At 43.8% G+C, this 50,486-nt stretch overlaps 4 protein-coding genes across 6 annotated transcripts; 2 read left to right on the top strand and 2 right to left on the bottom strand.

Moving 5' to 3' along the window:
- Positions 1 to 3,085: 3,085 nt before the first annotated feature.
- On the bottom strand, positions 3,086 to 8,710 carry LOC136764022 (hepatocyte nuclear factor 3-beta). Its single transcript, XM_066717853.1, has 2 exons — positions 8,651 to 8,710; positions 3,086 to 4,222 (listed from the first exon to the last, which is right to left on the bottom strand). Exons 1-2 carry the CDS (start codon positions 8,708 to 8,710, stop codon positions 3,086 to 3,088), a joined length of 1,197 nt encoding a protein of 398 aa, XP_066573950.1.
- A 4,467-nt stretch (positions 8,711 to 13,177) lies between these two features.
- Positions 13,178 to 17,636, top strand: rnaseh2c (ribonuclease H2, subunit C). Of its 3 annotated transcripts, none has more exons than XM_066718817.1 (6): positions 13,178 to 13,314; positions 14,154 to 14,343; positions 15,107 to 15,258; positions 15,415 to 15,527; positions 15,733 to 15,852; positions 16,882 to 17,636. In XM_066718817.1, the coding sequence occupies exons 1-6, from the start codon at positions 13,311 to 13,313 to the stop codon at positions 16,900 to 16,902; spliced, it is 600 nt and encodes a 199-aa protein (XP_066574914.1). In that variant the 5' UTR covers positions 13,178 to 13,310; the 3' UTR covers positions 16,903 to 17,636. The 3 variants fall into 3 exon arrangements, with proteins under 3 accessions (XP_066574914.1, XP_066574915.1, XP_066574913.1); XM_066718818.1 differs by having other exon boundaries at positions 13,296 to 13,314; positions 14,214 to 14,343; XM_066718816.1 differs by lacking the exon at positions 13,178 to 13,314 and having other exon boundaries at positions 13,790 to 14,343.
- A 133-nt stretch (positions 17,637 to 17,769) lies between these two features.
- On the bottom strand, positions 17,770 to 28,229 carry LOC136764613 (histone acetyltransferase KAT5). Its single transcript, XM_066718815.1, has 15 exons — positions 28,191 to 28,229; positions 28,008 to 28,074; positions 26,916 to 26,984; positions 25,970 to 26,241; positions 25,020 to 25,088; positions 24,547 to 24,717; positions 24,142 to 24,216; positions 23,387 to 23,449; positions 21,573 to 21,821; positions 21,157 to 21,246; positions 20,811 to 20,951; positions 20,412 to 20,505; positions 19,522 to 19,681; positions 19,172 to 19,253; positions 17,770 to 18,970 (listed from the first exon to the last, which is right to left on the bottom strand). The coding sequence occupies exons 1-15, from the start codon at positions 28,200 to 28,202 to the stop codon at positions 18,836 to 18,838; spliced, it is 1,749 nt and encodes a 582-aa protein (XP_066574912.1). The 5' UTR covers positions 28,203 to 28,229; the 3' UTR covers positions 17,770 to 18,835.
- A 6,213-nt stretch (positions 28,230 to 34,442) lies between these two features.
- Positions 34,443 to 41,374, top strand: msrb2 (methionine sulfoxide reductase B2). Its single transcript, XM_066718814.1, has 5 exons — positions 34,443 to 34,855; positions 36,741 to 36,847; positions 36,966 to 37,042; positions 39,569 to 39,716; positions 40,143 to 41,374. Exons 1-5 carry the CDS (start codon positions 34,744 to 34,746, stop codon positions 40,245 to 40,247), a joined length of 549 nt encoding a protein of 182 aa, XP_066574911.1. The 5' UTR covers positions 34,443 to 34,743; the 3' UTR covers positions 40,248 to 41,374.
- The last annotated feature ends 9,112 nt before the right edge of the window (positions 41,375 to 50,486 follow it).

Genomic DNA, 50,486 nt, shown 5'->3' with positions numbered 1-50,486 from the left:
AGTTTACGACAGGTAGGGTGATGGGCAGTTGGGCAATGGATTACTTTCCAAGTTAAAAGAATACCACTGATCATGTCAGTTTCTCAGGGCCAAGTGGTTTTGCCAGTGTTGGGCATGGGTTGGGGGGGGGGGGGCTCTTGATCTCTCTAGGGATGAAAGTTCTCTTTCTTGCTTTCATTTTCTCTTTTATGGCAAGATGTGTGTGTGTCTCGTTTGGCTGTTTAAGTGCACTGTGTGAAAGGGGGTGGGGTGCGGGGGGAATTCTGTCATTAGATCCAGTGTCATCCCTTTGTCTCTCCTGGTTGGAGGACAATGCTGTGATAAGAAGCAGATTAGTGAGGGGTTGGGGAGGGGTGGTGTTTGTTGGGGGGGGGGGGGGGTCAGGACCCTTAGCCCTGCTCTGGCCTGGTCAACCACAATCTAGTGCTGGACAAGTCCTCTCTCTGTATATCAGTTACTACTCCTTATTGATGTGTGTTTCCTGTTATGCCAGTTTCATCCCAGCACAGCGATTTTCATTAGTGGATTTTATTTCTTACAAGAGGTTGTTCTGTTGGGGTGCATTTAGCAGCACTTTTGGTTTGTTCTCATGCTTTTTGTTTTGGTTGGGGGATGGAAGGGGGGGCAGGGGTAAACACGGCAACCTTAGGATAGGCAAGTGTTTGTATTGGGCGAGGGTTGAACAATAGACCCCACACAGAGCAAGTTCACCTAGGCCCCGGCATCAATAAACTGGTAAATACGACTCTCTTAAAAGACAGGCAATTGATTGGGTGTCCCCTCCATAAAAGGAACTGATTGATTTTTTATTTTATTTTTAGATAATTGCAGAGATTTCAATAAAGGAAGCTTCAAAAATTAGACCTGACCTACCACTTGGGTGCTTCAGCATTTAGATTTATTTATCTTTTAATTGGTGCCAAAGACACTGAACAGGACACTCAAACCCAGAAGAGAATTGAATTGAGACGTTGACCTCGAAGTCAGCATCAATGCATTAGGGCTGTAGAATTAGCAGGCAGGGTGTATACAGACTCGGATTTGAATGGGATCAATCCCAGTAAAGGCATTACGACAGCGGGACCAGTTACCAGGAAACAGAAATGTATCTTTGATGCACAACGCATCTGTTTAGTGAAGTAATTCCTTGTTTTCATGAGCATAGCTTGGACATGGGATACATTTAAGGAATGCTTTCACACAAATGTGGTAAACACAGGACAAAAACTACCACCGTATACATTGGAACACACCTGAGACATGTACTTGTATTAAAATAATTTTAAAAATAAAAGTTTAAAAAATGACCTCTTAATCAACTAACAATGATTTGTGGCGGTGTTTCACAAGAGTTCTGAGTACATAACCTTCAGGGCACGCCTGCTTGGAAACCGCATCACATCTCGCAGTATACGGCCAATTTGAAAATGATCATTTTGTACCAGTTTCCAACACCATTGTGGTCAGGAGATCCAGTGTATTTCTGTAACAACCAGGAAGCACATAAATGTGTACAGAGGAGATCGTTTTTATCCAAGGAAACCAAAATGAACTTGGATCCCACATAAGCGAAAACATTCCCATTACAACTGCAGTGATTCTTATATTCTGTGTGTTGTGTCAGGATTCCCTTTTCTAAGCAAATGTAAATTGAATTAGCAAATATCAAATATTTTGTGGTTGTCCCTTTTAATTTGATTTGAATTGGTCACTCGTTGATCCCTTCTGATTAGAAATGTTATGTTAAATGAGCAAGCTCACAAAAATACTGCACTTCAAACTTAATGTAGGTGGGGGGATCTGCTACAGTTATAAAACAACAAGCACTCCTGTGGTAGTTTGACATAAGTGGAATGGGTTTTATTTCTGGGTTTCTAACATGACATCACATTGTGAAAAAAGGAATACTGTGAGTACAGAGAGGTTGATCAAGAGCATTTCTTCAAAAACATTGAATAGCTACCCAATGGCAAAAGTTAAAATATCAAAACATACCTCCTATCCTCCATTGGGATTTTTACATCCCATTCTGCCCCTTTTAAACACTGCAATCCAAATCACAATTGGGAAACGTGTACAAATATCTGCCTCAAAAGTCCAACACATCAGTAACATCAGTAATTAGAGATATGGCAAGGACATACCCCTGTGATTCTGGTTGGAGTATGAGTGAGTGTTAGATCTGGGGTCAGTTACAGTGATGTCATTGGCAAATCATATAGTTGATCATTTACAGTCCAGTTACAGTCATTTAAGTCACTTTGGATTTCAAAAGTCCTGGTCTCAGAAGCTCTCTGAGTCTCCTGACCAACTCTGGGCAGAGACCCCGGTGATTGCAGTGTTTGAGATGGATGCATGGAAATACACTCCTTCTGTCCTCAGAACTGTTTCCCGGAAGACAATATTTTGAAGATGAAAAACAAGGCAAATCGAAACAGGATATAAAAATCACATTCAGAAGTTATATATACATATTTATTTTTTAACTGATCAGTCACTTGAGCTTAAACCACCCTTGAACAACTGGTAAAGGGGAAAAAGCAGCATTCGGCTAGTTGATTCTGGGCATTTGGCCAGTCTTTAGTGTCTCTTCGCACCCCCGTCACCGCTGAACCTAAAGACATCCGTGTTGAAAAATATTTGCAGAAAATAAATTAAAATATGTAAACATGATAAAATGGTCTTGAATTATTGTCTTGAATTTGTTTATGCTCATCGTTCTGTTGAAACCACACATGGGATTCACGTCCTTGGATCTCCAGCAGCAGACCACTTTCGGGGGCTGAAGGCGAGAGTTTGTAACGCTGTAACGTGAAGAATTTGCAGAGCCCCAAGCAGCCAGCTCTCTTCTCCTCCTTGCTAGAAGTTCCCAGCTCCATCCGTTTGGCATTTATTTAAGTAAAAGGCTTTTGAAGATCAAGTTCTACGTTAACTGACAGAAGTCCCACTCGGTGCGACACAGTCTATTATGAGGGGGAAATGGACCAGCACGTCATTCTCCTATTCTGCACCCCCCCTCTCCCGTACAGGTGGCAAACCAGTGTTGCTGTGGGGTGGGGGGGGCACAGCCTGGCATGGTGGCACATCAGGAGGAGCTCAGAATGGGCACTGAGTACATACTGGAGTAGTAAGGGGCATCCCCCACTAGGGGTGCCACCTCTCGTCCAGAGGAGTAAGAATACACGCTGGCCAGTTGTGCCGAGGATGAGGAGGCAGGGATGTACCCGGGGTAGCAGGTGCCAGCCTCGTAGGGGCCCGCCTCACCACGCTGGGCACTACAGTGCTGGAGCTCTGCAGCCATGAGGTGAGTGATGGAGAACGGGTGGTGGAGAGGCTCGGTCCGCAGGCCCGGGTCCAGACTCAGGTGGGGGGGCTGGGGGAGCGGGGAGAGGGGCTGGAAGTGCAGGGGGGGATCCACAGGGGGGGAGTGCCGAACATGGGCCGTGGTGGCTTTGGCTTTGTCCCTCAGGGGTAGGGGGGACCGGTCCGGAGAGGCTTCCTGGCTGGACTGGCGGGAGAGGGCAGCGGTGGCCACAGTAGAGGAGGAGGAGGAAGAGGAGGAAGAGGAAGAGGCAGCGGCAGCAGGGGTGGCATCGCTCTCATCCTTCCCAGCCTTCCGGTCCGGCTTCCGACAGCGGAAGCGTTTCTGCCGCCTCATGTAGCACCCGTTCTCAAACATGTTGCCGGAGTCCGGGTGCAGTGCCCAGTAAGAGCCCTTGCCCGGCATCTCGGGACAGCGGGGCACGCGGACGAAGCAGTCGTTGAAGGACAGGGAGTGGCGGATGGAGTTCTGCCAGCGCTGCTGATTCTGCCGGTAGAAGGGGAACAGGTCGCGGATCCACTGGTAGATCTCATTCAGGGTCATCATCTTGGCCGGGGCCTGCTGGATGGCCATGCTGATGAGCGAGATGTAGGAGTAGGGCGGCTTGGCGTGGCTAAAGTTGCGGCGGAACCCCTTGGCCTCTCCAGGCGCCTCCAGCCCGTACACTCCCCCGCCCCCATAACCCGCCTGGCCCGGCATGACCCCCATTGTTCCCTGGCCCAGCTGGGGGAGGCCCCCCATTCCCCCCAGCCCACCGCTGCCCATTGCCGCTCCTCCAACCCCAGCACCGCCATGGCTGTTGTGCACATAGGGCAGGCCCATGGACCCAGCTGGCATTGAGCTTGACAGGTACCCACTGTGCCCCAGGCTGGGCGGCAGGCCACTCACATTAGGGTAGAGCTGCAAGGAAAGATCAGAGAAAGTGTTACAGCTGAGAAGTGCCACAGACCCACAAAGGGCAACAGTGCCAATCACTCCTGATGAGGTGAGACAAGGCATTATGGGTTTCAACAGGTACATTCATATCCTCTGTAAGGATGACTATTAACACTTTTTTTACAAGTTAGGTTAAATTACTATATGTTAAAAAGCTTTCCTGGAAAAAGAACCAGAAGACATTGATAATAAATAATAATACGTTTGATTTATAAACTGCTTTCAAAGAAACTCAAAGCACTGTACAGTCAAATATGACTAATATGACAAATATGATAAATAACAGAGAAACTGACAGAGTACAGATAACAACACAAATGTACATATATTAGAGCAGAAGAATATAGTAGCTAAAATGTGTCATTAGTTCAAATCAAGTTAATGAAAAGCAGGTTTAAAAAGGGTTGTTTGGAGTCAGGACTTAAAAACGCTTTCAGACCGGGCACCTCAGACACACTTGGGGAGAGGAGTCAACAAGGGAGGCAATTGCTATTGAGTGCATATCACAGTGTCATTTGTTTTTTTATTATTTAAACTTGTTCCTGCCTATGGATAAAGAGGTAAGCCTACCTGGCTGTGTCCTGAATGATGCAAAATTATTTTGTTTCTGAGGGAAGTTTCCTTTCTTAAAACGTTGATAAAATAACTAGTAGTTTTGATTTAAGGGGTTACTTTTCAGCTCCTGTTTTGTAGAAAAGCACACAGCCATGGACAACCCAAACTCGCGCTGGCTTTTAGGAATGAATATTGCACAGACCGGACAAGTTATCCATTGTAGTCTTTTTTATTATTATTATTTATGTATTTATTTTTAGTTTTAATGGTATGCCGCCTTTTTCATTCGACTAGGTGGCCGACATTCCCATGGGCCCAGGACCCAGGCCCGCCTTTGATCGGCTTCTTCCTAATTTCATTAACTCGTTGCTGTCTGTGTTCCTCATGTAAATCCACTCAGGCCACCCACCCGGCTATTTCCTATAACCCCATTGTCGGCCTGCTCATCTTTTCTTCTCTCTCTTGTCAGTCGGACACGGTGCGCTCTTTAAAGTCACCCGCCGATAGCCCATTACTGTTGACTGGGGGGGGAGGCGGACGAGGCTAAAGACGCGGCTTGTGGAGCTCATTGTCGTGCGGTCCTGTAGAGGCGATGCCGTAAGAACCGCTGACCTTTGGATCTGCTTTGGGAATAACAGAAACGCCTCCTGGGTTATTAGCTTTGGTTATTCGCTTGTTTCCTACACCCTGGTAGCCATATGTCGCCCGCTGACTGACACGGTTAGTTTATTCCTGAGGAGTCAATCTAACTGCGGGGCGCAAAGACCACACACAGGCAGGCAGAACTACTGGATTGGATTGAATCAATTCTACGGCGAAAGACAAAACAAAAACACAAATATTTTTGTGCAACAGACAGGGGAAAAAAAAACATAATATTTTGTCTGGTTGTTTGTTTTGTAAAAACTCAAACCCGACCAATTACACGAGAGTTACCATGCATGGTGCGCAGGGGGGAAAACAGTGTTATACGACTTAAAATTACGTTGCCTCAAGCCAGGGAATATGATTTCGTTTGGTTTTGGTTTTTTATTTGTTTTTTAGCATTATTACTAGCTAATATAGGCCTATTACACGCCCCACAATCAAACAGATAGGCTACACAATTATATATGCAAATAAGACAGTATTGTAGTCATATTATATTATTATATTAATTATTATATGTTTTGATTGAATAATTCCATGTTATTATTATTATTATTATTATTATTATTATTATTATTATTATTATTATTATTGTTATTATTAAGTAGCAGTATATTTGCTGTGGATGTAGTGGTAGTTGTAGGTGTATTTGCCACATCTTTAGGGTTGTACATGCATTGTGTTGGGCTACCCTAAATGGGTATCCTATCTGAACCATGAAATTGTGCCACCCTCATCGGAATCTGCGTTTGAGACATTCTTTATAAAATGACCTTATATCTGTTGTGCCAAATAAAATAATCGGATACATACCTCTCAATTAATTCAATTATTCAGGACAGATTGTAAGTGTAATCGATATATCTCCACCCAGAACATTCAAATATCGTCATATTTCAGCTATGGAGCTTCAGTGTGTGTGTCACATTAATTGGTATACATCTGGATCTGTCATCCAAACCTAAAACAGCTTTTATTACAATGTATTATTAATACTCAGCAACGGATTGGGATTTCGTTTATATAATGACACCTCGATTACACCCTGTTTGTATATAAATTAGTTTTAATTCCCAAGCAGCACATCCGCCCCACTTGTTCCCGCACCTTTCGCAACAACGATATTTTAAGTACGATTTCCTAAACGTGATTTACGATATAATATCACAATCAAAACAACACATTGTTTGTATAAGACAATGGTTTAAGACTAATTAAACCAGCAATGTATGCACCGTATTATGAATGCAGCCGAATTGTTTAAGATTAAGTCAGTAAAGAACAAAAACAAAAAATTATATATATTTGGTTTAGTATAGACCTTTTAACATTACATTACAATAATTTAGTTAAGGCCATAGAAAGTTTTTCAATTTCTATAATATCCATCCGAAATCTGATTTCACACATGAAAACGGGTAGCGTTCAACACCGCGCTTTTCGTTCTGCGTAAATAAATAAATTCAAAGTTCAGTGCAAAGTCTACACAAAAGCCAAATATCCACCAAAACATAACCAAACGAGCTATAAGATGACATGTAGGTACTGTGGGCCTATGTGCAAGAAGTCCTACATATAAGCCTACAAAATACCACAAGCCTCAATATGCAAAATAGCATCAATAAAAAAAGTCCAGGTTAGTTGTACCATCCGCTGCCGTGTCCTGATCTGATGTGTGATTCGTGTCAATTAGCTCGAATACGCGTTTTTATTTTCCATGTGTGACACGGATACACTTCACACGTTTGTCCTGTTGCAAATGGAAATACACAGACGCTTTCATCACTTCTATTTTAGCAGCAGGGAAAGCCTATCTCACTGTCTCAAACGTTTCTTTTTATTTATTAAAACAGCGTGGAGGTGAGTGACTGCAGCGTTGATTAACCATTTGTGATCGAAATAAGGTTAACAACTCTTCACAGCCCTGAAACATCCACGATCAATACATTGAAAGTAGAATGCAGTTATTTATACACATGTTTTTTTTTCCTTTTTCCTTTTTTAGTTTATAACACCGCACCCTGTAAACTGTTATCGTGACATATTGGAAATTATTTAGACACGGTTGTCTCCCTGGCTCCCCAGTGATACATGTTTCAGTAACAGCGTTTAATATGAGTCTCCTGTGTTCATTAATTAATTGGTTGCCTTTACCAATAAAGCGCGAGAAGGAAACCTATAAATTCTGGATATCAGTCTTTCAATGATGTAATCGTATTTTTTTATTTTATTTATTTATTGTTTACAAGCAATTGTTTCCCCATTTTGTAACGCGAATCTATTCCAAGTTTTAAGGTTTAAAAATGGAAACTGTAGAATTGATTAATGCATTGGAGGGGTTACTAGAAGCTGAGTTTGGTGGAAACGTTTCAGTTTCGGTTTAATAATATTGAAAACATGTCCCACCTAGTTACCGAGCTGATTTTCTGAAAAGGTATTTTGTGTGCGTGCATTTTTGTCAAACTCCTCAAACACAACAGCCAAGAGCAAGATACAAAAATCAGATCAACAGCAATAAACAGATAGACTAAAATAAAATATTGTAAGCATAGGCCTGTTCATTATGTTAAAAAGTACAGTAAAATAAAAAGTTAACACCAATTCAATGCCATCTAATTTAGCTGTTCGTTGGGTGCGCACCAGTGACGCAGAAAGTTGATGAATCGGTAAATATGATCGGAATTATTGAATTAGATTACAGGAGGCTGCTTTCTCTTTGCGAGATCCGATTAATCGCACTATTAATCGCACTATTTCGTGGTTGGACGGAGGCGAACCAGCCTAAAGATTTGATCTTCGTGGTGACAACATAGTCCTTCGTGGTGACAAAATCACAGTATTTGATTTTAAGGACGCCGATTCTCACGCTGATCAGCACTGCCAAGCGTTTCTGCAGTTGCATGGACAGCATCTCTGGAGAGAAAACAAGTTGACTCGAAATAATATGAAAAATACAGTTATACATTTGTTCAAAACGAATGAATTTTGCTTGGTGTTGTTTTTTTCCAGTTTAAATGCCCTGCCCGGAATGTCAATAAATAAAACTTGAACAATAAAAAAAACAGTATTATTGTAAATCTGTGTGTATGTGTGTGGGGTATGATTATTAATTTCAAGAATAAAAGTCCCACCAGCCCAGAGTATGTAATCAAAGCCCTATCCATTATGAATTCGCCGACACCTGCTCACCTCGTCCTGGTAGCACGCCATCCACTCCTCGCCCGCCTCCAGCTTAATTCCGCTCAGCATCGCCAGCCTGGACCCGCAGCAGAGACATTCACCAGCGGGACGGGGAAGCTGACTTGGTCGCCACTCTGTAGACGCTGGTTAAAGTTAATAATGTGAAAAAAAAAATAAAAAAAATCTGTTGTTGATTAGGTTTCTTAAAAAAAATAAAATTATCAAAACATCCACTCTCGTCTTTCTCCCCCAGCTGTTTTGTTTTGTTTATTTCTGCTGTTACTAGTGCGCCACAGGTTTTTATTAAGTTCCCTTTACCCCCACCCTCTCCTGTTTAAGCCTGCCCCTTTCTTTTCACGAAATCACACCTTTTTCTTTCCCTGTGCAGCGCAACCCCCCCGCCCCAGCAGCACAAGCGGACAGGCGGTAGTGCTGGCAGCTCTCAAACCAAAACACAAATTATAATAAAAACTGCATCCTTGGTTTGAATTAGGCCTACACACAGCAGTTTACTCAATAAAAAACCCAATTGCACATTCTAACGTGCAACGTATTGAGCGACTGATACGTGTAAATTTTTTTTTTACTTTTTTTTTAATTCTTTGATGTAACACTGTTACGCAGCTTCATAAATATAAAATAACCAACTAAATATGCCTGTACTTGACTTATCCACACAAGCTTGATTAGTTCTGTGCAAGACTGGGCGACCTAGGACAATATAATAGTCTGTAACCTTAACAATTAGTCCTGTTCCATTATCCTAACATTTGGTTAAACCCAAAGTTATCTCTACTGATCAACTTAAAACAAAAGTTTGTATGGCGAGGGGGGGGGGGTATTAAACAATGACGTTATAATTGTCTCGGCCACGATCCCGCCCCCGCCTAACCAAGATGATGGGTGATTGTCGGCTTGGTTTGTGGTCTGGAGACAAAGGCGGATGGCATCCCTTTTTCGTTCATATAAGACAATTTAATATACTTTTCAGCAAAGGGGAAGCATGTCACAAGAGGCCCTGGTCAGTTGGGATAAAACATTTTGCTCAAGCTAGTGAAATGTTTTGAGGCATATGTAGGTTAAAATGTGCGTATACTGTATAAAACTACCAACTGGGCTAATCTGAGGAGACAAGAAAAATGTGTCAAGACCCCAAGACTACATACATGTCAGTGTTACCCATATACAATCTGTTGGCAGCTACATAAGTAGGAAATCTTATAGAAAAAATATAGTGTGTTTGTTGACTTTAGTTAAATATGATTCCTGAAGCAACAGTGGTGGTCAGGTCTCTGGACACTGGAGCGGGTCACGGGTTCAATCCCAGGTGGGGGACACTGATGTTGTACCCTTGAGCAAAACACTGTACCTAGATTGCTCCACAGCTGTGGGGGTGCTTTACACAGAGAGTTGTGGGTGTGGGGCATAAATTATGAAATTTAGATGCTAACTCACTGGAAACATTCAAAGACAATATTTATGAGCATCTAAATAAGTATGGCAGGCCAAACCATCCTACTAAGTATGTTGGTCAGACTTGGACTATGATTTAATAAAAATAAACTGTGTATCATCTCCCATGACTCTTACTGCCTGTCTTTGCCTATTGCTTTGCATTTGTCTTCATTGTACTCATACCTTTTGTTTCCCTCATGTAAGCATGTGTGTTGTAAATACTGTATTGTATAGTGGTTTCAGTTGTACTCTTGTAAACCTCTGAGGCAACTGCCAGATGAAGTATGAATATTATTTTTGTATTGTTGCTGCTGTTTTTGTTGTTATTGTTAATTATAATATTAACGATAATACAGCTGCACTTTTCAGTGAGACTCGAAAACCCCAAACTACTGCGTTTGCAACCAAAGTGAGAAAACTGAGAGGGAACCAGTCGGGTGTTCAAGTGAAGTTTGCAAAGTTGTATGAAAAACAAAGGATGACACGAAGGCTAAATCTTTTCAAGTCATGCACCCCCTTTTTATTTCTGCATGTAGCTGCCAGGGCTATTTTCTCAAAAGAACCCTCCAGCTCCCTTTCTCTCACTGTCATTCCCTCTCTCTCTCCCTCTCTCTTTCTCCGCGAGCCCTTCGCTCCATTGTCGAAAACAGCTGCCCGGCGTTTCTGGGTGTAGAGTTTCACTTTTATTGGCAGAAAGCAAACATTTACACTGCAGCCCATATGAAGCACCCCCGCCACACACACACACACACACAACCCACCCCCACCCTTCAGAGCTTGGCTGTAACACTGAGAAGTGCCCAGTGTTGTTTGCTGAAGACAAGGGGTCAAATGTCACCCTTGCCTACTCTGCAGCCCCTTCTATGGCAACAAACAGGTTGATATTGGCAACCAAGCTGGGTCCGGAGCCATAGGATTGGGTAACAAACACCCCTGGAAGACTAAAGATTCAGAAAAGGGGAAAATGGTGTGGGGGGCCATACAGTAGGGGTTTATCTATACTCCTGTTTAAGCTCCCTGCACCCTGGAAAATAGAAAATACATACTTTTGCTTACTTTTAAAGGTTCTGCACTAACCAGCACTAATTGGGCAGAATGTGTACAGCCCATACATGATCTTAAATGGAGCCGTGTTGACGCCATTGATGCACATGGCCTCTGTGACAGTTTCTTTGGCTGCTCAGTTGTTTCCCCCTGCCAGACTCTGGATGTCCCTCCCTCCCTACCTCAGGAATGTCTCTTCTGTCTCATTATTTAAGACCAGACTGAAAGCTATCCTATTTGACCAGGACTACATTTTTTGTTGTATTTTTTTTTCTTGTTAGTAAAGCACCTTGAAGCTTTTTATTTTGTATTTGAGGCAATGTATATGACCTGTGTGGTCGATTGATGGATGGATTGATTGATTTACTTAAAAAAAAAATCTTGGTACCTTAAAAGAATGTGGTTCAAACTGGTCCTGGACTTCCCTGTTCCGTGGATCACACTAACAGCCAAAGGCGGCCATGCATATTAATTAATTATGTGGGTTTATTTCTCATCGGTAGGGGTTTTTGCTGGTTGAAAATTATTATATTAAAAGTGGGGGGCAGCACCTCAGAGAGAGTCTGTTCACAGCTGCCATTCTCTCTCTCTCTCTCTCTCTATATATATATATATATATATATATATATACAGACAGACACACACACATATATAAACACTGAAAACACCACCTACAAGCATATGTGCTCAATAAGGGATCTGGTGAGAGAGAATGTGGCACATTAAATTACTCACAGCCATCAACTACAAACACCGTTGTCAATACCATTATAAATATTTCGATGCTATAGTGGCTGTACATTGTTGTCCGAAGTATCTCAATATGTACAGAGCGGCTATATAGTGTAATGTGGGAACAGCCAGCCAGTAGTGTGAGTCTAATCTGACCGGCATTGGTCCAATACAGCACGTTAACGCAAAATCATTATTATTATATTATGAATAATAATAATAATAATAATAATAATAATAATAATAATAATATATTCGCGTGTGTCTGATGATCATTGTGTTGCAGTTATAAATGACCGAACATTAACATAATACTGACCATAATATGAACTAAACGGCTAGTCGATTTCTCTTTGGAAACAAATTAAGATTGTTTTATTAAAAATGTAGTCACTTCCAAATATTTTATGGAAAACCACCAATATTTATGATTTCGTCCTGGGTAAATAAAGAATAAAATGATCTGTTTGTGTCATTACTGTTTGACAATCCTTGATTAAAGTTGGTGGCTTTATCTAAACTTTCCAAATTAATTATGGTTTTCAGTGGGATTTTTTAAGTGATCGGGTGTGATTGTAGTGTTACGGTTGAATTTATTTGATTAGGTCGATATAAACATTTCTAGTGTGGGCAATACAGAAAAGTCGTTTAATGATGATTTAAAAATAAAATAACTAACATAAAATGTGGCTCTTGGTATATAGAACAAATTAAAACAAAGAAATGTGTGTGTGTGTGTATTCACTTAGTTTAATGAACAACTGATTATTAATCTTAACGAATAAACAAATAACACTTGTGTCAAGTTCAACTGTTTCAAATTAATAACTTTCTCGGAAGACTAAGGTACGGGAAGTTTCGGGCCAGTTTCGGACAACTGCTTTGTCCAGCCTGGGTACATCAGCAGGGTCAGGGGGTCAAAGCCGGAGAGCAAGAGACCATAATATAACACATATCACAGGATATGGAGTATACTGGTGATATTGTGCAATTCTGAGACTGCATCAGACAACTGAATCGCAGACCCACAAGTTGGATTAAGTACCTTAACACACCGAATCCAATACCATAAATTGAATGATTAAATTATTCAGTACAAGTTGTTTTAGTGGAAATAATAATTGTATATAAATATATATATTCTGCGAGTCTTAGTTCATCGGACATCTGTACATTTTATAAAACCTAACAACATGCACGAATTTTATTCCATACCTATATTTTAAGAGAGAAACGGCTAGATTGCGTCGGATGCGTGTAATGCAAAGCCCCAAAATACCGTGGAGAACAGACACTAAAAAAAAGTCTGGACTGCAGTCTGCACTCCGTCGCCAAGACAAACACTGCACAGCGCCCGCTAATGGGATCAAATTATAGCGAGTCTGTGGAAGAATCCCCAACACCTGCAGCGCCCCGTGCCTGAACACGGACCTTCAGCATGCGTAAATCTCTTTTTATGTACTTTTTCCACTTGCTTTTCTTCTGGTTTAAATTCACGGCCGCAGGAAGCAATTTAGTGTGTGTGCGTGGGGGGGTGGGGGTCGAGGTCGCCAGCCGCCTGTCCCGACCCAGATGTGGCTGTACTCCGGCGCACAGCTGTGTCACTTTTGGGGAACAAACGAGGTGTTAATTTCTTTCCTTGTTAACTCGGGTTGACGGCGCTAAAACCAGCCAGTGGTCATTAATTAGCCCCCATTCAGACGCGGCCCCAAATCGCTAGGTGTAAATTGCACTGCCGTGGGGGCGCGCCGGGGCGCCGCGGGGTTCACGCATGGCTCTGAAGGGCGGCGTGCGTGGACGCTGCGTGGGCCATGGGAGTCGGGAAGCGGGACGTGCAGGGAAGAGGCGGGCGGGATGGGTTTAAGGAATCCGATTGGGAATTTGCATGCACACGACTGGCAAAGCCCATCTCCTGATGAGACCACAATCCGAAATACACGGGGAAACGCGATTCAACATTGTGTTTGTTGATTTTCGATCAAATACTTAAAAAAAATCATAGAAATACATATATCAACCAAGTTACTATTATTCATAGACCGAGTTGTAGGATACCGCATTTCAATCACGCAGGCTAGTTATGGGTATAGCTATATAATATTGCATTTGATGGGTTCTGCGAGGAAATTGATAGTGGGCTGATAACGACGCTCATTACCCCTGAGCTGCTTAAGTGTTCACCTGCTAATACTACTACTAGCCTACAAATAATCATCATCATCAGCCATACATACATAGACACCGCACTGTGTGTTTGCACGCCTGCTAATGTATCGAGCAGATCACGTCCAGAGACGCAGCAGCGGCCTGTCACCTGACCTCTTGTGGCCAAAACCCACAGCGCGCCCGGCCGCGGCGCTCCTGCAGCCTGATGGCCAAAGACTACCTTTCCCAGAAGTCATCGCGAACAAACAACTTCCGGCGCCAGGAGATGACGCGCTGTTGTCATTTCAAGAAGCAGCGCGGCAAAGGTACTGTAGCAAGAGCGTCCGTATTTACATGAATGCAGCAATACACAAGTACAGAGGCAACTTTCACTACTGTGTATATACATGACTTGTTTAAGATCGCTTCGTCTTTAGCTTAAAGCCAGTACAAGGACGCCGTGTTTTGAATGAAGTGAAAGAGCGTTATTCCTCGCTTTGTGGTTTCCGTTGTTTATGTTCTTGGGCTGCTTGTTGTTGTTGTTTTTACCAATAAAGTTTACAATATTTGATAAATCTTAAATATACTATTTTTACACGAGCACTCACTGCTTATTGCATTTGTAGGGTTGCTTTATATTTCATATATTTTATATGTCTGAAAAACCAGGACATTGTTATATTTAAATGTCATACTTTTTCCGTTAGGACGTCCGACAACAATATGCATTTACTACTTGTACACAGAGCCACGTTGAACGTTTTGTTAACACGTTATTTTAGAACAGCTACATAAATAACTAATACACTTGATTGTTATACATTGGTTTACCGTACAACAAACGCTGGTGTTTAAATCATATGCCTTTTAATTAAATTGTATTTACTGCACTTTGATTCTTGTGAAAACTATAAGTCACCCTTAAGAAATACTAATCAGTACAAAATCCCATCAGCACACATCCCAGTACAGATGAGCTAAGGAGTCACAGAGCATCACTGAGGTGCCCTGGAGTGGGGTGGGCATTGCCGCAGTGATCTGTTTGGGGGGATCCCGGTTGTGTCTGAATGGGGGCTGGTGTTTTTCCAGGATGTCTGGCAGCGGAGTGGTGCGAGTGGAGCTGGGAGGTGTCTCCCGGGCGGACAAGGAGCCCATCCACCTCCTGCCCTGCGAGATCGAGCACGACGGCCAGGCCAGCGTCAGCCGCTACTTCACCCCCGCCATCAGGGAGAGTAAGAGTGGTGAGTGGGACAGGATGATGGCACTTGGCAAGAGAGCAAGGGAGACAAATTGTTCCTTTTTCACTCTTTGAGAAGGAGTAAATAACCTGCTGTGTTGGTCTGTGGTGTGAAGAGCACCGTCACACCTGTAACCTGTTCTGCTCTCTTCCTCCGCAGAGATGAACACCACGTTCCGAGGGCGTGGCCTCAAAGGTCAGGAGGTCAGGTGTCCACCGGGCTACTCCGGCCTCGTGTTTAAAGAGGACCACAAGCCTGTCTCGGAAGAGGAGGTGAGATAAGTGACACAGCTGCTAGATGGGAGATTCCCTGCAACTTTAACCACGTCCTCCTTAACCTTCCAGATTCCAGAAACACTTTAAAACCCTACTGTAGCTTCCCGAGAAATCTAGATTCCCCCGTTTTATTTCAGTGTATTTAAATAAACATCTAATGCTGCAGCACAACTCTGATACACAGTGATCTTCCCCCCTCCAGGAGAGGTCGCTGAGAGTCAGGTCTGTCTTCAGCAAAATCACCTACTGGAACCTGGAGACTCCGCCCTCCTCCGATGACGGCGTGGTCATGGCGATGAGCTGGCCGGCCATCGCAGAAGCGGTGAGCACTCCCCTGTCCAGCCTCTGTTCTCCACCGGCATCAGGCCAAGACCTGGAGAGGGTGCAGGGGGGTTTAATGAGAGTTAGATACAATACACACATCTACGGTTCACCCACCATGACTTGAGTGTCTTGATGCTACATTGGATGTTTTTTGTTGTCTTTTTAACTGCGAAAGCTACACATGCCAGGCGGCTGTAGGGGAGTATCTATGCATCTTGCTGAGCTAGGTTAGACCTCGTTGGTTTTATTACTGGTACAGTCTGAACCGTTGTCTTTGTTGTAACTGCCAGAAGGTGGAACTAAGTGGACTGGGCCTCGGTGGGCAGGTCATTCCACCACTTAGGGGTGAGGGTGGAAAAGGAGCAGCTCTGGAGGAAGGGGAGGGGGCACAGTGAGTCGGCTGGTGCAGGAGGGCCGGAGAGGTCTGGAGGGAGTGTGAGAAGGACTGTAGGTAGCTCGGAGCGGTCGAGGTGTAGTAAGGAACGCGAGTTTGGAAATGGATGAATAGATCTGGGGTGATCAAATCATTTTACTGAACTTCAGTTAATTGAAACCAAAAATTAGATGTTTTTGAGGGGGAGGGAGGTGCATTTGAACTTAATGCTGGCCAGTGTCACCATTTATTATTTTGTCAGCACCTACTTGTGTTTTCGCTGCTGGGTCGCACGCACATGGAAGCTGTAGTGGCCACCTCTCCCATCTTTCCATACAGAGGGAGGAATGGCAAGACAGCGACACCAAGGGCGGTGCATGACCCTTATTCTATAATGCAGGAAGTATCCCAACAACACCGGACCGATACAGTGAGACACTTCTCTCAGACGTAGTGCTGCGCACATTTGAGAAGGAGCTCTTCTCTGATTTAAAACTGACACACCAGCGCTGGGAGATCCAGTCAAAAAAACTGTTAGTGCCAGTTAGCGCAGCTTCAGTGCTGTGGCCCAATACAGGCTTATGACTGGTGTCGTCTCTGATGTACTCGTCTCTGCACTGAAATGATCCCCCTTTCCTCTTCTGTCCTCCCCAGATCCACGGGCCTGTTGAGTAAGAGACGCCCTACAGAACTGACTGCACACAGCAGCAGAAGACCGTTAACCCCCCACCTCCCTACACACACTGGTGTGTTGTGCATTTAAACAGCCTTGTATTGATATGCATATAGCAGATTTCTCCCCAGTACTTTTTTTTATTCCTTTTTAAATGTAGTCCCTCTCAGAAACTGCGTCTTGAGTCAATTCTGATTTACTCCATTTGTGAGGCATGTAAATGGGAGCTGCTGCTGCAATGGGTGTTGTATCCAGTCTGCCACAGGAGGCCTAAGCAGAAAACTGTCTGATCTGTTGCAGAGAGCGAGCGCTGATGATCTGGGGTGAAACCAGCAGAATCTTTTACTACAGTGAGATTAATCTCAAGGGCCTCCACGGTCAGGTAGATTTGCCTGTCTGGTGTGTAACTAGCAGAAACTCCCCCCCGTCACTTTACTGTTTTCTATAATACCATCCTCTAGGCATCACCTCTGTAATGTTTTTGAGTTTTTTTTTCTTTCTTTTAAATAAATATGGTAGCTCTCCCCCATTCCTGTAAATAAGACTCAAACTCAAACTCAGGGTGGGTGGCTCGGCCCAGTCCTGCCACAACCGCCTGGGGTCCTTTAGTGCAGGAGCTGGTGGAAAGCTGTCTCAGCCGGACGTGTCAAGGGAGGAGGCAGGTTGTTTGCAAACAGAGGCCAAGCCAAGCTGTGCGTCACCTTCATCTCACTGATTAAAATAAATCTTATAAAAACCTTGGTTATCTACTTAAAATGTGAGAGCTGTACCTTTTACACAACTACTGCCTGCTGAAGGTGGGAGGGAGGGCTTCACAATGACGACTCCTACAGGGAGTGCAATACAAAAATATGCTTCCAGTGCAAAAGTAGGGTGTGATGTCATGTTTTATTAAAAGGCATGCTATATTTTGAGGTGTTTTTGCTTTTTCTTAAAAAAAAGTTATTTCTGATATTTTTATAAACCAATAATTCACGCTTCATTATATCAAAAACAAAACTGTACAGATCACTAAAATTTACATTCTTGTAACAGTTCCACATGGCTTTTTTTTTTTTTTTTTTTTCAGTCAACAGGACCTAGTTCCCTCTGCATTTGAATCTCACACACAGCAACACCATGTCATACAAACAGGAGGGACAGACACGGGGGTCCGGGGGCCACTGTGGTGGACGGGGGTCTCTCGAGGGGGTTTGCAGTGTGCGTGAAAGGATGATACACTTTAGTAGAGGACGGACCTGCAGTTCAGAACTGGAGACACAATTACAATAACAAGACCTCTCCGCACAGAGTCAGACAGCGCTGGGCTCGACCCGGTGTGGGAATGAAGAGAGTCGATACTGAACAAGCCGGAGGGGGGAATGTGGACATGGACACGAGTTGGTTAAAGTGGCAACATTTCTAGACAATCGTTAACATTTTCATTGTCGACAAAATTAAAGAGTCCATATAATGACTTGATGCACTTGTATTGAATGGGGGGGGGACTTCCCTTATGTCCTGACAAGTGCAGTTTCACTGATATCTTCCTCATATAAATATACATATCTATATATCTATATATATATATACACACACACACACAAATGCATGATACATTACAATACACCGGTTTACACAATCTTGATTACAAAGTCTGTACACGTGCCTCCCCAGATTTAAAAAACAACACATTTGTTTATACACGGGGTAGAGAGACCTAGACACTGACCGCACATTCATTCAGGTGGGAGAGGGGAGTGACAATCGGGCTCCTTCAACATCCACAACATTTGTATATCAGGAAGTCCAGGTCCGAGACCAGCCAGTGCTCGCCTGACTTCCCAATAGACGGGTGTCCGCAGCCCCCCGGGGTCCTCAGCGCTGCCAGCAGCAGTCCAGTGTATCGAGCGGGGTCCGGCCAGCCCGGGGAAAAGACCAGGATGGTAGTGTCATTCACCACTTTCCCCTCTTGCTCCAATCCTTGGGGGTGAAGTGTAAGCATTTGGGGTCAATGCGGAGGTGGCGCTTCTGCATGGCCCTCTCATGCCCCTCCACTATGTCCTCGGACAGCGTGAGGATGTACTGGCCCTGGGCAGAGACAGACAGTCGCAAAACGGCAGGGAAAAAAATCAAACAACTTTAAATATATTCCTGTGAATCATCATTTAAAAAGTCTAGACATGTTTTTTGCCCCTCAATGTAATAATAAATGCACACATACACACACAGTGCATTTAGGTTCCTGACTGCTGGAGGGAAGGACTGTATTCAGTAACACCAACATCTCACCTTGTAGTAGTTGATCAAGTTGAGGTACTGCAGAGTGGAGATGACATCCTCTTTCTTCACGCTGGTTATTTCGCTGATCTCACTAAAAACAGACCACAAACAAAATGGCCGCTCACATCAGGGTATACGCACACAGAGCCGAGCGGTCCGCCTCTCCCCAGCGGCTTCTCCTAGAACCGAAGCCAAGGCATCAGGCCAAGCGGACCAGATTAAATACATCAGTCTGTGAGAGCCGCTCTGGAAACCCCACCCCCAGGACCCCCCAGCCAGCCTCCTGCTCTGGCCAGTGCCCTGTACACAGACTTGTTCTGGGTTAGAGCTCATTTCAGGAGGCAACCTAAGACACTCACTTGATTGTGATCTGCGGTCGCTCTCCATTGTCTGACTTCAGGTCCATGAGGATCTCCAGGATGGTCTGGGACCAGTAGCTACGGTAGGACAGCAGCCCCAGGTCAGACAGGGGCTTCTCGGGGGTGCCGGTCTTGCCCTCCACCTTGGACAGCTCATAGCCTGCAAAGAGACAGACAGTCCACTGAGGAAGAGCACACCACCACAGTCCCGAAAACTTTATACACTGCAAATGACAGGGCTTGGGGTCCTAAATGGACTTGCTGGAGACGGTACAAGAAGGGCGAAAAGGTGCAAATAAACATAAATACATTAAAAAAAGGATTCCTCTCATTTTCAAATACATTCAAGAATAAAGAATTCCAAAACCATTTTCAAAAGACAGTGAAGTGTACCATGTCTCTGCACCCTGCTTAAAATGCACACCTACATTTATATATCTGTCTAGCTTTTAACCCGATTCACCCTCGAATGTGCAGTGAGCTCTAGGGCAGTGGTTCTCAGGCGAACTGTTCCAACCAAATGCTCAATTACTTAATTGAACCCTTAACTGAAATAATGTCCTAAATCAGAGGCTTTAATTATTGTAAACAGTAGGGCTTTTAAGTATAGAATTGTATAAAGAACTTAAAGAATCAACTCTTTTATTTTACAATTTAAAATCTAAGCAGATTGATACTTCAATTAAGGGTTCAATTAAGTAATTGAGAGCTCAGTTGGAACAAAAACCAGCAGGGAAGGGGGTCCAGGGTTGGGAACCATTCTCAGTGTCAAAAGGGCCAAGACATTAGTGCACAAGTGCACATTCTGCAGAAGGCTAAAATAAACCGCTCTCAGCAGGGGGGCGGAGTCGCTGCCCTCGACTCTGGGGCCGACACAGTAGAGCACGTACTGAATTCAATCAGCAGTTTGCCGTATCCCCTCCGCTGGTAGGGCGGCAAGGTGAGGATGCAGGCCACGTTGTAATCTTCCGTCGACTCCTTTTCCTAAAAGAGATAAAATGGAAAGAAAATGTCAGACTCCACACATATACCCATTATTTACCCTTTATTCAAGTCTACCGAGCACACGTTCACCCACTCACAATAACCACCAGACCGAGGCTATCACGTAGCGACACAAAATAAAATTAATTGAAACATACAGACAACAGATACAGATTTTTATAAACTGAATTCACCCCCAGGTGCATAAAAAGGGGGCAGGGGGCAGAGGCGTGTGAAATGGAGTCAATCAGGCCACACACACAGCACAGTTCACCGCAGGACAGATTCCCAATTTTCGCGGTTACCTTAGAGAAGTAGCCGACGATGTGGAAGCCCTTGGTGTCGTACTCGGTCATGACGTAGAAGAGGAAGGGGTCCGTGTCGTAGTACAGGGTCTTGTGGTCCAGGAAGCACTTGGCCAGCAAGCACAAGTTCTGGGAGTACGTCTATAGAGAGGGAGGAGGCAGAAAAACGTGTCACTGCTTTACATTCACCGACTGTTCAAGTAGGGGGGAATGTTCGGTGCTGGCCTGTATACTCGGCACCTTCCTTCTCCGTGTTGAACCCCCGAAATCTAGGTGCAGGTTTCAGATGGGGGGGGAGTTTTAGATTCCAAACAAGGGCACATCGAAACTGGCACCGGAGGCTCACCTTGTTCTTCCGGCCGTCTATCTCGAAAAAGGAGATGGTGCCCTTCCTGTAGATCTCGTTCCCGGGGGGGTGACGCAGGTTGCACTTGGTCTGGGGGGGGGGGGGGGGGTTGGGGGTGGGGTTTGGCGAGACAATGAAGAATTCAGTTTGGGTGGCATTGTGCAGTAGCAGTCAGGCCTCCGGCTTCTGGAGCAGAAGGTTGTGGGTTCGATCCCAGGGGGGGACACTGCTGTTTTACCCTGGATTCTGTATGTAGATTGCTCCCAGTACAAACCCAGCTGTATAAATGGGTAACTATGTCAAAATAATGCGATATAGTGTAACAATTTTAAGTCTCCCCAGATAAGAGTGTTTGCTAAGAAAACAAACAATATTAAAACTCGGCACGCAGCGCAATGCATCATGGGATCACGTACCAGGTGCCGCTGGAGACACTTGAGGCTCTTGAGGTACTTGAGGCAGAACTCGCACAGGTAGAGGATGGGCAGGGCGGTGAGCTCCTGCGGGTAGGGCGAGAAGTACCAGGGCTTGAGGCGGTGGCGGCCCAGCTCGATGCAGTCGATGTTCTTCATGCGTGTGATGATGTCATCGTGGCTGCGGTCCGACACCAGACTGCCGGTCATGCGAGGCGCCGAGGGGATCCCGTCCGAACTGTCCTGGGAGTCCTGGACAGAGACTGGACATGAGTCACTCTGGGGATGGAAGGGGGTAAGGGGGGGTAATCCACTATAGAGTATATGAAGTGCATCTCCACCATCGCATGTACATAGAGGGCAGTAAGCTGCAAGGCCAATCCACTTCGCCCATATCCACTGCCTGATAACAGATTTTCTATTTTAAATACTAAATATTTCCCCATCATATGGTACTAAAGTCATTTAAACTCGCAGTGTGAGGTTGGCCGTGAAATAAGCATGGGGGTTTCTGGTTTTCCACGCCATCTGCAAGCCTTGGGAGGGGATTGCGTTGGAAGAGAGACAAGGCCACCCTATACAACGAAGGGGGAGATAAGCATTGCCTCCCATGCATTGCAATGTGTAAGGGCTGTCCTGTCGCAGAGCTACAGGCAAAATGTAAAATAAAGAAACATTTTTTTTATTTTTATTTTCATTCAGGCGTATGTCTATTAGTCTTTTGGAAGCAAACAGGGTAAGCAAAAGGTGTTGTACACAAGAGCTAACCCCAGCCTTTAAGGAACCTCACCTTTGCTGCTTTAAACAGCGGCAGTTGAGGGAATGAGCGAATTGATTTCTGGAACTGTCCCCTTCTGCCTAATTTAACAGCCTGTCCGAGCTCCGGGGTAGATCTCTAAACCAGAAACCAGAATTCCTTACTTATTCCAGGCCACCGCACAACTCATTGTACCATTGTTACAGTTGTTTATTGTTCAGATTCGTGTAAGAAACTTGGCTTTGAAGTTCAAACGGACGGATGTGGACGTGGACATGGGCATTACTCTTCTGTTGGTGGCAGAGAGCAAGTAAAAGGAAGTCAGGCTTCAAATATAGTGAAGAAGCTGCATTGAAAGTCCCGAGGAATAGTCTGGTGAAGGCGTCACACACAACACAGCCCGTCAACAGCAGGACAGAGCAGTAAGATGCTGGACATTAACTCACTGTATTGGGCATTAGAAATGGTCAGTGCTCCAGGGCCCAGACCCAGGGTTTCGGGACTGCTGCTTTTTCAATTGCTTCAGTAAAACGACCAAAAAGACTTAAAACAGAGCAAACGCTAGCAAGGACTGCTTAACAAAGCTTTCGTACATTTGTATGCCTTTTTCACCTCAAGTGAACCCTGCAGTTCACAGTGCGTTTTTAAATCAATACACCCCTTGGACATATATATAAAAATAAATATGTATTATAGAATGCAAGGTGCAGGGAAGTTTGCAGCTTTGCAGTCTGTCCATCAACATGCACACAGTCTTTATTATGTGCAGCACGTGACCTTCAAAGCTTGCTTGTGCGTTTTACACTCCCTAGCTGCCGGGTCAATTCCAGTTTTCCCCCCATTTCCTATTCCATGTGCAATTCCTTTCTGATTCCAGTCAAGTCAAGAAAAGGGGGAATTGGAACTGAAGAAATGGGGAATTGAACCCGCAACCCTGCCGTGGCAATCTGATTCGCAGCAGTCCCAAAGCTCAGAGCCCAGAGCCCCCGGGTAGATTTCCAACCCTGCGCACACAGTCCCCAAAAACCACACTGCAAGTAACGAAAAAGCAGGAACGGACCTCTCCAGGGGGCAGATAGACACTGGGACATCGGGGGGCGATATTCTGGAAAACCTTTATAATCTAGCAAAAGGAGACACAATGGTTGCAGGCTTGGACATCGTTTTTTCGGGAAAAGGCAAGATTTTTAGAAACAAAACAAAACATCATCAAAGTCAACATTCATCAAAGTCAATAGTCATCAGAGCAGGGTGGTCTCTGCTGGGCCTGGCCTCTTCAGAGCAAAAAACACATACAACTCTGCTTTCTCCAACTCTAACCATTCAAAAACAGCCAAAACAAAAAAAAATGGCACAGCATCAAGCTGAGGACCTGATGGTCAAATTGTCACTGCCAATGCTTACATTCATTTGTGCATCCAAGACCGTAACAACCCTCGTAGCGTTGCTTCGCCTGTTTTTTTTGTATGGTTGTTTTTTCTGTTTTAGGTTTGTAATGCTAATTTAAAAAGCATTACTGCAGCCAACATTAGACCATGCCAGCTGAGGAGAATTCACATCCATTCAAATACACCCTACACAGACATTCGAGCAGGGGACAAATGTCCGAGTGGGGGATAGGAAAGTGGAATTTCCTCAAAAGGGTTCCAGGCCGCCCGGATCTCTAGAGAAGACGCGGGACCTTCCATGCCGGATCATTAGAGCCCCTAGGTTCTCCCTCCCAAGCTAGGCCCGAGCTCCAGGGCAGGAAATCTTCACTATGAAATGACAATATACACTCCCACCTCCACCATTAAAAGGGAAAATGGTGCCTACCTCATCCGTGCCCACGCAGTTCGCTTTCCTCTTCCTCCCAGGCTGAGAAGGAATAAGACGCCGGGCTGTACCATTCTGAGGGGACAGGGGACATTGGACGTTAGGAAGGAAATAAAGATGGATACAAAAATAAATTAAGCACTACCACAGTCGAGTCATCCAAGGTACTGGACGATATATGCAGCCATCATTAGACGTTGAAATTGACAAAAACGGTACGGGGGGGAAAAAATTCCATATATTATAATACACTGATGTCAGGAGCAATACTGAGGAAAAACTATAGTCACTATATACACAGATTAATACGAGATTGTATTGTCCTTTGCCTTGCACATATGCAGAGACTGTGGGGATGAGGAGGCGCCCCCAACCTCTCAACAAGGTCAGAGCCGGATAACCAACCGTGGTGAGCGACCCCAGCTGCTCGTGGTCCTCACGGCCGGAGGACTTGGGCCCAAAGGTGGCTGCGGGGTAAACAGAGGCCTGCGTCGCTTCTGTAGAGCTGGGGAGAGAGGGCACCGGGGTCGCCGGGGACACCTGCGTCGCCAGGGAAACGGACTCCGCCTTCCTCTTCTGAAAGCAGAGAGAGAGAGAGAGAGAGAGAGAGAGAGAGAGAGAGAGAGAGAGAGAGAGAGAGAGAGAGAGAGAGAGGTTAGCAGGTGGGAAACTGCAAGAGTACAAACAGACTCAGCAGAACGGCACAAACTGTAGAAGTGCACGAGTTACTAGAGACAAGGAGGCGTTTTTGGATTGTACGTCTCAAACTCGGACTCTCTAAGCGAATTATTTATTTACTTTGAGCTTTACAGTACAAAGAAGAAATGTTTTAATTTTTTTTGGGGGGGGGGAATTGAATGAGTAAATTGAAGTGGTACCGGCGTGGGGACGGTTTTGCCTCTGGATGGAGCGGTTGCAGTTTGGAGGCTAAGGTCTAGACTCTTCCTCTGTATGTGAAGAGAAAGGAGTGTTACTGACAGACATACACACACTGAATGCACTACTGCTGCTCAAAACACACAACTGCCACTTTACGTCCAATAACAGTGAGAAGAAAAACACACACACACACACACACACACACACACTTTCTTTAAGTTAATAATTTTACTAAATCAGGAAAATAAATCAAACAAGGATGTCTATTGTCTTCATTGACTATTAACTGAAGAAAATTACATTTTACCATTCAGCCAGAGGGGCAGAAATCAGACAGTGGGCTACAAATCGCATATTTAGACTGAGGTCAGGAGATGCCAGACAAACACAGGGCATTCCTCGGACTGTGTGTTAATTGTATAATTAGCATTTTCCAAAATGGAGCAATGAGTAAAGTTAAAGATATTTTTGCTGCTTAGGCAATATCACACACACCTATTTAAACACAGATAAAGCAAAGAAAGCTGGGCAAACGAGGGCTTTTGCACGGTCACATATATATGAAAATAAAAATAGGCTTAAAACTTTTCAACACAAATCTGCATAAGCACGATTGACAGGTCGAGAGACTCCAATCATAAAAGCACTTTCAGCGAGTTCTGTCCACAATCCCCTACCAAAGCCAAATGCCGTTTCAAAGTCATGTTCAAGTTCACTGTTAACCTTAAAAAAACAATATGAAAATGTTACAATTACAGAGGACTAGATTTCAGATAAAAGCACTCTGAAAGAGGACAGCAGTGTAAGAAGCCCCCGTGCGGATGAACAGGCATGCCCCCAGTGCACAGTACAGAATTAAGTGTGACAATCATGTGGACTGAGCTGTCAGCAGCCCCAAGCACATAAGAATCGAAGTGAGGCGAGATCGCCTTCTATGGTTCTACCAAACCTGAGCAGGCTGCAGCACCGGAAAGTCAGGGGAGCTCTGGCCCTTCTCCCGCTCAGTCAGGGCCCTCTGCTCAGCCGGGGTCTCCGGTTGAGGCGGCCTGGGGGTGGGGCGGGAGCCGGCTCCGGCCGCTCTTACCACGTCTCTCTCCGGGGAACTGGGCCGTGAGCCGGGGAGCCCGTTCTTGGTGGGCGTCTTGGCCTCTTTTTTGGGGAACTGGAGCTTCTTCAGGTCCAGCCTGTCGGGAGTCACCCATTCGTCCAGGCGCTTGTTAACTGGGAAAGAGAGACACCAATGGACGGGTCTGGGGAAAACAGCTTGTACATCTGACATCTTTTCATTTTTTACTGGCTGTACGGTGTTCTGTTGTGGGCGGGGCTATACCGGATTACTCTGTGTTTATTGGCTATTGAAGCGAAGAAAGGGGCTGGATTACATCACAATTTTGACCCACCCGCAAATACTCAACCTACAAACCTGTACATCAGAGTGCTTACATTTCTGATGAGAAAAAAAAGTTGATGACAATGAAGCTGCAATGGAGTACAGATTTGTCTTTTTTTTGTTTGTTTGTTGCAGGTGGGACTAAGTTTTGACTGAATCCCAGCCAAGATTATGAAAGCAATTTTAGCCTGGAGGTGTTCAGAGGACGTCAATTAGTATGTAGTCCAAGTATGTCCAATTTTAATAAAACACTAGACAATTATTTCAACTCTAAAGAGATTGTTATTATGCCTCAGGATGGCACAAGAATGGCTTTTAACATATTACATGGTGTTATAATAAATAAAAGTAAGATTGTGTAGAATTTAATTATTTTAAAAATCAGTACAAGTTACAAGGGAACAAGGTGGCTTTGCAATTCAGCCATTTTAAGTGTCTAAGGAAGGTGAACACCACATAAGACGACTTGTTAAGTGTCAGAAGCCGCCCCGTGTATAATACTCACAGTCAATGTAGTGAACATAATAAAGCTTTCTCCCTGTGATCTCCTTCACACTGAGAATTTCGGCCAGTGCTAGAGAGAGAGACAACAGTGTTAGTGACAACAAGAATATATTAAACAATCTTCCACATTGAAGGCAATAATGCCCCACCTTACACTAACTCAACCTGGTCATAAATACCCATCTGTTTATCAAGTTTATAAAGCATAGACTTCATAAAATGAACAAGGAATCGTGTTTTAAGAGAAATCAACGTGTAAATCTACCCCACATGAAGGTATAAGATTCATTGTTCATTCATTGGACGGTGAAGAAATTGCAACAAAACAGTGATTTATATTGTGTAAGATTAGAGGACACCTGAAGCAGTAGGCAAACTTAAATCCCAGTAAATATAAGACAACCCCATAGTGCATGTCATCGTCTTATGGGACAGTCCTCCGATACGAGCAGCCTGCACGTCTACATCATGTACATGTCAATCATCTGTACAACCGCAAGAGCTACGGCAATCAGCAACAAGACGCCGGTTGTAGGGTTTCTATATAGACATTACGCCACCCCGGTGCAAAGTACATTCATCCGATATTGCATGTGGTGTCCAGAGCTTGACAAAATATGAATTGCACTATAAGATACTGGTGTGTGTTTGTCGCACTGTTTCCTCGCGTTTTAAAATGCATGCAAGTCGCTTTAGATACCGGCGTGTTACAAATGAATGAACAGTATCTACATGTAGCTATATCTATAAAGGAATATATATGCATTTAAATAGAAATAAAACTAAGCGATCGATGACAACACATCTGTATATGACGTACCCACGGACATGCATGCTTTATTGTTTTTGTTTTGACGTCTTTATTGTGGCAGATGTCATTTCATTGCCGTATTGTTTGTAAGTCGTGCGCCCCGCACTGCTGTCTATCTGCACTGGGGCTGGATGAACAGCAGTCACTGCACCGGTGCTTCACACTAACAAAAGCACTGTTGACATCAGTGGTCGCATCCTATAATCGCAGGCTGCTGAGCAAACGCGGCGCTGGTCCCCAGACCCCGCCATGACACACGCTCCTCCGCGGAGCGATACTCACGCCACTCATCCTCGTTCTCCTGGTTCTTCCGCAGGACCGGGAGCCGGCAGCCCTCGATAATCTCCACCTGTGGGCAAGAAACGGGTTAACAATGAACCAGCGGGCATTGTATAATCTGGACAAGGCCGACATGACAACAGCTGAGACCGAGCAGGCGGCACAGGCCACTACAGAACACCTTACCGTGTCAGCCATCTTGATTCTCTGAACACAACAAGCCGAAAGGCACGGAAGGACTCCAAGAGTCAGAGAGTGTCCGCGTAGCGCCTGACGAAAACAATAAATAACAAAACAAACAAAAACGTTGAAATGCTATGCAGTCATCCATCAACAAACCTTTTAAATAATATTTGATATACAAATAATTCATTAAGAGTGCTGTTTTATTTCTTCTTGAGGAAAGGCATATAAGTGGGAACCTATTTTTAAAAGACCGTAGGTGAGAAGTAAAGCGCCAGGCCATGTAGGGTCCTGCAACTAATGTTTCTTTATACATTTTATTTGTATTCAAATACACACAGAACACGTAAATAACTCCAACCGGAATTAAAAATGTATATATTGGACAGATATGTTTATTATAGCAATAGTTTACTATAATTGTTAATACATTCTATGTTATAATATGTCGTTGTTGTTGCCTAAATTACACGACTGGCCAACCATTTAAACAATTTTAGTGATCAGTTGGGTCCTTTTGTATTTAATCTATATTTTACCTTCCCCAACTAGTGGCTCAAATTAAACTTGTTTTTTCATCATGAGCATCATTTTTTTTTTTAATAGTTGATTTTAACAAATTATCTGAGAAAAATACGTTTAAACAATCATAAAAGGCGTTGGAATACTTTTGCAGATAATACATGTTTGCACGAATGGGGAAATTGAAACCCTTTGAACCTCATCTGACAGAATGATCCTGAATACAAAATCATACAAACACAAGCTGAAGTGATTTCTATCATTTCTATTTGGGAAATATAAAGCTACAAATTAGAGATCACATTTCATAATTAAAAACATTTGATTACAAGCATAACATGGAAAAACACATTCAAAAGTTTCATAATGTGGGTTCCAATCAGTGTTGTTTTCTTTTTGTGTGTCATGTTTTTTGTGTTACGACCCGTAACCCAGAAAAAAAAATATTAGACAGAAAATAGAGGAGCATCTTAATGAAAAACATATTCTTGGAGATAGTCAACATGGGTTTAATGAGGCAGATCATGTCTTATGCAACATTCAACCGCAGCTGTAGATCATGTGAAAGCATATGATATGATATACTTAGATTTTCAAAAAGCTTTTGATAAGGTTCCACACCAAAGACTGATCCTCAAATTGGAAGCTGTAGGCATTCAGGATAATGTAAGTAGATGGATTATGAACTGGTTGATGTATAGGAAACAGAGGGTGTCGATTAGAGGAGTCGCTTCTAACTGGAGTGAGGTTGTTAGTGGAGTTCCACAGGGATCAGTACTAGGGCCTTTGCTTTTTCTAATCTATATTAATTATCTGGACTCTGGGACAGCACAGGTTATTCAAAGGGTATTAGATAATATTCAGTGGTGGGCCAACACCTGGCAGATGAAATTCAATGTGGTCAAGTCCAAGGTATTACATGCAGGTAACAAAAATATCCACTATAATTACAATATGGGAGGAACAGAACTAGATGAAGTAACGCATGAGAAAGACCTAGGAGTCTATGTGGACTCCTCACTTTCTCCATCCAAAAGGGTGTTAGGGTATATTGTCAAAAGTGTAGAATTGAGAACAAGGGCAGTGATGTTCAGACTGTACAATGCACTAGTTAGAACTCATCTGGATACCGTGTGCAGTTCTGCGCTCCACACTTCAAGAAAGATATCGCTGCTCTAGAGGCAGTTCAGAGGAGAGCAACCAGACTTATTCCAGGTCTGAAGGGAAAATCCTACTGAGAGACTGAGGACCTGAACCTTTTCACCCTGGAACAGAGGAGACTACATGGGGACTTGATTCAAGTCTTCAAAATCATGAAAGGCATTGACCACATCAAACCAGAGGAGCTTTTCCAGATCAGCAGGGACACACGCACCCGGGGACACAAATGGAAATTGGGCTTCAAGGCATTCAAGACAGAAAACAGGAGACACTTCTTTACACAGAGAGTCGTCACAATCTGGAACAAACTCCCCATCGATGTGGTAGAAGTCGACAATTTGGGAACATTTAAAACTAGACTGGATAGGATCCTTGGATCACTTAGTACTTAATGGAGACCAAATGAGCTCAATGGGTCGAATGGCCTCCTCTCGTTTGTAAATGTTCTTACGTTCTTATGTATGCTAATAGGCCGCTGCCATTGATTGGTGGGGTGGTCACTCTGGAAGGTGCAGTGGGATAGAGTTTAATAAAAGAATGACTTGTTAATTGTTTGTACAAGTGTTGCCTTGCTGTACCCAGTGTACTTAAATTCTTTATTCTTGACTGTGTAACAAATCACATTAAACTTGGATTGTCTTAGTTCCAGTCACCTGTACAGGATTATCCATTCTTACATGTGAAGATAGGGAGTTGTCAATCTCTATGGGTAGTCTGTTCTCTACACCCCATTTAATTCAATTACTTTTGAATATCAATGTTCGCAGTTACAGAAAGAAACACACATACACACAATGGATGACTGAAATGTGCTTTCTTCAAAACATATCTTTTTATAAAGTAATTATGTTGCACAATGGCTAAAATATATTTTTTAAACACAGGAACTTGAACACAGGCACAGAAATGTTGAACAGCTAACAGAATGTTGGAGGACATTGTGTATAACGTCTCTGCCTCATTGACTGGCAAAACTCCTTTCTCTTTGGTGGTCCAGTCTCTACTCTGCATGCAGTGGAATTTGAATTTATCCATGCCCTTCACATAGTGTAGTTGGTTTTCCTTAAGCCGTGCATACACTCTAAGAAGTAAAGGTTCTGATAAGAAGCTTTTAGGGTTCCTGGGGTTGATACTGTGGAGGAACCCTAAGGTTCTTAGAACCTTTTACCAAGGTTCCTCGCAAACAAGGATCTTTAAAGGACCTTAAATGTATCTTAAATCAACTGCGATCATGATGAAAAAGGATTCTTAAAGGATCATTTGTGTTTACAAAGTACCTCACGGTTTTTAAACAAACTCTTTAATGAGAATAAACCCATGAAGAACCCAAAGGTTCTAAAGAACCTTCATTTTATGGAGTGTATAATCCACTAATTTGAATATCGCTTAAAACGCTCATCGTGGCTTACTGTACTTACAACATAGCCGTTTACATCCAAACTATAAATTACAAGATTACCATTATTGAAGCTGTTACACAAAAGATTAGAGTTCTGATATTGGATATTGTGAAAAGGATATTGAAGAAGAGCAGAATGGAATTGTGTTTAAGCGTAAAAAATAAATAAGTGTAGACAATTCAGTTTTGCACGTACAAGTTTCATTTCTGCGCTCGCTAATTTTGACAGTGAATTCACTCCATATGGAAACCCAACGAATTCCAGTTCGTCCTGCTCTAGTGGTCCGAGCACTTCCGTTGTTGGCGATTTGAAATGCAGCGTTTTTGCAGATGTTTCGCTGGTATTAATGCCTGTAGGCCAGTGCTGTGTTATGAGAGGTGCTGTTGTGTTGTCACTTAATGTTGTGGTGTTGTAAGTATTGGATTGTTTTCCCAAATGCAGCGTTTTCAGAAATGTTTAATTTCTGTTAATGTGCACAACAAATTTGAATGTTTGAATTTAACACCATGAGTGTTCAATTGAACACTTTTGAAGTGTTTATATGGGAACCACCACAAAAGTGTTAAAGTTCTAACACTTTCTCTCAGTAAATTTTTAACACTATGAGTGTTCAACATAAACACCACATCAGTGCTAATAGCACTGTGCTCAGTGTTGAAACAACATTTTCCCAACACTAGGTAGAGTCAAAAATGTACTCTGTACCAGTGTAAGACACACTACACAGCAAAATATCATTAGCAAATTAGAAAACACATTGTATTGTAATTTCATTGGTTTTATACTTAACTTTTAAGTAAATAAGTAAATACCCTGACCCAGTAAGACAAGCAAACTGGTCATGCATATACATACTGTTTTATTTGGTTTAGTATTTTACATTTCAAAGTATAAAAAACATAAAAAAAAAATGTAATACTTATGATTAAAAAATTTATTTAAAAAACAATTTCTAAAATCACTTAAAATTGTTAAAATCTTAATGTGATTAAAAAAGAACCAAAATACACGAACTCATATAAACCTGTGCAATAAATCAAATAAACTCGTGATTAAAGGCAATACTGCCAAATAAAACCATTAAACAATATAGTCAAATACATTGAAATTAACTGAAAATGCATCAGATAAATCATAAAACAAATAAAACCATAAAATAAAAAACAAAAACAAAACAGTCTGATGCATTTATAATTAAAACCAAATGGCCAATGTATTTGACAAAAAAAACAGAACAAAACCAACCAAATACCAAAACAAAACAAGTGCCTTTAAAAATCAACTAATTCTTTAAAAACAATTACAATTCGTTTTTCAAAAAAACAATCATTCATTAAAAGGTTAAAAGATCTTGAACTCGAGCTCCAGCAGGGGGAGATGGCCGTCCCATCACGGGATCCTGAGCTCCCCCAGATCTTGTAAGTGCCAGTTCTTAAAGGCTTCCTCCTTGCCCCTCTGACGGACCTCCAGGTTGACGTAATCCCTCACTAGTACCATGCATATACAGGTCATGCGCACAAGCACTACCACAAGCAGAGAAATAAAATAATGTGGTAGGTGTTGGCTCAAAGACATGACTTCCAGTTAGGGTAAGAAAACACAAATATAAATATATTGGTGGGTAAATACACATTTTATATTCAAACAATAAATGCTTTACAATAATTAATATTTTTACAATAATGTAGTGCTGACGTAAGAAATAACACAATAAAACATCAATTATTCTGGAAACTACCACAATGCGTTGTGGGAAAGTTTAGTTATTTGGTTTTACACCAGTACAGTGTTAATTCAACACTCTCAGAGTGTTAATTACACCCAAATGAGTGTTGAAACAACACTGATTTTTATCAATACATTTTAACACTGTCATTTTAACACTATAGAATGCAAGTTAACCTAATGCGTTTGGTTTAATTCAGGGGTGCCAGACTCGACGTAGGCTCCACAATAATTAGAACAACAAGAAGCTGGTTTCAGGCTATATATCTTTTTTTATGTTTGCCGATTGTCGATATAACGTATCAGTTGACTGTCTGGGAGCGTTGGGTTCAGCCCGTCTACTGTAACGCTTTCACCTTTGGAAGCGTTTCCTTACCGTAACATTTCTGTTCAATGCGATTTATAACCCGTCTTTCTAGGGCAGATAGATAACAGCGGTAAACGTGGAAGATGTTTTCAATGAGAGATCAGTGTATCCGACTCCTCATTTCCTCTGAAACGCTACTCTCACTTTAATACGTGCCTTTTGTGCATCAGGTCGGGGGCAGTGGGACTCGTTTTGCCAGCACGTTTGTCGTTGTCTCCAATGTCAAAGTACAGTGCAGAATCAACACAACGCTGCTGCCTATTTATTTTGCTACCCCAGCACACGCAGAGTGGCTCAACAGCACGCTGGCAAACACCATTGACTTTCTATTGATGCGTGCCGTCTGCATGCAGCGTTCAAGACCAAAGGGAACCCAGCGTTGGCAGACGAGCCGAGAGAGATTTGATTTAATACTTATTTATTCAAACTTATTTAATTAATCGTATGCATTCCTTCACAATTTGCGTTAATTAGTCAATTCAATTTAGCTTTATTGACGTGACAACAGAATGACTATTTAAGATATATTATGCATGTAAGTCTATATGTTTAACGATGATTATTGTTGTTTTGAATGATTTTTGATTAACTGATTATTGTTTTATGTACTATAGTTGTTTTGTGTATTTCCTGTATCACACATGCTTTGGCCATACTTTGAGAGAGTATTTCAGAGTATTTTTGGCATTTCAAGAGCAACATGAGGAGGGAGATGATCCGGTTAGCCGGTGCGGTTAGTCAAGTGTGCAGGTGGTATCATTATTAATAGTTGTATTTATTTATTAGCAGACGTTCGGGGTGACGTACAGGTTACACGAGCATTACAAAAGTAATACAATTCAATTCAAAATTCGAATTAAGCATGAATATAAAGTAGTTAATATACAATACAAAGCATCCGTCCGAGGTCTAAGAGGTAACAAGTGCGGCCATGCAGTGAAGTCCCAGATAAGAGCTAAAGGGAGGGGGGTAGGCTATACAAGAGAAATCACAGTAAACGACAAGAGATCTAACAGTTTATAAGTAGGCGCATAACGTAACATAGTTAAAGCGCAGCATTGCAGGAGTGCTGGACAGCTCTGGAGAACAAGCTGCTAACTGACATGATGCAGAAGCAGATTGAGCTGAAAGGACAACAGCACACACAGGGAATGCATTAACCCGGTTAGGAGTTTCTTTCTCTCTGGGTATAAGGACGTGTAACTGGACCTTAGCCATGATCCGTGTCGCCGCCGCCGCAATGCTAATGCACCGCGTCACGGGGCGGCGCCGCGGCTCTGCGACCTCAAACTAAACCCGCAGCCGCTGTCACCAGTCCGAGCAGCCGGGTTGACAGCCGGGACCGAGCCGACACAAGTGCAGGCGTTTCAGCACCGACAACATGGCCCGTTTTCTCTCCCGATTGCCGTCTCTTCTGATTAGAGAGGTGACACCCAAAGCAGTGCGGACTAAGAGCTTCAGATCGATCCGCCGTCCCATTTTCACCAATTCTGGTAGGTCTCCTTATTTCTGGAGAAAAACAAACCAAACTCAGCTCGGCTGCGGGTGGCTTAGCTGGGTTTGGTATGAAATGCAGTGAATTCATTGATTCGCATTGTCTGCCCCGACGCTGTGACCGCGGCGCGCCGCAGAACGGGACGCTGGGTGCGCGGCTCGCTGGCTGTGCTGTGTTGGCTTGGCTCGTTTCACTCAGTGGAAATTTCCACTTTTGATTGCACATCTGTGTTTTTTCCGGGGTGCTGCGTTTTCTAAAGATAGAAAAATTCCATGCTTCCTTTTTTTTCCTCCAGTCTGCTTGGGGCAAAGTAACTGAAACGCGCTCCACTATGCAGCCAATTTTTCCTAATTTGTACCGTTCCTGTCATACCGTTACCCACGGTGTTCTAAACACATAATAATAATAATAAAAATAATAATAATAATAATAATAATAATAATTGTTATTTATTATTATTATTATTATTATTATTATTATTATTATTATTATTATCTTGGTTATTCTTAATATTATTATCATTAGCCTATTATTTAATGCATATTGTAAAATTCCTAACAGTCTTAAATCTGCTGACTTAAAAAAAAGTAAAAGATTCCGTTCCTGTTATGTGAACCTCCACTGGCGTCTAACCAGCACGGTCTAACGTTCAGGGCTGTCTATTAAGTCCTTTTCGTTTCTAGGAAGATGTCCTGGGTTCCCAATTAGCCAACCACGTTGACGGTTCACCTGCGTACAAAAGCAGTAACATTACAGTGAAAATCTTTGTTTGGCAAGTTTACGTAAAAATCAGAAAAAACGGAACTATACACTATTTAGCTCCAGAGATGAAGCTATGAAATTTGCACTGTGAAACGAAGAACATATCTACTATAAAATGCACTTAGCCTACATGTCATTTTAGCAGGTTATTGGACAATGTTTGGACAACATGTCTACAAACCTTACTTTTGTTCAGTGATCACTTTATTACCATGTTGCCACGATGTTATTTGTGTAGCAGGGTGGTAATGTGGGCCACGGCAGGTGTTAAAAAAAACAAAAACAAAAAAAAAAAACTCATACACATGTATATACTTTAACGTGTTCTTTCAAGAAATATGTCCATGTCATGCTTTAGGACTATGACAAGTCTTCTGCACAACGTGAATAAGTCTCTCGCAAAATATTAACTAGGTCGTTGCAGAAATGACTCGTTAACACTCGCACCCCGAGATCGTACATTACGTGCAGAAACGAAGCAAGTGCTCTCTGCCACAAGACATGCGCTGCAATTCCACGACACGCCGCACACCCTGCGGTGCATAAGGCGGGGAGCAGCTGGACAGAAAACGTTTAATCATTAATAATGACTTCACTTGATTTATTACTTCCCCAGCTTCCATAAACCCATTCATTACCGATACATGGTTATATACAACGTTCACGAATCAGTTGTGGGACAAAGTTTGGATTTGCTCTGTGTGTATCTTATTATTAGTAGTATTAGTATTAGTATTATTTTCCAGTTTTTAAATCTTGCTCCTATGTACCCAGATCCCAAAAGAAGCTGGGATACTCATTACATTCAGGCTGCTTCATAATACTCTCTTTGGTGGACTGTGTCTACGTTACAACCAGTTGAAAACTCTGCTCCTAGGTTATTAATACATGTTCAAATTCAAGAACTCATAACCCCCAGTGTGTTGTTGTTGTTGTAAGCACCTTTTTCTATGTGGGGTGCTACATTCATTAATATATCCATTGATGCATTGTTTCACTGGACTCCAGGAACAACCTTTTCACTCTCGTGTTTATCTCACATACTTCTATCAAGTGTACCCCACACCCGAGAAACCTACCGACTTCCTGTAATCGGGCCATCGCCATTGTTGTCCTTCTAGCCCTGGGCTCACTCACCAGATATGACGAGACGGCGGTTACGACGGACTGGCAGAAGAAGCTAACCCCGGAGCAGTACGTGGTGACCAGGGAGAAGGGCACCGAGCTGGTGAGTGGGGCAGGCAGCGCAGCCCTCGCTTCTCCGCCTGAAATGTTGAGCCTTGCTGTCCTGCAGAGTAATTACACAACCTCTTTCTGTGTGTCTCTCTGTGTTCAAATCCCTCCAGCCCTTCACTGGCATCTACTTGAACAACACTGAGCCCGGAATGTACCATTGTGTTTGCTGCGACACACCTCTGTTCAGGTAGAGTCCAAGAAAAGCTTCACAGGTCAATGGCGCAGGAGACTCGGACCCCCTGCCAACTCCGTTTATGGGAGGTCATAGTTCGGCCACTATGGTCGGTGTCCGACGAAGGCTACGTCAGGGTCTATCCCCGGCGCTCCAATGCACATCAAGCACAACTGTATTATCATGCATTCATATACACAGTGTATCTTATTCTTCCCCTACCCATGATTGCCAATACATTTTTCATTCTCCGTATTGTGTGATTTGTGAATTTGGTTTCTCTCAAATGCAGTTGTATTACTGACATTTCATCATCTGATTCTGCAATGTTTGGACCACTTCCCCTGTAAAATTTGCTGGCACATCATTTCGTCTTGTGGTCACTTGATTACAGTGTCACACTTTGACCTTCACTTGGTTCTCACAGATGACCCTGATTACCTCACCCTGGATATTCCCTCGAAACTCTCACTTCCTGGAAACTTACAGAACTAATTCCTAACTTATTTATTTTGAAATCGAGGGAACACGTCAAAATATCATAAAACAAACTTTACAGAATGACTACTTTGGGATTGGTCATTGATACCATGTATACATTCCAGAGGAAAAAATATTGACAAATCAAAAAATACAGGGGGAATGAACGTTGACCAAAATAAACAGGACTGCACTTGATTAAGTATTGAAAGGCTGTGAATAAGCCTACGCAATGTGCAGAACACCAGGTTGTGCTCTGGCGGAGACGTTTCTAGATTCTTACAATGGCGTATTCATCGTGACCTAAAGACAACCTCACGTGACACTGCCAGCCATAAACACGTTGACAGGGTATGCCATAGAGACTGAGAAGATCCTGTGAAACACCCTGCTGCAGCATGGGATGGTGGGGTGGCAGGGATGTCAAAAGCCTACAAAGTGGGTCGAGTCCCCTCTGAGGCTTTGAACTGTGCTTGGCATTCCTGCAATGCCAGGGGGTCAGATTGCTTTGCACTAACCAGGCCATGTTTGACTATTGCCGTTGTTCAGTGCAGCTGAGTAGAGATTGTCTGGGTTGAGCACCTCCCTCACTATATTAAAAGGGGGTGTCAATGTATTCTGAGCTTCAGCCTGAGAGTCTAAGACAGGTAAGACAGGGAGAACATACACACTCCACACAGGCAGACAACCAAGGCCAGAATCAAACCCGGGTCACGGAAGCTGTGAGGCAGCCGTGCTAACCACTTTTTTTTTTTTTCCAATTTGAAGGTCACTATTGAATTAAGTATTTTACAGAGTCATGGGACCCGGGGGGCAGCAGGTACCTCTCTTGCCAGAAAAGGCTCTGTGTCTAGCGGTGCTCTCAGTGAACCTGTTATTCACCATGGCGCTGCCTGGTGTGTTTTCACGGGGGGTCATTTGATGGTGTGGCTTTCATTCACTGCAGCCCAGTGGGTAAAAGACCGTGTACTCTTACTGTCATTTCCATTATGAACATATTATGAATATGGAAGCAGGGGGAGATCCAATATTGGGCCAGGGTAGACTTCTATCATGCATAATCCTTTCAGATGATCTAGAAAGCCCAAAGGAAGCATTTAATTTGACCAATGTTTGCTTTCACCCCTTTATTTATGTATTTTTTCTGTCTTTACCTCGAGCAAGCCTTGACTGTGTCTTAAATGAGACGCAGGGCATCAGACCAAAAGTGGGGGAGGGCTGCCTTTCTCACGCAGCAGACGAGTGCAAAGCATTCAGTCGGTAAAACTCAGTCAGTGTCAACTGCAAGCGTGAGGTTCGTCACACAGTGCGAGTTTGTTGCCCCCATCTGGCATGCTGCCCAAACACACTTGTTGACTTGAGAGATAACTGTCACAGTTAAAAAAAGACTGTCTGTTGTGATATTGACCTCTAGTGGCCACAACACACTCTGCAGAGGGAGTATGTTTGTATGTATGTCTCAGATTTGCATTTATGTATGGGTAGACTGAAACACAAGCTGTTAATTACAGCACTTATTCCTTTCAACAACATCCACACTTGACCCTTGGGAAAGTGACCAGCTCTTTCACATCCAGGGGGTCCTGCACTACCTGGCTGACCATATTCAAAGATTATATAACTGTCCCATTCTATGAGGATTGCTAGCAGCCTGGAAGAGAATTGGTTTCTATTTCTATCTCTTAATTCACACCACTCAAACACTCCTCTTTATGAATGGTGACACCAACGTGGTCAGGAAACTCTTTATGTGAGAATTCATTACTCACTGAGTAATTTTAATATCAAGAGTAGTAGAGTAGGATTGTCTAATATCACTAATAATAATAATAATAACAATAATAAAGGTCATTAATCTACTATATCTCCCACAATTTTTTACACATTCATCATAAATATCTGGGGGGTGGGGGAGCTCTTTTCTGTGCTCGACTGTTTGTGTCTTGAAATAATCCAAGGCATGTCTGGAAATGAGAGAGAGTTTTCAATTCAATCTTGGGCTTGGCATTTGTCCCATCATATGACTCCCCTTTCTCTCTCATTCCTGTCTTCCTCACACAGTTCAGAAGCTAAATACAATTCGGGCACCGGGTGGCCCTCGTTCACCCAGCCGCACGGCTCATGCGGCACCGACGAAGAGGGCACCAACATACTGCGGCGCCCTGACAACTCACTGGGCTGCACCGGGACAGAAGTCATCTGCAGGAAGGTAAGCAGTACCCATCCTGGTGCGTAGGTTAGGGTGAGTGTCATTACCATTATCCCATGGTTTTGTGTTCACTTTGTTGCAATGTTGCCAAAATCTTATTTGCTTGGCTGGGACTTATATCTGTTGGTTGGCATTCCAAAGGAAGCTCTAAATCAAACTATCAATTTCAACCCATGAGTGATGTCTTATCTCAGCCTTGGCAGTTGTTCCCTGCTCTTAAACGGGTGCAGATCGTGGGCAAGCGAGTTGGTGACAATAACTGGGGCTGGAGGGACACATCTAGTAAAAGACATGGGGAGTTCCTCCAGGACCAGAACTGGGGAACACAGCTCTACTGCACATAAAAGCTTCGGTTCATTCACAAGGCGAGGGAAGCCCAGGTGCTTTTAAGTAAGTGTGTTTGTTTCTGGTGTGTTTTTCTCTCAGTGCGATGCCCACCTCGGCCATGTGTTCGACGACGGACCACCACCCACAGGCCAACGCTTCTGCATAAACAGCGTGGCTCTGACCTTCAAGCCCAGTCCAAAATAGACCAGACCCCACAAACACCTCCCCTCCATCTTTAACAAGAAACAACCACACCCGCACAGATGTAAACTGAGCATGCTGTCGAGTATTCCAGGGGCCAAAAAACCCCACTGATCAACACCAGCATTTGTTACCTAGCACAACACTGGGGGACTGTGATTTTCATTGGCTGGCTGTGTTCACATGCTAGTGAATACCTCATGACAGTAGAGGTCCTGTCCTGATTTATTTAAGGTAGTCTGGGCTGGTTACAGTCTTGGTTTATGTTCAAATTCAAAACTCGGAACAACCACACGCAGAGTTGCAAAGCAGCAACTGTTGGAAGAATACAGTAACACCCCCAAAACACTCTCAAACTACAGTCCAGCCGTACCACCTTAAGAGAAGCTCTGACACGACCGCTACTGTCATGACTTTTCACATGCATGCCAACGAAGCCCGTCTTGTTTGTTTTTGTATTGTTAAATGTCAGTCCTGTCCTCGACAGAGGTGTGCGATGTCTCCTTGGCTAGACGGTTGACAGCTGTATGTTTACATTGACAAGTCAAGTTTATGTTTTAGGAAAATGTCGCTGTTGACGTTTTTCAAGCTATCGTAGTTTCATGTTTTAGGGAGTCAAATATTTGTTGAAAGCCATGTCTATTGATACACACTGAGTTGTTGTTATGATTTTTGGGGCAGATACTGTGCTTTCTTAACTGTGTTAATCTGTCTGTATTGAACAGCATCTGTCCCACTTCATAGAAGATTGCTGTTGATCTCATTAATATTAAAATACTATTTACATTTTCTTCCTTGCAACAAATACTGGACTTGAATTATTATTGTTGAAACCCATTACTCTGTGTGAAGGGTATGAATAAATTCAAATTCCACTGGATTAGATTAGAGACTGGACCACCAAAGAGAAAGGAGTTGGGCCACAGTCAATGGGGCAGAGACGTTCTGCGCAATGTCCTCCAGGCAGACTGTGCCGCAGCGGCCAGACGAGATGTGGGTGAAGGCCAAACTCTGAAATACAGAATTGTAAATATATAGATGTTATTACAGACTGTGATTTGATGTCACTGTTCAACATTTCTGTGCCTGTGTTCAAGTTCCTGCATTCAATAAACATATTTTAGACATTGTGCAACTTGATTACTTAGATATTTTGTAGAAAGCACACTTCAGTTGTCTATTGTGTGTATGTGTGTTTCTTTCTGTAACTGCAAACATTGATCTTAATAAATAAAATGAGGTGTAGAGAACAGACTGTTCATAGACATTGACAACTTCCTATCTTCATGTGTAAGGCCATGTGTCTAGCAAAGCGTTTTCTACAGCTGAAAATGCCCGGCGCTCGTCTGAAAGCGCCCAGCTGCGAGCGCTTAAGATCGCTCTGGAGGCGCAGCGCTGTTTCAGAGCTGTGATACAGAATATCCGCGGAAGTAATGTGTTGAAGTACCTAATGTCGCAGACAGTTTGTGTTGCTAACAAATACTGAATGTAAAAATGTCGGCACAAGGTAGAGTAATTGCTCTGGCCCTTGCTCTGGATGAAGGGAAGGCTGAAGCACGTAGAGAGAGAGGACAGATGGTTGGTGTGGTATTTGTCCCGCCCCTCCTCCGCTGTGATTGGACGGCTGGGTAAAAAGTGACAGTGACGAGCGCTGCGTTTTACCCAAACTTGAACATTTTTCAACTCTCGGAGACCAGAAAAAAATGCCCAGCGGGGAATAGACGCACAGCGCCGCATCACACTGCTGGCTTTTTAAAAATGTGGCGCTCCCATTGCAACAACTGAAGAAATACGCTGGCCTCAGGAAAAAACACTTTGGTGGACACATGGCCTAAGAATGGATACTCCTGTACAGGTGACTGGAACTAAGACAATCCAAGTTAAATGTGATTTATTACACAGTCAAGAATATAGAGCACAGAATTTAAGTACACTGGGTACAGCAAGGCAACACTTGTACAAACACTTAACAAGTCAGTCTTTTATTAACCCCTGTCCAACTGCACCTTCCAGAGTGACCACCCCTCCAACCAGAGTAGCCAATGGCAGCTGCCTATTAGCATGAAAGGTGACAATGGAGCCTCATCTCATCACCAATCTTTTAGAGAGACTGTCTCCTCAACTATCTTTATCAATGACTAATGTTATGCTAGTGACACAAGACATTCAGAAACCCCCTCAGCCAACTGTGTCCACTTTCTGTGAATCAGCACACCACCCAAGAACATTTAGGGAAACTGGACTTGTCACACACTGGAATTTCACCAGAGTGGAATTTAACTGTTTCAGATCACTAGAAACAATTATTATGAATTATATGAATATGAAGGTTCCTAGAATTCCGCTTGCTGTGGAATAACTGAATTTTCAATTTGCCAGAGAATTTTGTTTTTCTATCTTTAGTTGTTTTTGATTTGTAAAATCGATTAAATGAACTGATTATTGTATTTTGACTGTTTAGCTTCCCACTGAGTGTTATTTCTTCATGGTATACAACATCGTTCTGTTGTGATCAGTGCCTTAATATAAATTAATACATGAATAAACTTGAGGCTGTTTTCTGTGCCCAATGCTAATGCCTAAAATACAAAAATGTGTCTGGAATGCTGCAGTCCTACTTCAATAGCAAATAAAATGTTGACGATGACGATGATAAAAGTAAGGGTAAATTATGCCATTTTCACTTCCAGTTCACTTCACTTCCAGTTCTGTTTGTACATAAGACATTGTGCTTTTTATTCAAAGTACAATAGTGAATACTGTTTTGATAAAATGTTTAAATTTACCTGCCCTTTAAATACCTGCCCATATATATATATATATATATATATATATATATATATGGATACAGGTTAGAGACTTCCTTTAATAATTTTTCACATAACCAATGCTACCTTTTGGGGCACTAGATCAGTGTCAGTAAAGACACCCAATCCTTAGATGGGGGATCTTTGGTGTCAGTGTCCTGAATTTGGTGAAACATCCAACTCTGGGAATGAGGGTGGGACAGCATGTCAGTCACAAGCAGAAGTTACTACTGGCTGGGCCATATATTTGTACAAAGCTGTTTGAGTTTTGGATCCACACCAAGTAAGCCCCCATCTTGTCACTGAATACAATCCTAAGTTTCAATTAAAATTGCACAGCAGATCTGTGGGGGCCCCCAAGAACCCAAAAGCAACAGCTGATAATTTCTGAGAGGTGCAAAAAAGTGCACCAGATTGGTGTATTTAGCTGATAAAAATCTTCATTTTTCCTATATGGGAGAATGCACCCAGACCCGCCTACTTGGGCTGGAACACTGGGCTAACCCCCACTGTCATCAATTCCTACCAACGTCTCTGACATCCACTATGACCTTTGACCTCTTTTTAAGATCAAAGAACTGGCTCATTACTCTTTATAGAGTGCAGCTAAGGTCATACTTACTACTGAACACCCATGTATGATCAAACTGAAAATGCCATGACCTCTGACATCTCTAGGGTCAAATGCAAAACTGGCTCATAAATCCTTACACAGAAAAGCTATCAAGCTGCATTAAAGCTACAATTCCTGTTTACAAATGAACGCACTGCTTGCAATGCTCAGCTACACTTCGATATACAATCGATATAGATGGCGTCCCTAGACACTTCTAAATATAGCTTTAATACTGCATTCACAGCGTAGGACACATTCAACACATTTGAAAAGATGGTATTAATTGGGATCTACATTGTTAGAAGCTGTATTATGGGCTGTTGGCTAATGTGACAACTGCTGGCCAATCATGCAGGGTGGGAGGAGACAAGCAGAGGCAGACAGCGGCTCTCTTTCTGAGATAAGAAGCGTCCTGACTCACATCAGTATTTTTTAGTATTATTCTGAAAAAACGATTTGATTTTACAATTTGAACATTGCTAACCCTAACCCTAACCCTAACCCTAACCCTACACGAAATATTACTTCACAGTATTTGGCTGCAGTACTGTCAAATGACCACCAGACGGCACCACCAGTAAACTCTATAGAGATATAAAGAAACACTAAGCTGTGCTACAGTCCCAGGCAGCTCAGCAATCCCCACATCAGTATTGTGGACTATTATACCGATATTGAACATGCAGTTGATTATATATTTGGTAACGTTGTTTTAATAAAATAATAAAACAATAAACACTGCTTTCACAAATTCCTTTCTTCCAGTCAGTGGCTGCAGTAACAAGCCACAACCACCAGAGCCACGCTACACTGCTATATACTTACGACAGGCGCAGGCTGATCAAATTACATACGTCTTATTCAGTTTTAGGGCACTGGTTCAGTCCTGTAATTCAGGCAGGGATTCCCAAACATCTTCTCCCCAAAAAGAAACGTTGCCAACCAGATTCTGCCTGAGGACCCCCACCTATAAAACATGCTGCAGCTGCCTCATTACACTAGGTTAATAATAGGAGTGAACAGAGAACCTATTAAAATACTATTTTATTGAATTTAGTATTTTTCTTTTCATCAATAAAAACAATTCAATTTTTAATACTTGTGATTAAAATCATTAAAATATCAGTCCTTAAAATCACTTAAAAAATTTTAAAATCTGTGATTTAACAAGGAACAAAACAATTAACTTAAAAAAAACGTGCTCAAATCAACAAAACAAACGTGATAAAAGCAAAAACTGCACACCAACAAAAGGGTCAAATACATTGAAAATAACTGAAAATGCATTGAACAAAATAAAGAAACAATTAAAAAGTAAAAATAAAAAACAAACAAAAAAGGTCTAATGCATTTTAAATTAAACCCAAAACGGTCAATGTATTTGACAACAAAATATAACAAAACTATACCAAAATCCCTAAACAATGTGATTTAAAAACAACTAAATCTTTAAAAACAATTAAGATTCGTTTTTAAAATCTTTTTTAAAAACAATCATCCGTAAAATCTTTAAAAGATCTTGGACTCGGGCTCCAGCAGGGGGAACTGACCGTCCCCGGAGGTGGGTCCCATCATGGGATCCTGAGCTCCCCCAGATCTTGTATACGCCAGTTCTTGTAGGCTTCCTCCTTGCCCCTCTGATGGACCTCCAGATTGACATAGTCTCTTACAAACACCATGCCCCTCCGCGCGATGACGATCGGGTCCAGCTCCTGCTTATTGAACAAACAGATGTTCCGTCCCTCCCACAGTGCCTGCTTCACTGCGCAGACGACACGCCACCAGCACCTCAGGGTAGATGATGAAATTCCCCTGGCCGGACCGTACAGGATCTGCTGGGCGGTCGCCCGCGCAGGAACGGCAAACCTGTGGAGGAACGGAGAAAACAGGAGCCAGACCCTGTGGGCGGAGGGGCACTCACTAAAGATGTGATCCTCCGTCTCCTTCCCCAGGCAACCCTTATAGGGGCAGGTGTCATAAGGAGCTATGCCCCTTCTGTGCATGAACACTCGGGTGGGGAGACACCGACTCACAGCCATCCAGGAGACATCCTTCTGCGTGTTCGTGAGGCAAACGTGCGTAGCGTTAGCCCAGATAAACCGGCAGGTTTCGGGAGGGAAATCTTCTATCCGGCTGGTCTCCTGGGTAGATCTCATCTGACTACAGATGGTCTTGTAATCCCAGGAGGCCAGCACGACTTTATGGAGGCCTACTTCGAGCGCAAAGGCTCGGAGCGCCCTGTAGAACGGCGGGGGATCCCACGAGTGCGGCCTGGTGTTATCCATGGCGCAGAGGCCGAATGGTCTCAGGCTGCTGGCAAAATAAAAGCGGTTCATAAAACTCACTTTCTTGCCAGCAGCCTGGATGTTCTTTACCACATAGGCCAGCCCCTGCGCCTTTATCAGCCGCACAACGTCCGGGACCCCCCTGCCTCCATCCAGGGTACCCTTCACCATCTGTACTCTTTTCAGCCTCTCCATTTTGCTCCCCCAGACAAACCGAAATATAATTCGGGTCACTAGTTTTGCGATGACCTTGTCTGGGGGGAAGATCATTCCTACGTAGAGGAGTATCGGGAAGAGGATGGCCTTTACGACCAGCACCTTACCAGCCATCGTCAAGGTCCTTGTGCTCCAGCCGTGGATCTTCCTTTGGACCTTCGCTATGGCCTCCTCCCAGCTCCGGGTGCCCGTGTTGGTCCCGTCGATCGTGATCCCCAGAACCTTGATAGACGGCTTCACAGGGAACACGGTCGGCGGGCCCCGGCCGACAGGCCATGCCCTGGAGAGGTAGACCTCGCTCTTGGCCTTGTTCACAGCGGCCCCCGTCGCCCTGCAGAAGCCGTCCAGCAGTTCCTCGACCCTGGCCACGGACGGAGCGTCCGTGCAGACCACGGCCACGTCGTCCATATAGGCCAGGGCCTTCAGTTGCTCTCCGCCGGAACCCGGGAGATGGAAACCTGTCGCCCGGACGTCCCGGCGGATCGCCTGCATGAACGGCTCCAAGCAGAGGACGTACAGCAGGGCCGACAGGGGACAACCCTGCCGGACCCCCGACCTGACCGGAAATGGTTCGGTCAGGTGGCGGTTCACAAGGACCCTGCTGCTTAGGCCGCTGTAGATGATCTTGACCCACTTCCTCAGGCCAAGAGCGAGACCCATCCTCTCCATGACAAGCTGCAGGTATTCGTGGCCCACTCTGTCGAAGGCTTTCTCCTGGTCCAAGCTGATTAGGACCAGGGGAAGCCCTCTCTCGTTCGAGTAGGCCACGACATCCCTGAGCAGCATGGCGTTGTCGGCCGCCGATCTCCCCCGGGCACCACAGACCTGGTCGGGACCCACGACTTGAGGGAGTGGCCGCTGCAGCCGGAGCGTCAGTGCTTTGGCCAGTATCTTGTAGTCGGTGCAAAGGAGGCTGACTGGCCGCCAGTTCCTCAGATCTTTTGGGTCTCCCTTCTTGTGAAGAAGGGAGAGGATACTCTTCTTCATCGAAGGGGCCAATCTGCCCTCTCTGTACATCGACCCCAAGACCTGGCCCAGATCTACCTTAAGCACCTCCCAAAAGATCTTATAGAACTCAGCAGGGATCCCGTCGGGACCCGGTGTCCTTCCAGAGTTAAGACTCTTTATCACCTGGGAGAGTTCAGTGGTGGTGATCTCTGGATCCTCCTCCTCCTCCTCGTCCCCCTCATTGCGGGACTCCAACAGGGACAGAAAGTGATGGATCAGATTTTGATCCACCACCTTCTGATCGTACAACTCCCTGTAGAAATCCCGCACCACTGTCTCAACAGCCTCTCTGCCCTCCACCTCTTGCCCCGAGGAGTCGATCATGGAGGACATTGCAGGCCGCCTCTCCTTCGTTTTCTTGAAGAAGAAGCGGCTGCATTTCTCATCGTCCTCCATGATGCGGACCCTGGAAAGGACCTTGATCTTCTCTTGCTCCTCCCGATAGAGGGCGGAGAGACTCAGTTTGACCCGGGCCACCTCCTCAGCTAGGTCGAAGCCTCTGAGCTGTAAAAGACTCAGGCGCTGGAGGCGGGCGTTTAGATGGGAATATCTCGCCCGCCTCTCGCGAGCTTTCCGTTTCCCCAGCTGAGAGAACCTATTAAAACCTCATTCTTTGCTGGCAAGTTCAGATTCACAGAAGAGTTCGACTCACCCCTCATGAGATGGATGGGCCTGAACGTTCATGCACAACTGATCAACACGTGGTTTGAGCCGGCTCAAGGACGATCGCATGTCATGCTCTACATGTAGATGTGCTCCCTGCTTCGTTTGGAGTACTTTCGGTGTACAAAAGCCTGCCTCATATAGGTAGGTTGTGGCAAAGAGCGAGAGGCATCAGATGGCTTTTTCTCCCAGCAGTGGAAATTCATCTCTCACAGATCTCCAAGACTCGGATGGGGGTACGGCAATACACACTCACCTAAAGGATTATTAGGAACACCATACTAATACTGTGTTTGACCCCCTTTCGCCTTCAGAACTGCCTTAATTCTACGTGGCATTGATTCAACAAGGTGCCGAAAGCATTCTTTAGAAATGTTGGCCCATATTGATAGGATAGCATCTTGCAGTTGATGGAGATTGGTGGGATGCACATCCAGGGCACGAAGCTCCCGTTCCACCACATCCCAAAGATGCTCTATTGGGTTGAGATCTGGTGACTGTGGGGGCCAGTTTAGTACAGTGAACTCATTGTCATGTTCAAGAAACCAATTTGAAATGATTCGACCTTTGTGACATGGTGCATTATCCTGCATCAGAGGATGGGTACATGGTGGTCATAAAGGGAAGGACCTTGGCTTTTAAACGATGCCCAATTGGCACTAAGGGTGTGCCAAGAAAACATCCCCCACACCATTACACCACCACCACCAGCCTGCACAGTGGTAACAAGGCATGATGGATCCATGTTCTCATTCTGTTTATGCCAAATTCTCACTCTACCATCTGAATGTCTCAACAGAAATCGAGACTCATCAGACCAGGCAACATTTTTCCAGTCTTCAACTGTCCAATTTTGGTGAGCTTGTGCAAATTGTAGCCTCTTTTTCCTATTTGTAGTGGAGATGAGTGGTACCCGGTGGGGTCTTCTGCTGTTGTAGCCCATCCGCCTCAAGGTTGTACGTGTTGTGGCTTCACAAATGCTTTGCTGCATACCTCGGTTGTAACGAGTGGTTATTTCAGTCAAAGTTGCTCTTCTATCAGCTTGAATCAGTCGGCCCATTCTCCTCTGACCTCTAGCATCAACAAGGCATTTTCGCCCACAGGACTGCCGCATACTGGATGTTTTTCCCTTTTCACACCATTCTTTGTAAACCCTAGAAATGGTTGTGCGTGAAAATCCCAGTAACTGAGCAGATTGTGAAATACTTAGACCGGCCCGTCTGGCACCAACAACCATGCCACGCTCAAAATTGCTTAAATCACCTTTCTTTCCCATTCAGACATTCAGTTTGGAGTTCAGGAGATTGTCTTGACCAGGACCACACCCCCAAATGCATTGAAGCAACTGCCATGTGATTGGTTGGTTAGATAATTGCATTCATGAGAAATTGAACAGGTGTTCCTAATAATCCTTTAGGTGAGTGTATTTCATTTTCAAATCCACCTGGTTAGAGATTTCACTTCATTCCTCTAGTGCCCTCAGGTGCAAATCACCTTTTGTAGATTCAAACGGATTTCTGATCCAATTCACATGACCATTGGCCAGCTCTATGAAGTCATCTTTGAAATACTCTTTCAAATGTGTCAGATTCCCTGAAGAAGAGGCAAGATATTGTTCACTGTGATGCTGGATATGGCAAGTTCCTGGTGAAGGGTTGGGAACATTTCAATTATACACTCGTCTAGTTTCTTCTCCCACAGTCAGATCTTCTCAATCAATGCTCGCACCTTATCTTGCACATTCAAAATGCTCTGATCCCGTCCTGGCATGCTCCGATTAAGTGTATTTAAGAGCTGAATATGCCAACTTGAGCACCCATGATTTATCATCAAAACAGCTGGCAAACTGAGAACTGACAGATTTCAGGAACTCACGCAACGCGTTGCGCAGCTCAAACACTCTGGTAATCACTGACCCCTGGGATAACCAACGCACATCAGAGTGCAGCAGCAGGCCTTCAAAAGAGGCTCCCATCTCATTACAGAGTTTAGCAAAAAGCCTGTCTTTCATGGGACATGGGACCACACTCTGCTTGCCAGTCATAGCAGCAGTGGCATCTGTGCACACCCCCACACATCGCAAACACTCAGTAGCATCTTCTTGCATGTTATTGGCCAGTGCTTGAAACATTTCCTGCCCTGTTGTCCTGCCCTCAAGGTCTTTGCAAAATAACAGCTCCTCAACAAATGTTCCAAATGATCTCTGATAAGTCGAGCGTATACAAGAAGTTGTGCTGTATTCTCAATGTCTGTGCTTTCAAATATTTTTAATATATAGAAGTAATTGCTCGGATACGTCCTGTGCCATGTCCGATATGCGTCTCTGCACGGTACTAGTTGACAAGGGAACACTCTCACTTTGTCGAGCTGCTTCTTCGCCTAACAATATAGACAATATCCTTGGCAGCAGGTAATATCAAGTTATCTCCAATGCCGCATGGTTTCTTCGCACAGTCAATGTGATATGATGCTAAAAACGAAGCCTTCTGTTCTCTTTCTAGAATGGTGGCTTTTTGCTTCAATGCACTGGATTGCTGAATTAGCCCTGCCGACTTTTGACTGAAGAAATCAGTGAGCTTCATTTGGATTTTTCTGGTTTAAATGCTTCTTCACTTTTCTGACCTAAAACACATTTGGGGTATTAAAG

This window comes from Amia ocellicauda, chromosome 12 (genome assembly GCF_036373705.1).
Source record: "Amia ocellicauda isolate fAmiCal2 chromosome 12, fAmiCal2.hap1, whole genome shotgun sequence".
In the NCBI taxonomy this organism is placed as follows: domain Eukaryota; kingdom Metazoa; phylum Chordata; class Actinopteri; order Amiiformes; family Amiidae; genus Amia; species Amia ocellicauda.
Note: the sequence above shows the minus strand (reverse complement) of the source record. Positions and strands in the feature narration are given on the sequence as shown.

Bases quoted from the DNA above. Each gene is read 5' to 3' on its own strand.
- msrb2 (XM_066718814.1), top strand. From the start codon at position 34,744: ATGGCCCGTTTTCTCTCCCGATTGCCGTCTCTTCTGATTAGAGAGGTG. The intron at 37,043-39,568 runs GTAGAGTCCAAG...TTCCTCACACAG, and splicing joins TGCGACACACCTCTGTTCAG to TTCAGAAGCTAAATACAATT. The intron at 39,717-40,142 runs GTAAGCAGTACC...TTTTTCTCTCAG, and splicing joins CAGAAGTCATCTGCAGGAAG to TGCGATGCCCACCTCGGCCA.
- rnaseh2c (XM_066718816.1), top strand. From the start codon at position 14,141: ATGTATCGAGCAGATCACGTCCAGAGACGCAGCAGCGGCCTGTCACCT. The intron at 14,344-15,106 runs GTACTGTAGCAA...GTGTTTTTCCAG, and splicing joins CAAGAAGCAGCGCGGCAAAG to GATGTCTGGCAGCGGAGTGG. The intron at 15,528-15,732 runs GTGAGATAAGTG...TCCCCCCTCCAG, and splicing joins AGCCTGTCTCGGAAGAGGAG to GAGAGGTCGCTGAGAGTCAG.
- LOC136764613 (XM_066718815.1), bottom strand. The intron at 24,217-24,546 runs GTTGGTTATCCG...CTGTCCCCTCAG, and splicing joins AGCTGGGGTCGCTCACCACG to AATGGTACAGCCCGGCGTCT. The intron at 19,254-19,521 runs GTGAGTGTCTTA...GTCTGTTTTTAG, and splicing joins CGACCGCAGATCACAATCAA to TGAGATCAGCGAAATAACCA.
- LOC136764022 (XM_066717853.1), bottom strand. From the start codon at position 8,710: ATGCTGAGCGGAATTAAGCTGGAGGCGGGCGAGGAGTGGATGGCGTGC. The intron at 4,223-8,650 runs GTGAGCAGGTGT...CTTTCCTTGCAG, and splicing joins TGGCGTGCTACCAGGACGAG to CTCTACCCTAATGTGAGTGG.